General features: G+C 33.7%; 2 protein-coding genes and 1 pseudogene across 2 annotated transcripts; 2 read left to right on the top strand and 1 right to left on the bottom strand.

The window, feature by feature from the left end:
* The first annotated feature begins 16002 nt into the window (after nucleotides 1-16002).
* On the top strand, nucleotides 16003-32869 carry LOC103849317 (annotated as a pseudogene).
* LOC108870540 lies at nucleotides 19128-19779 on the top strand. The gene is made up of 2 exons (XM_018656031.2): nucleotides 19128-19590; nucleotides 19745-19779. Exons 1-2 carry the CDS (start codon nucleotides 19128-19130, stop codon nucleotides 19777-19779), a joined length of 498 nt encoding a protein of 165 aa, XP_018511547.2.
* A 13879-nt stretch (nucleotides 32870-46748) lies between the features above and the next one.
* LOC103847859 lies at nucleotides 46749-63538 on the bottom strand. Its single transcript, XM_033288428.1, has one exon. The coding sequence runs from the start codon at nucleotides 51993-51995 to the stop codon at nucleotides 50847-50849; it is 1149 nt and encodes a 382-aa protein (XP_033144319.1). The 5' UTR covers nucleotides 51996-63538; the 3' UTR covers nucleotides 46749-50846.
* Between the last annotated feature and the right edge of the window lie 8551 nt (nucleotides 63539-72089).

The following is a 72089-nucleotide window of genomic DNA, read 5'->3' as shown; positions in this document are numbered from 1 at the left end:
TTTCTTCGCGTACTTGATAAATCTAGGTTTAGATCTTCGGCGGCTTTTGATTCTTGTCGATTACAAATAGAGCAGATCCAAATGGATCAAAAGTAGAAAACCAATTGAGAAATCTCTTCTCGTTTTCACTCCAACAATTTTCTCGATAAATTTCTTGAAACTTGAGAAAGAACAATTTTTCTAAGTGAGATGAGAGGGAGAGTAAAAATTTCACTAAGTGTTAAGCGGGTCAATTTTTTTATTCGCGCTTCCAGCTTTGACAGCGTTTTAAAATACGTAATGCTATGTATTCTACGCGTCACCATTTGTTTTTTAAGACGACCTATACGTAGCGTTTCCCAAAAATGAAACACTATTAAAAACTTAAACATAGCACAACATAAATAAACGCTATAATGCACTGCTATAAATACCTCAATTTCCTGTAGTGCTTCCTTATCACCATACTGTTTCTCAAACGCCACACAGTAAAAGGAGAGACGACCTTTCGTTCCTTGTCTGCGGCGTGTTAGGGTTAGGGCGACATATACTCTATCGGGCCGGACACATATTCAAAATTCACTGTCCATACCCACAAAACTTGAACGAAGCCCATGACGCATAGAATAAATGAAACTGTGTGTTTTGGTTACCTGGACACGTGTCGTGCTCCTAGCCTCCAACTTTCTGACGTGGATGATGACGTAGCGCGCCCAGAAGAGAGGAAACCCTTCTTTATAATAATAGATAACAAAATTGAAATATGCATAATAAAAACTTGTGGATGAAGACATTTTATCATTTAGGTTTAGACTTAAATGCTTTATTTAAAATAAATTTAGAGAAAAAAATTTATTAACGGGTTTGTATTTCTCCTACATTTTCAAACCTTTCATCAATATCTAGTTTAGTGATGTTAACATGTTTATCTAATTTTAACATCGATTCCCACTTAAAAAATCAGTATTCATTTAGAAAAAAAACATCAGTATTTTAAAATTTAAAATTTATATTCTAAAATTATTGTTGAGTTTTATTTATTTTTTACTATAATAAATTAACGATAAAGAAATGTCCTTACAATATATATATATATATATATTATAAATATCATTCTAACTTCTGATGAGGGTGTCTGGGAGAATTTGGTAGAAAACAACAAGAACATGGTTGAAATAAAGCAATAGCATAAGATTTGTGAGTAAATTGCATAAATATAAAGACCATCTATTAAAAGAATGATTTTGCATTGGTTTTAATTTTTTTTTTTTTTTTTTTGACAGCAAAGTATTTACAGACTCATGTTGACTCTGTAAACCAGATCGGTAACTCCGCATCCATGTGTACGACAAAAGACGGTTGTTTCCTAACATTACGTGCTAAGCTATCCGCCCAAAGGTTCGCCGTCCGAGGTACATGGACGATGTCTGAGTTGAGGAAGCTTCCTTTGAGAAGCTTGATGTCTTCCAGATAGCTTTCAAATGCTGGCCATTCTTCTGGTTCCGAAACCATCTTCACCAATTGAGAAAAATCCGTTGCAAACGTTACCTGAAACTGTCTTAAATTCTTCATACATTCCATTGCCCAAATCAATGCCTCTACCTCCGAATGAAGGGGTGAAAGACATGCCCTTACATTCCTTGCCCCTAATAGACCATCAAATCCTGGTAAAGTACTATACCATCCTTGCCCTGAAAATAAATCCTTATCTTTCCATGAGCCATCTAGGAAGCACCATCGACCTGGTGTCACTAGGGGAGGACTGGTCTGTACCGAAAGCCCTCTCATTGGGTCATTTCCCACCTCTGCTTCTGCCCAAAGTGATGATTCCAATTCAGCTAATTTAAGAGTGTCCCTCGGATCAATATCCAGATTACTAAAAACTTTGTTATTTCGGGCTTTCCAAATATACCATAAAATCCATGCAAATTGATGGTCATCCATCTTTGGCTGAACTCTCCAAAAAAGATGATCCATATTAGCAAATAATGAGCCGATAGGAAAGATATTAGGAGGTGACGGAATCTTGGATAATGCCCACACTTGACGTGCGGGAGGACATTCAAAAAGAACATGGTTTATTGATTCTTCCGGATCTCCGCATCGAGCACAACATATATCTCCTTGTATCCCTCTTGCCTTTAATTTTTTCATTACCGATATACATCCTGAGAGAAGTTGCCATAAGAAATGCTTTATTTTCGGGGGGCACCGCACTTTCCAACAAAAAGCTTTAAGTATATCCACTGTAGGGCCATAAAAATCTGGTGGTTTTTCCCTATCAGGATAGACTCGTTCCACCTGATAACCTGATTGGACCGAATATTTCCCATTGTTCGTAAAATACCATCCATTCCTATCCTCAATCTGATTCCTACTTAATGGAATACTTTCAATAATTTTTGCATCCTTAGGATCCACTAGAGCCATGATTGCCTGTAAATTCCATGAGCGAGATTCCGAATTAATGAGGGAATCCACTGTGAGGTCCGGATAAATGTTGTGAAAATTTTTGTTTGCTGGTCTCGGGCGAGTGGCTGGGATCCAAGGATCATTCCATACAGAGATAGACGAACCTGTTCCCACCCTTTTAATTAGTCCTTTACAAACCAGAGATCTAGCAGAAGTAATACTCCTCCAACCATATGAGGGGGAATAAGAGCGATTCGGTTCCAGGGGTGAAGCATTTCTGTAATACCGTCCTTTGAAGACTCTTGAAAAAAGAGTATTTGGCTTCTCAATCAGCCTCCATAGTTGCTTTCCAAGCATTGCCGTGTTAAAATCAATAAGATTCTTGAAACCTAAACCACCATTATCTTTGGTTTCGCATAATATATCCCATGATTTCCAATGCATACCTTTTGAACTTCATCCTGGGCTCCACCAAAACTGAGCTACTGCACTTGTTAATTTTTTAACGGTAGCCTTCGGTAAACGATAAACAGACATAACATGGTTTGGCAGAGCCGTAACCACCGATTTAATAATTACCTCTTTTCCTCCTTTAGTAAAAAATCGAAAAGTCCATCCATTAACTCTATTATTCAAGCGTTCCTGTACAAACCCAAATACTTGTACCTTAGATCCTCCAAGGCTTTCTGGTAAACCTAAGTAGGATCCCATGCCTCCTATATTTTGAATTCCTAGAACATCCCTTAATTCTTGACGGCTAGCTTCTTCAATCTTATGCCCAAATTGAATTGAAGATTTCTGGAAATTAATTTGTTGCCCTGAGACAGCCTCATATTCCTTTAAAATCCTGAGAATGGTTTGACACTCTTCCTTATTTGCCTTACAAAAGAAAAGACTATCATCTGCAAATAGCAAATGAGAGATTGCTGGACACGCTCTTGCCACTTTTAAACCAGTAAGTTGTTTCACTCTCTCCGCCTTCTTAATATTCGCGATTAATGCCTCAGTGCACATAATAAATAAATACGGAGACAGAGGATCCCCTTGCCGTAAGCCCCGTTGAGGGATAATAAGGCCATGTGGCTGACCATTGATAAGTACCCTATATTGAACCGAAGAGATACATTCCAGCATCAAGTTAATCCAGCGAGGATCAAATCCCATTTTGTGAAGGAGAGCCACAATAAAGTTCCACTCGATTCTATCATATGCCTTACTCATATCTGTTTTGATTGCCATAAATTTATTCTGACATGACTTATTAGTCCTCAGTCCATGAAACATTTCCTGCGCTATAAGAATATTATCTGATATTAACCTGCCCGCCACAAATGCCGATTGTGTCTCCGAAATTAGCCTTGGTAAACAAATTTTCAATCTTTGACACAAAACCTTCGAGATAATCTTGTAACCAACGTTACAAAGACTTATCGGCCGTAATTCCGTCATCCTTGTGGGTCTCTCGACTTTCGGAATCATACATATATTAGTAATGTTTAAACGTGGATCCATATTTCCTGTAAGAAGGAAATTATTCACCATCTCAACCACCTCTCTCTTAATTATATGCCAGGAATGCATTGGTTTTAATTAATTAAATGGAAAGAGAAAAGATACACGCCTTCTACCAATAGGGAAAAGTTCATTTCCTTTTCTCTTTTGTTTACATAATATCTTTTGTTTTACGCAATGAAACTTATGAAATCAACAATATTCGTTGGATGTCGAAAAAATGAAAGAAACAAAAATCTATTATATAATAGGAGAGTTTCTCTCCTCCTGATGCGACACGTCAGCGGTTTGTAGGTCTCACTTTTTAAAAGTGTGAAAAAATATCAAATATCTGGTTCGAACCCGGGTTATTGGGATATAAGCACCCACAACTATACCATTGCACTAAAGAATACTTTGTACATTGATGGTCGAAACTAATATATATTATAAAGGTTAGAAACTAATATAACATTGTGGATCTCACTTTTTTTTTTTAATTGATGGGTAACGAATGGACTTCGACAAAAAAAGGGCTTTGGGCTTATTGATTATTTGTTTATTAGGCCTTGTATCTGCCCAAAGTGGTGATACGGACAAAGCTAATAAGATTAGGGAAGCCACCATCTTCACCATCTCCTTCGTCGCTTGCGATTCCCCTTCCGGCAATCAGCTATTATGGTCGATCTTTAAGGCTCTACGCACGTTTTGCACCTACCAAACGCTTAGTTTCTCCTCTAACGCCTTCAGAGTTCTCATATATATAGAATCCCTCGAGGTAAAAGCTCCATCTTGTCTCAAACTTTTCTTTCTCAGTTTTCCGATCGCTTTACTTTCTCACATCCGTCACGAAAATAACTTATCCAGCTGCTCCAGCCGCTTCAGCCGCCGTTCCCTACTCCACCTTCGACTCTCTCTCCCTTAGAAGGTCCACTCAGTCCATTGTTGGTCGGCTCATCCGATTCTAGGATTCCAGGAACATTAACAAGAATGGAGAGTTTATGGGCATCACCATTCTCCTCCTTGATGAACTGGTGATGATTGTTTCTAACTTATTTTTTATCACTTTAACTTTGTTTTGCTTATTCTTTGTTCATATATGAAACGTGTCTTCATCTTTTTGTTTTGGTTTTGTCTATGGGTTTTTTATGAACAACTAATGATTTTTTTCTGCTTTTCTTACATGATTCTGTGATCTACGGTTTTATCCCTGCAATCTCCAAACAAAACAGGAAAACTGAATGAATTATGTTTTTAGCAACCGAATCTAAAAGAAATAAAAGACATCTTACTTAACAAATTAAAACCTTTTCTTTTGCAGATTCCAACGACGACGAAGCACCCGAGGACCAACGACAATGGAATGATGCGGACGAAACTCCTCTTCAATAACGCATCACACTATTATCGCTCCCCAATCTCACAAACTTAAGCTCTAATCATGCCAGGGATCCCACAGGTGATGCTGTTCCGACGACGGAGAAAAAAAAAAGATAACCAAATATTTTTTTTTATTTTCAGTTTTTAAGTTCAAATCATGTTTTAGACATAGAGCCCAACATAATTTGAGCCCAAACATTTTAAACCCACAATTACTTTTTCATAATGTAAAAACGTCAACCTTCGTTTATGTTTTGTTAAACTTTTTTAATCTTTATGTTTTGTTAAACTATTTCACACAGGGGGCAGATCTCCTTAGAAGGGGAGCCACTCGCCACGATGCTTCCAGTTTCACCATTCTTGAAACTCTTATGAACCACAAAGCCAATATAAGAGCTCTGTTTCAATCCAACGGCTGGATTTTGTCACAGACCACCGCTAAGCCTGAAGAGAGAAGAAAAGTGGAGTGTTGCATTTTGGAAGATGGTTACTTGGAGTTTACAAGATGAAGATGGAACCCGTGACGAGGAGGACAAGGAGAAGTGTTACTTGGAATATCCTAACGTTGAGGACGTAGACAATGTGTGATCTTAGCGATGAAGATTAGTGTAGCTTTAATATATGCTACTACGGTCATTGGCTCCCTAACAAGTACTAGCAAACAATGTGTATTTTGAAAAAATAAAATAATTTTGTAATGCAAGTAGTTTAAAACTTTGAGTATTTATTCAAACAACGGATATATACAGAGTTGATAACTTGATATGGACCCCCAAATAAGTTGGTGTTGTGCTGTCACAATATCCGTCGTTTTAATTTCATATACCTGACGTAAGCTTCTTCATCTTCTTCTCTTTCCCTTTCCGTTGTTCGACGCTCTCTGTTTCATGTTTAGGCCTTTTTTACATTCTCTATATTTTACCTTAATTATGCTTTTTGAAATTTTTTTTCCGTTTAGGGAGATGTCTCTAACTTGAGTTAATCGTCAAAAGCTAGGATCAATTTGGTTGGGGACATTTGCTAAAACCAACCCAAATATTCAAGTCAAATATAAAAGTGTACCCTACTTTCAGTCAAATGCAAAACCAACCTAAAGGAGTAGTGAAAGTACTATTTAACCCTTATGACCAAACAAAAAACAGAAATGTATTTTACGTTTCTATCCTTTGGAAGTCTACACGTAATAAAAGAAGTCTACATATATATAGACTTCATACGATAATATGAAGTAAATAAATTAAAATTTCATATAATCGAACAATTTTGAAGAATATATACTAATTTGGTTATCATGTGTTAGACTATGTTCATAGTTTAGAAACAAAAGGTTCTAACATATTATGTCTTTTAGTAGTTGATTTCATAGGGTTAGATTTTAGATTTTGTTTTTTTTTTTGTTTTATTAACTTAAATCTGCAGATTAATGTTTAGTAGTTTATATTTTGTATAAATGAGACTTTTTGATTATCAAGCAAAACATTTAGGGTTTGAGATTTGTGGTTTAGGGTTTCGTAGACCTACAATAAAGTCTATTTATCTGAAGACGTCTTTTTCAGTCTATATTTTTCAATTTGTTTTACAAAAAATCATTATATTTAAACTTAGTTAAGTTCCTTACGAATAAAAAAGTGAAATCATATACTATAACTATTAAAAAATAAAGAAATAAATTTAATAAATCATATATTAAAATTATTATAATAATAAAGAATAAACAACAATTATTAAATTATTATAGTAGACTTCCAAAAAGGTCTACTATGTTATAGTAAGATCTACTCCAAAATTTTAATTTTAGTAGATTTCAAACGAAGTCTACAGTATCGTAAATTTTAACCTAGTTACATTTTTGTCTCCCTATATAAACAAAATTTATACAATCTCTCTCTAAAGTGGCTGCACAAGTTTTTAAAACTCTCTCCCTTCTCTCTAAAACTTTCTCTCTTCTCTCTAAAATTCTCTCAATTATTTCTAAATCTCTCTCATTATCTTCTTTCTCTCTAAAATTTTCTCAAGTCTTTCTCACAATATTATCTTGTCATTTTAGATATTATGATTCATGGATTTCATCTTCTCCTTTAAAAAATGTAAGTTTTAGATCTATAGATTTTAAATGTGTATTTTTATGTTTATTTCTCACAATATTATCTTTTTTTGGTAGGTATTATCACTCATGGATTTCATCATCTCCTCTAAAAATGTAAGTTTTAGATTAATAGATTTTAAATATGTATTTACATGTTTATATTCAAATAAATTTATAGATCAAGCTCTCTACATTAATTTGCTACTAGTTTACCTTATAAATTCTATTATGTAAAGTATTTTCAGATTTAAAATTATTTTCACATTTCAAAATATATAGATTTTTTCAGATCTGAAAATTATCAGACAGTGTAGACTACTAAAGAAGTTTACTAAAGTTTGCAGACTTCATATGAAGTTTACTAAACCACAAAGTTTAAGCAGACTTCATTGGAAGTCTACAAAAATATGACTTTAATTTTTTTCTATGTTTTTTAATAATTTTATCTTATTTTTCAGGTATTTTCTTCCATAGTTGTTCTCTTCTCCTCCTAGAAATGTAAGGTTTACATCTATAGATTTAAAATATGTGTTCTAGTATTTATATTCAAATAAAGTTACATATTAAAATTCATATTAATATGTCTTTAATTTATAACTATTTCGTCTATTAAATCATATTTTTAAAAGTTTTTTTAGATTTAAACTTATTTCATATTTTTAATATATTTATTTTTCAGATCTATTTTTTTTTGATAGAGTAGACTTCATTTGAAATCTACTTAAAACTTACGGCTGGTAGACTTCAAATGAAGTCCACTAGCCTTGACTTTTAAGCATATTTCATTAGAAGTTTTCTCAAATATGATTTTAATTTTTATCTTATTTTTTATAATTTTATTTTATTTTGCAGGTATTCTCTTCCAATGTTTTCAAATCATCTTCACAAAAATGTAATCTTTCCATATATTCATTATAAGATATTTTGTGTTTATAATGAACTAAATTTATAGATTCATACATTATCTTTTTGCTTTTTTACAAGGATGACAAAAAACCATTTTTGAAATATTTTTCAGAACAAAGTATTTTCAAATTTTCTAAATGCACACTTTTAGATATGAAAATTTTCCATTAGTGTAGACTTCAACTAAAGTCTACTAAAGAGTAACTTTACGTAGACTTAATAAAAAGTCTACTAAAATATGATTTCATTTTTTATCTTATGTTTTTCTCATAACTCTATCTTATTTTGCAGGTACTTTTTCCAAGACATTATTTGAAGCATCAAGATTATGAAAAATCAAACATACTCAAGAATACTTTTTAATATATTGCTCTGTAATAACTTTCGTAATAAAATATTAATTTTTAAATAATTTTTTAATGCATAATCTATAATCATTGTATTCATTTTTAGTTGTTTTCACTTGTATGATATTATTAATTTTTTGTTAGATATCAATTTTTTCACAAGATCTAACCAACCAAACAAGTAAAACCACCATAAGCTAAAATAATAACTAACACACATGTGAGAAGAAGAAAATCTATACAAAATTTTCTCAAAAATTTTCAAGAATAACACTAATCAAAACAATTTGCAATAAGTATCAAGTGTATAATTATAACACATTAAATTGTGAAATTCATCCAAGACCATTAAAATTTTACTAACATACACTGTAAAATAATTAAATCATGTAAAAATATGATGAATAATACACAAATACACTTTTAATAGAATTTACGACGTAGACTTCAACTGCAGTCTACATTTGTAGATTTACAAAAACGTCTACACTTATTATCTAACATATAGTCAATCCAAAAATTTTTAGTGTATTTGGCGCAGGCTTGATACACAAAGGCGTACAAAGTGTGTCTTAGATAACTCGATCAAGTTCTGTACTTGTCGATTATTCGTGACAGGCATAAGAGGAGTATTTTCCTATTCGGAGTCATTTTGTTTTAAATGATGTTTGGTAAGGAATAGGTTAGCACCATCTTCTCAATTTTGTTGTCCAGATCATAATCTTCTTGTGTCATTTCAAGAAGTTTACCATGTGTACAGCCATCATGCATAAGGAACATTCTTCAACGTTTCCGATTCTTCATCCTTTTCGAATATTTTATCACCCAAAATGTCTTTGGCCCATGCTTCACACTCGCTCTAAGTTTCTAACCACATCCTTGAACACGACACTTAGCCACATACATAGTTTTCGTTGTCTTATATGCTGAGAATGTAAATTTATATTCCATAGTCACCGACTTCAGCTTTGAAACAAGCTCAGCCTTGCTAGCTAAACTATAAACGAAGACTTACAAATACGTCTACAATTATTAGCTAACAACATTGTCAAATCAAATGAATTATACCTTCATAATTATAAAAAAAAATCTTTTCAAAATCACTCAAACCCATTAGGATTAACTAACACACACTGTCAAACAAAAAAACTAGAAAAAATTTAATGAATAATACACAAACTCACATTTTTATAGATTTTCCTATGAGACTTAATATTCAGTCTCTGAAGATGTAGACCTTCTTTTCAGTTTACAGACATAGACTGTCAAATAGCTCTACTCTTTGGGTTGGTTTTTGCAATTGACCATTTTACGGGTTGCTTTCTATAGTTGAATAAAAGTTGTGATTTTGTACATGTAGACTTTCATTTCAGTCTACAATTTAAAAAGGTTACTTTTTGCAATTGACCAGAATTCATCCAAGATTTGACTTTCAGAACTAGACTTCATATGCAGTCTACATGTTTACATTTTTTTGAAAGAGGTTAGTTTTGCAATTGACCAAGTTTGACTTCAAATTAGTAGATTGAAATGAACGTCTACGGGTGTGTAGACTTCTTGTGAAGTCTACTCTCAAATCCGACGGGTTGGTTTTGCATTTGACCATGATAAAAAGTAGACTTTATATGCAGTCTACATTGTTTTTTTAAGATAAGAATACTGCATATGAAGTCTACAATTTAATAAATTTTTGATTGCTTTTTAAACTTTTTGGTCAAACACAAAACTAACATATTCCACGACGTCAAAGTTTTGGTCAAATGCAAAACTAACCTTTTATAGACTTCGTTGGCAGTCTACATTTTGTAGACTTCCGTTGAAGTCTATTTTGAAAAGTCAAAAGTTCGGTCAAATGAAAAACTAACCTCTTTTAGGTAGACGTCTTAGTAAGTCTACCAAAATTTTTTTTTTGTTGTCAAAGGTAAAGACGGAGACTACTGGGGAAGTCTGCGTTAGAAAAAAAATTTGTCTGGTCAATTTCAAAACTAATCCGTGCGTTGACAAATAGACTGCATTGTAAGTCTCCACGGAGGCGTAGACATACAAAACAGTCTACCGTCACGATACAGATCTGAAAAAGAACGAAAACCATGTAAATTTGTTACCTTTCTCATGTGTAAAGCTCGTTTCCAACCTTTTCAACCGTCCAAACTCCAAATATGAGCAAAAAGAAGCATCTTTAACGATTCACTAATGAAAAAACTCGAAAATATGAAGTTTGTGATTATGAAAATGATAGTTATGAGAGTTTTTTAGATGGAAATGTAGAGGAGATGAGAGGAAATGAAGTTTTTTGGGTTAGAATGAGAAAAAAGTAGTTGAAAATTGAATTCTAGAGCTTTAGAGCTCAAAAATGGTGGTTCATGGTGGTTGGAAAAATTGATGATGATGGCATTTTTGTAAATAAGAAGAAATGGTTAGGGTGTATTTTGTTTTTTGTTAATTTCGAAATTAATAAAAAAAATAAATAAAAATGGCAATTTTGTGAATAATTCAAAAACATAAGGATAGTATGAAAATTTTATTGATGAATAGTATGGACAAAAAAAAAGGGGTTGGTTTTGGGTTTGACTTGAAAATATGGGTTGGTTTTGAAAAACACCCATTTTGTTGTCTTACTTCCGATAAATTTTATTCTTTAATTTGCACAAATCTTAAACAACACCAACATCCCGTAAATCATACCGCCCCACCGATATCCAAAGTAACCAGCTCCGCGTTTGCACGGGGTCTCAGCACCTAGTAAAAAAAATGGGGCAGTGTTGTCGTTGTCTCAAGTATAAGATTTAAGACATTTCAAATCTTTTTTTGACAAAAAAATAAATAAAAGACATCTCACATCTAAAACAGTGTGTGGTCTTATTCCTAGTGAACATTACTTCTCAGCTTATATAATGCAACCATTACCAAATAAAAAAAGGGTAATATTACTGTAATACAATACTCATCAGTAACTTATAGATGGCCAAATAATATTTTCGGTTTGGACCTATTGGGCCAGTAAAAGTAATGTGTTACACCCCTTATAGTTAGAAACTATATAAAATTTTATTATATAAAGTTTGGTTCTTCAAAGTTACAAATTCATACGATCGCGACATGTATCAATAATTTTTTAAAGATTATGATATGTGTCAAAAAAACGATCTATTTTCTTAAGATTTAAAAGAGATTTAGAAAATAAAATTTATTACTACAAAAATATATTTTTACGATTCTTTTTAAGATTTTGAAAAATAACATTACTATAACATAGTCTTTTACAATTATATATTGTTAAAATTATTGGATAGTATTTTTTTTTTAATCCTAAACAAGTAACCAATTGTAAAAAGTAATTTTTTTTAAAAAATATAATTTTTCGTTTTTAAAGATAATAAAGAAAGAAAATTGTAAAATAAAAATATTAACGAAAGAAAATTAAAAAAACAAATTATAAAATCCTACAAATATACGATATTATTTAATAGAAATCAAAAAGTAAAACTAACTATAAAATAAGTAATATTTCCTTTTTAAAAGCCTATACAAAAGAAAATGGAAAAATTATTACTATTATATTGCTATTACATAGTCTTTTACAATTATATATTGTTAAATTTATTGGATAATAATTTTTATTTTTTTAAATCCTAAACAAGTAAATAATTGTAAAAAGATTTTTGAAAGTAATTTTTTTGTTTAAAAAATATATTTAAAATTTGTTTTTAAAGATAATAAAGAAATAAAATTGTAAAAGAAAAATATTAACTAAAACAAATCTAGAAAAAAACGAATTATAAAATACTACAAGTACAAGAAATTATTAAATAAAAATCATAAAGTAAAAGTAACTATCAAATAAGTAATATTTATTTTTGTAAGGGGCTTAAAAAAGAAAATTCTAAACGTATTACTATTATTTTACTATAAATAACAAACTTTCCTTAAAGATAATTGTATGTTAATAATTTATAAACAAACAAATAGCTACAAATATTTCACAACTATATTTAGCTTTTAGCTTCCACATATTATTTTCAAAAAACAAAATATTATTTACTAGAGAAAATATTACCTTAGTATTTTCTTTTAATTTTTTGATACAACTCAATTTTTCTTATAATCTTATTACATTTTATGATGTGTTGTCGTATATGAGTATGTGTAAATATGAAAAATATGATAAATATGGTTTTGTACGTATAAGACAAAATATCGTTAAACAGAAAATTTTATTAAAAATAAATTAATTTTACAAAAAATTAAACAAAAAAGAATTATAGTATCCTACCAATACAAGATAACTTTTACTGAAAAATATTAAAGAAAATAATTTCAAAATAAGTAAGTTTCCTTTTTTAAAAGTCTAAATAAAATAAAATTGTAAAAGTAATATTATTTTTCTTATAAATAACTAACTTTCCTTTTTCGTAGGTAATTTTGTGTTTAGAAAATTATAAACCAAAATAACTTCAAATATTTCACTTGATATGATAGTTACATGTGCCAATAAAAATATTTATATTATTAATGTGTCATTTAAAACCTGCCATTATGTGAAACTAACTTTTGTTTCCTAAAATCCTTAATAAAATTTATTTGTAAAATAATTTTACCTTTTTAATCTTCACAGAAGATAATTGTAAAATTCTATTTAATAGTAATTTTCACTTTTAAAATTTAATGATAAACATGATACTAAAAATAAATGTTTTAAAAATATTTGTGATATTGAAAAAACGAATTTTAAAAATAGGAACTTCTAAAAATAGTTAATATTAACTGGAAATAATTATTTGATAGTAATTTTATTTTTGCAAAATCCTAAAAAAATTAAATTTTAAAATATTATTTAATATTAATTTCCTTTTCTAAAACACTAAAAAACTTTATGAGAATATTTAATATATTTTCAAAAAATCATAAACAAAAGAGATTTTATTATATTTTTAAGTTATAACCAAAATAAAATTGTAAAAACTTATTTGGTAATGTTTTTAAGAGATAATTTGATGAGGAACATGATACTAAAAATTACTCCCTCTGTTTAAAATTAGTTTAGATACGAATTGTATAAATAGTATTTTTTAAACTTATTTAATAGTAACTAGAAATAATTATTTGATAACAATTTATTTTTTCTAAAATTTTGAAGAGAAGATAATTGTAAAAGGTTATATAATGATTGTAAATTAAAATGAGCCCTTTTAAAAAAATCCTAAAAAATATAAATTTAAAATTATTTAATAATAACTAAAAACGAATCCGATAACAAGTATAATGTTAAAACTATTTAATTAACAAAAAACAAAGGATGCTGTCATGATTGCTATTTATATATGTTTGGTCATACGAAAATTATACACATGTTTGATATATATTTTCATGTTTGGTCATAAGAAATAGATTATTATTATTATTGTCACCGAAGTGATTTTATATGCATTTTGTCAAAAAAATCAAGTTTCATGGCCATCTTATTACATTTTTTGTTTTTAGATTTTTGTTTTTACTATGTAACTTTTATTTAATATTCCGGAAATATAATAAAATGATTTATTACTTTTATTTCTTTACTAAATTAAAAAATCAAACAAAACCCGCTGCAACGAACGGGCTCATATCTAGTTAGCATATAAATTTTTGTCCTTATCTCCTTTTAGTCAAAATTAGATATCTGAAAGAATCTCTTCTTTTATTAAGATGATTTTGGGGAAAAAGTTACTACTACTGTTTTTGGGCCTTATATAACGCAGGGGTGGCAAAATATCCATAAATTTTGATTTGATCTGTTATTCGTTTCGATTTGATCCAAAAAATCCGGATATCTGTAACTTAACGAATCAAAGCAAATAACAAAATTTAGTATCCGCCAAAGACGAAGCAAATCACAAATACTAATATTTTTAAAAACGGATATCCGATCTGATCTGTTATATACATATATATGTATACATGTTTCTAAAGTTATATAATATATATACTTTTATATCTCCACATAAGTTTTATAATGTTTTTATTCAATAAATTAATTTTTTAGTTATTACATTTTTTAAAAGTATGTAATTTTTTTAAAAAAATATTGTAATGAAAATATTATTATTTTATAGCAGATTTTCTTCTTTTTCTTTTATTTTTTAATTTTTATTTTTTTTACGGATCGAATCGGATATCCGGCAAAAATCTAGATATTTGCGGATATCCGGAACACCGGATATTCAAAAAGTTACGGATCAAATCGGATCGAAAATCAATTATTCGCAGGGAACGGAGTGGATCACGGGTATCCTTAAAATTTCGGATATCCGCTCAGTGTCCCCCCCCCCTAATTTAACGTATTTCCAGTCTATCTCGTGTGATACGATCTATATTGTTAAGTTCTTAGCTTTGTTCATGGTTTTCTAGGACTTTTAATTTGTCCGGTTGCTTTAGTTTCTAGGAAATGTTCTTCTTCTTCTTTTTTTGTCTCGTTCTTTTCTCGTCGGCGTTGGTTATATCACTTTTGTGTAATTTTTAGTTTATCATTAATTGAAATTTAAATCGAGGAAAATAGATTACACTAATTAGTAATGTTATTGTTACGTATGATTATCCAAATATTGTCACGTAGTGGACACTGGTCCCCTCCCTATCAAATGTCTTGTTGCATCATCATCTAGATGTCAGTGTTGATTTTTTATATTTTTCTTTTGAGTCGGTAAATTAAACCGACTTTGATGGGTTATAAATAGCTCATTCTCTTTCTTATTTGTATGACTGAAGTAAGAAGAAAATAATACAGAAAATAATAAAGCTCTCATCTCTCTCTTACGTGTTATCACACACCTCTCCACTCACTTCTCATCCAATCACACTCTTTCTCTCTCTTTGTTTCCAACATATAATATCTTATATAATAAAGGAGACTTGGGTCTCTCCTTATTAAGCCACATCATCAATATGCATGGGGCATTTTTTGCCACGTGGCATACATTCTTCGATCAATGTTCTATTGTGTTTCAGTGGGCTTCGGTTTCTGAGTGTCATTCAGCGGCCCACTACTTTGTTTCTCATACTAAACCAGGATTTATTAAGGGCTTCTTTCAATACATGTTCGAAGAGGCGTCGCCGTGCCCCTTCGGGACTCACCATATCCCAACGTTTCTTTGATGTTTCCAGTTTCCGTTTTCATTTACATTAATCCAATCATTTAAGTGATTTCATTGGTTTTCTATATAAGACGGCATCTCTTAATCTGTTCATATCCAAGCTTTGTCATCGTAAACCCAGTTTCTAGATCCTCTATACCAACAAGAAAGTCCAATAGAGTTTTCTTTCAGGCCTTGAAGCTAAAGCTTGAAGCTAATATATAGATTACGATTAAGAGTGTAGAGTGAGGCCCTGGGATGACCTTTCGTACTCACAGGGAGTTGGTACCAGATGGGTTCAAGAGAGTCGAGTACGATGTGTTCGTCTCAAGTTATCAGAAACAGCTCTATCTATGTTTTTGCATGTGTTCTGATCGCTGCTCTTGGTTATATTCAATTCGGTTTCACTGTAAGAAGAAAATCCAACCCTTTCAACTTATTTATTTTCCATTTGTAGAAAGTTGTGACTGATTGTATCGCTTGGGTCCAGTGTGATTATTCTTCTCCAACAAAAGCTGCAATCACGAAAGATCTCAGTTTAACTGTATGTGTGGCAATTAACCGATCTTTCTGTCTAGAACTGTCTGGTTTATTATATTGGACGAAAAGGGGTATTGTTTAGTTTTCGAGTTTTAAATTACTCTGTTTTATCTTGATCAGTGACATCTTCCTTGCTTTACTCAACCCTTTAACTGTGTGTTTTCTTGGACAGTCTCTGATGATTGCTGGTTGGCTTTGCATATCATTTGCAAAAGTGAGTGTCTGTTGTTTTCCAGTATCTTTATTTGACTTCATTCTGAAAATGTTAGATTGGCCTTAAATCATACTGGTTTTGTAGGATACTTCTTTCCTTTACAGGGAAGACTTTTAGAAGGCTTTGGTGTTGGGATCATTTAGTGGATATTATTCCTTAGATCTGGCTTACTTAGATCTTAATGGAACATCTATCACTGGCTATATCATTTGTACTGCTCTATGTTATGTTCGGTTATTAGTTATTACACAGGAGAGAGGTTTAAATAAGCATATGAAGAGGCTCAGTGCTCCTAAACATTGGATGCTTGACAAACTTGGTGGTGCATTTGTATATCTTCTGCTACGAGAACTTCCGTCTTCTCTATAATACCAAGGGACGTTTCCGTGTTCACTCCATCAGGGACGAGGAAGCTAAGGTTTTGATCTCTCTTGCTCTTGTCATAATTTAGACTAATGCTTGACATGTATGTGTACCAACAAGATTTGTTTCTTTTCTTACAGTTTAAGCTCTGTTAAGGTTCGAACTATACAGTTCGAACAAAAGGGCATCCCTTTCCTGAACACATACGATGGTCGCACATTAGTAATGACACCATTAAGATCGACATGGAGGAGAACAAGATTGTTGAGTTCATCAAGTTTGCTGTCGGCAATGTTGTCATGGTGGCTGGAGGTACAAACAGAGGGCGTGTTAGTGTGATTAAAAACAGTGTGAAGCATAATTGAAGCTTTGAAACTATCCACATCCGAGACTCAACAGGACATGAGTTTGCAACAAGGTTGAGGAATTCACGCTAGGCAAAGGGTCAAAGCCGTGGGTGTTTTCGCAAGGTTAAGGGTGTTAAGCTTACCATCATTGAAGAAGCCACGAAGAGGCTCGCTGGCCAACATGCTGCTTAAGTTTGCTTATCAGTTCTGAAACTTATGTTTTTTTTTTAAATCTATTTCAAGAGTTAAAAATGGATCCATGGAAAATCTCTACATAGAGCGACTCTGCATATGTTTGCTGCTCAATTTTGATTTTTACTTTATTTTTATCAAGAGTTTAAGGGTGTCAATCATTTATGCAATTTAATTGATTCGCAAATCTTATATATATTTACAAGTCTAATTAAATTTAACTCATTTTCAAATCGAATATATAGATTCTAATTAATATTTATAAATTTTTACTTTTCTTTGGGATTGTTGGTACATTGCTATTGTTTCAGTTTTCCCTAGAAATTTTTCTGTTTTTTTTTACTTGAGCTTTTGCTTCTGTTTTCACTTTAACTACTATCGCAACTTTTTTCATTGTGTTTTTTTTTGGACAACTCTTTTTTCATTGTGTCTGTCAAAAAAAAACCAACCTAAGCTAAGCCATAACTAAGACCCCCAAATGACATACGAAGCCACATATAGTAGCTATAATACATAAGTAGCCGGTACAAACTGTCTGAGTGCAACATTCTTAGTATCACATGCACATAACATAGGAAAATCCAGCTAAATACAAATGCATAAAACAGTAGCTTAATTTTTAAATAAAACCTACAAATAACCAAACAAAACAAATAAAATTGTTAAATTAATAAACAGCACAAACGTATTGATAAATTAGTTTGGCAAACGGAACCCCAAGTTGATCCCCCAAACTTAATTACTAAACATCAAGAAGATATGCAAAAACTGTTATTTCTATAAGCAAATGATTGAATTCATTAAAGAAATACCACTAGTACATATATATTTCACTCCCACTTTTATATTATACAACACGTTATCAGCATGAGCTCTCATATACCGGTGAAGTCTATCAATCCAGAAACTCTAACCAACCGAAGCTTATCAATCCGAAAGTTCTTAAACCAGTCGAGGTAATGTTTAAATTTATGTATTTCAATATACGTATTTGATTTAAATTTTATTATTGTTCCAGAGTGAGAGGCTAGGCCTTCTCCGTTTATTTTTCGGGATGATAGGCGCTGCCTTTCCCGACTGATCGTTATGGTAGGCTATGCCTTCACGATCAGAGAAGCACGTGGTAGGCTTTGCCTCTGTGAATAAAAGAAGAAGTCAAAATGGTAGACTAAGTCTCCTCTGACCTTGAAATAAGTAAAAGTCAAAATGGTAGAACATGTCTCCTCGAACTTTGAAAAATAATGATCAATATGGCAGTCTATGACTCTAAGCCTCCCAATTTTATTCATGCTCTTTAAATTTCTGCAATTTAAGTTTATGCTTTTATTTTATGCCTTCAATTTCTGCATTTAAATTATGCATTTAAATTCCCGTCTTTTCTATATTTATATTATTATTCTATGAATACAGTTATCATGTCGAATTTGACAAAGTTCGAAATTAATGCCCTGGATATTACGGGAAGTAATTATATGACATGGGCAGTGGGTGCAAAGATGCACCTGAGAGGAAAGAGGCTTTTGGAAACTATCGATAGTTCAAAAACGGTGTCAGATGAGAAAAAAGGCAAAAGCCATGATATTCTTACGACACCACATACATCATGGTTTAAAAGATGAATATATTACAAAAGAGGATCCTTGTGACCTCTGGAAATCTTTAAAAGAGAGGTTCGATCACCAGAAATATGTGATCTTACCGAAAGCTAAAAACGAGGTCCGGTTCCAGGACTATAAAAGTGTTAGTGAGTTTAATTCCGCGATGTTCGGAATTACATCTAGGATGATGTTATGTGGAGAGAAAATACGTGATTATGATATGATCGAGAAAACTCTCTCCACGTTCCATCTTGAAAATGTAGTCATGCAGCAACAGTACCGGACAAATGGATATTGCTGTTACTCGGAGTTGACGCAAGTCCTCCTTGTAGCGGAGCATAATAATCAACTCGTGACTTTAAACCATCAAGCTCGTCCCACTGGATCTGCTACATTCCTAGAAGCGAATGTTGCATCATCCAGTTATGATAATAGGAGAGGACGAGGTCGTGGACGTGGTGGAAACCGTTATCATGGTCGTGGAAGAGGACGAGGAAGAAGATTTCGTCCCTATGATGAAAGAAATAATAAAGACTTCCATGAAAATGAAAGGAATGAAAAGGGCCAGTATGATAAAAAGGCAAACGGGAAAGGTTTGCTACAGATGCGGCATGAAAGGTCATTGGGTACGTAACTGTCGTACGCCAAAACATTTAGCTGATCTGTATAGAGAATCCCAAAAGGGAAAATGGAAAAGAAGAGATGAAACAAACTTCATCTCTGATGAACCTGGGCCATCCTTTCATGGTTTAAACGATGATATTCATCTTGATGTATCAGACTTTTTGGTTGAGCCAGAAAGTATCGATGAGTGATATAAAATTGATGTGATATAAGTAGACAGTATTATAATATCTTTATCTTCTGTTGTAAGATATATTTTATGTTTGTTATGTTTTGTGTTTAATAATATATGTTTTATATTCAAAAAATACCAAACTTTGAGACTTTGGATAGAGATATGTGTTTGGAAGATAGTGCGTCAACGCACACGATAATTAAATAAGAAATATTTTTCCAGTCTTAAAATAAGAGATTACGCTGGAAGCTTAAGTACAATATCTGGTAATGCAAAGATTATTATGAGCTCTGGAAGAGCGAAATTTTCAATGCCAGGGGGAACGATATTTGAAATAAGTGATGCATTGTATTCCCCCGAGTCTCATAGAAACTTGTTATGTTTTAAGGATATCCGAAGAAATGGATATCATATTGAGACTATGAGTAAAGATGGCTTTGAATTTCTTTGCATTAAGTCCGAGAGGAAACATATATTGGAAGAGTTAAGAATGTTATCCTCTAGACTATATTGTACGAAAATAACCATGACTGAGTATGCCGTGGTAAACATGATACATTTAAAATATGGCATGAAATGCTAGGACATCCTGGTTCAGTCATGATGAGAAAGATAGTGCAAAATTCGAATAGCCTTCCGTTGAAAAACGGATTTTTTTTGTAAACGGGCGAGTTTACATGTAATGCATGTTCTCAAGGAAAACTAATAAATCGGCCATCACCAGCAAAAGTAGGCAATGAATCACCAATGTTTTTGGAAAGAATACATGGTGATATATGTGGACCGATCCACCCACCGTGCGGCCTGTTTAAGTATTTCATGGTATTGATTGATGCATCTAGTAGATGGTCAAGTATGTCTCTTTTGACTTAACGAAATACGGTTTTTGCAAACTTCATTGCCCAAATAATAAAGTTGAGAACGCAGTTCTCAGAGTATGCCATTAAGAAAGTAAGGCTTGATAATGCTGGTGAATTTACATCGCAAGCTTTTGATGGTTATTGGATGTCAATGGGGATTGATGTGGAGCATCCAGTTCCCCATGTGCATACACAAAATGGCATGGCCTAATCATTAATAAAACGGTTCAGTTGATTGCAAGACCGTTAGTCTTGAGAACAAAGCTCCCAATTTATGTATGGGGTCATGCTATATTGCATGCGGCTGCACTGGTTCGGTTAAAACTTAGTGCATATCATAAGTACTCCCCATTACAATTGGCATATGGACAAGAGCCAGATGTATCATATCTCTGTGTCTTTGGGTGTGCGGTTTATGTTCTGATAGCTCCACCACAAAGAACAAAAATGGGCCCACAAAAGAGAATGGGAATATATGTGGGTTATACGTCACCAAGTATAATAAAATATCAGGAACAAGTAACTGGTGATGTGTTTACGGCAAGGTTTGCCGATTGCCATTTTAATGAGGATGAATTTTCTGCGTTAGGGAGAGGAATTAATAGAATTCCTAAAGAGATTACATGATGTACACCGTCGTTGTTACACCTTGATCCCCCTACGAATCAAAGAGAGCTGGAAGTTCAGAAAATTGTGCATTTGCATAATATTGCAAACCAGATTCCATATGCGTTCACAGATACAAGAAGGGTGACGAAATCATGTATACTCGCTGAAAATGTTTCATCCAGAGTTGATGTTCATAAAGAACAAACTGATGGAAATAAAATGAATGAACCTAGGGTTCAGTTAAAGAGGGGGGGGGGGGCAGCGGGTTCTAGAGATAAAAATCCTCGAAAGAAAAAGAAATTGGATGAGCAAAATAGTAAAGTTCCAGAAGAACCTTATATTGAAAGATGTCTGAAAGAAGACATAAATGGAAAAGTTCCAGAAGAACCTGTTACTGAAAAATGTATGAAAGAAGGCATAAATAAAGATGATCCAGATAACGAGAAGTGAACGGAAAAGTATGAGATTTTCATCAACTACGCCCGAGATGAAAAGATATGGATCATGAATAAGATAAAAGATGTTGATGGAAAGTTCTCTTTTTCTGGGTCCAAAGAGATCGATCATGAAAATAATGATCCCGATCGAAGGTCCATTTTAGAATGTCAGAAAAGACAAGATTGGGAGGAGTGGAAGAAGGCCATTCAAATTGAATTACTCTCCCTGAATAAAAGAAATATTTTTGGACTTATAGTCATAACGTCTGAGAATATAAATATTGTTGGGTATAAGTGGGTATTCGTGAGAAAAGTAAATGAGAAGAATGAAGTAACACGATATAAAGCCCGATTAGTTGCCCAAGGTTTTTCTCAGAGACCGGGAATTGATTTTGAGGAAACGTATTCCCCGGTAATAGATGCAATTACTTTTAAATTTTTGATGAGCCTAACGGCATCTAAAAATCTTGAAATGCATTTCATGGACATTGTGAGTGCATATTTGTATGGATCGTTGGATAATGATCTATATATATATATATATATACACATATGAAACTCCCTGAGGAATTAAAAATGCCAGGGGCATTGAAAGAAAAATCCCGGGAGATTTGTTTGGTCAAGTTACAGCGATTACTTAATGGATTAAAGCAATTCGGACGCATGTGGTACAATCGCTTTTGAGTGAATATCTTTTGAGTAAATGATATGTGAATAATGCGATATGTCCATGCGTTTTTATAAAGAACTCATCATCTGGCTTTGTGATCATTGATGTATATATAGATGATCTGAACATAATTGGAACTCAAAAAGAGGTTGATGATGCTCGGACTCATATGAAAGAGGAGTTCGAAATGAAAGAGGAGTTCGAAATGAAAGATTCCAGAAAGACAAAGTTTTGTCTTGGGCTCCAGATTGAACATCTCCGAGAAAGAATATTTGTGCATCAATCAAATTATACGAAAATATTATTGAAACGTTTTTATATGGATAAAGAGACTCCTTTGAGTACTCCAATGGTTAGTAGAACCCTCGATGTTGAGAGGGATCCTTTTAGAGCCTGCGAAGATAGCGAGAAGATATTAGGTCCTGAAGTACCTTATATGAGTGCTATCGGTGGGCTTTTATATCTTGCAAATTATATCAGGCCTGATATTGCTTTTGCTACTAATCTATTAGCAAGATATAGTTTTTCTCCTACTCGCAAGCACTGGGACGGAATAAAGTTTGTATTCTGTACCTCCAAGGTACAGTGTATTTAGGGTTAATGTATTTTAAAAAATCCGAGTTTGGTATGGTTGGTTTTGCAGATGCAAAATACTTATCAGATCCTCATAAGGCTCGATTGCAAACCGGCTATGTTTTTACAATTGGTGGAACCGCGATCTCTTGGCGGTCCCAGAAACAAACTCTGGTTGCGACATTTTCAAATCATGCAGAAACTATTGCGCTTCACGAAGCTGTCGAGAATGTGTGTGTCTTTGATTAATGAGTCAACACATACAAGAAACAAGCGGAATAGTCAATGAGAAAGAGACGACAGAAATCTTTGAAGACAATTCTGCTTGTATCGCTCAACTCAAAGAAGGCTACATCAAAAGCGACAAAACAAAGCATATCCCTCCTAAACTTTTCTCATACATAAGGGAACTCGAGAAAAATAAAGAGGTGGACATCGAGTATGTACGGTCATGCGACAATCCGGCTGACTTGTTCACAAAAGCTCTTCCAATGGAGTTTTCCATGATTAGATTTTTAACGAGATATTACCTAATACATGATGGATAATCAAGGGGGAGTGTTACGTATGATTATCCAAATATTGCCACTTAGTGGACACTGGTCCCCTCCCTATCAAATGTTTGGCTCCATCATCATCCAGATGTCAATGTTAATGTTTTGTCTTTTTCTTTTGAGTCTGTAAATTAAACCGACTTTGATGGGCTATAAATAGCTCCTTCTCTTTCTTATTTGTATGACTGAAGTAAGAAGAAAATAATACAGAAAATAATAAAGCTCCCATCTCTCTCTCACGTGTTATCACACACTTCTCCACTCACTTCTCATCCAAGCACACTCTTTCTCTCTCTTTGTTTCCAACGTATAATATACATATATATTTCACTCCCACTTTTATATTATACAACAGTTACCTTATAATTTCATCATTGTGACTTGTAAGTTGTAATATACTGATATTAAAAAAAGACCAACTAAATATGTATGTCCCATAACTTCCTACAACATATACACTATCCCCCTACATATTAATTGATTTCTGCTGACGTGTCGCTCATAGGTGAAATTTCAAGAAATTGTTATAATTTGATTTGTTGATGATTTTTATTAAATATTTATTTTAATCAAATCTAAAAATAAAAGAAAACTTTAGAACCAATTGATACAAGTTACCAAAAAAACAAAAGTAATATTACAAATAATATTATATGTTAAGTAATTGCTTAATTATAGAAAGAATATATAATGTTTCATCAATTTTTTTTATTTTTATAAATTATTTACTTATAATTATTAAAATAATTTTATATATATTTTATAGAAATAAATATAATGGTTGTATATCCTACCAAATATTAATTCAGAAGTCACTTAGGTGACTTTTGATTAGGTGTCATTTATTGGTAAAGTTTAGAATTAATTATCTTAATTTGATTGGTTGTTGGTATTTGAATTTCATTTATTAAATTGAAATTTTAAAAAGGAAACTAATTCTAGAACTACCTAATCTAATATATATTACTATATAAACAAATAAACATTTTAAAGATATAAGAATTAACATAATTTGTGTATAGAAACAATTAAATATCATATATTACATTATAAAAATTTGGATTATACATATAAATACATATGATATCATAGAAATAATTATATAAATGATTTTAAACATGTTTCTATTAATAGTGGATACAATAATTCATAGATTACAAACAACTAATTAACCTAAACCTAACAATATTTTTTATACTCACTGTATATATTCTGAAAACATTAAGCCATTTTTTAGTGACAAATGTTGACAGTATAGTTGAGTTATCATTGTCATAAATGATTCAAGTATTTGTATAATTAAAAAAAATAAAATATATGGTAAGTTTTTTTAAAAATAATATTAAACTATACATTAATTGAGAAGTCACTTAAGTGACTTTTCGTAGGTGTCATTCATAGGTGAAGTTTAGAATTAATTATCTTAACTAGACCATGACCCGCGCTTTGCAAGCGCAGATTATTTTATGATGAAAATTTTCACTAATAATTAATAAATATTTTGTTAATTTGTCAGAATTTTGTTTATTTGAATTTTATTTGCATTTAAATCAATGCTTTTAAATTTGACCCGAATCCGCAGTCAAATCAGTTAATCCGGTGATTCGATAATTCAATTTACGTTTTAAAAATATCCATATTTGTAAAAATCACTATATCCGAGACTAACCAATTGAACCGATGGATGCCCGATATGTTAACATATCCAATTTGATTTAAATTGCTATAGTTTCATAATTTGTCACCTTTTAATCTAAATTTTAAAGTTAATTGTTTTACAATTTTATTAAATTATGACATTTCTACTAAATTTTGATAGAGAAAATAATAGATATAATTTACAACTATAAATGTCTTGATCATATTACTCCATTTTATATAACTTAATTAATTTTATTATAATTGTTTTGTGTAATTTGTCTTATTAATCATTTATATTATAATCGCTTTAAATTTTTTGTTAACAATTAGTATTAAGCATTTTTCTTTAGATAACATATATTTTAAACATTTTTTCATAATTATTTTTTGTTATTATAGTTATTGTACTCTGTATAATGTTTATATATTTATTTTTTATGTAATCTCTATTATTGAATTGTTATCTTACTTAAATAAATGATAGAACCATTATGTAGTAAATATAAATAAAATAATATGTTAATTTAATTGATTTATCATTAATTGAAACACTACAAGAAAAAGGTTAAATTACATCAGATAAATAGTATCACAAAAAGAACTGATACTTTTTTAAATTACTTATTTAAAAAATGATACAAAATATATTATTAAAGTCCACTAATAGTTTTATTCACTTGTTTAACATCATTTTAATAAAACTGATAAAAATCTATATTAATTCACATCATTTTAAGTAATTGACACAGTAATGTAGATTCACATGGTGTATACCGTCGTTGTTACACCTTGATCCTCCTACGAATCAAAGAGAACTGAAAGTTCAGAAAATTGTGCATTTGCATAATTTGGCAAACCAATTACCATATGCGTTCACAAATACAAGAAGGGTGACGAAATCATGTATACTCGCTGAAAATATTTCATCCAGAGTTGATGTTCATAAAGAACAAACTGATGGAATTAAAATGAATAAACCTAGGGTTCAGTTAAAGAGGGGATGTGGGGGCAGCGGGTTCTAGAGATAAAAATTCTTGAAAGAAAAAGAAATTGGATGAGCAAAATAGTAGAGTTCCAGAAGAACCTGATATTGAAAGATGTCTGAAAAAGACATAAATGGAAAGGTTCCAGAAGAACCTGTTACAGAAAAATGTCTGAAAGAAGGCATAAATAAAGATGATCCAGATAACGAGAAATGAACGGAAAAGTATGAGATTTTCATCAACTACGCCCGAGATGAAAAGATATGGATCATGAATAAGATAAAAGATGTTGATGGAATGTTCTCCTTTTCTGGGTCCAAAGAGATCGATCATGAAAATAATGATCCCGATCGAAAGTCCATTTTAGAATGTCAGAAAATACAAGATTGGGAGGAGTGGAAGAAGGCCATTCAAATTGAATTACTCTCCCTGAATAAAATAAATGTTTTTGGACCTATAGTCATAACGCCTGAGAATATAAATATTGTTGGGTATAAGTGGGTATTCGTGAGAAAAGTAAATGAGAAGAATGAAGTAACACGATATAAAGCCCGATTAGTTGCCCAAGGTTTTTCTCAGAGACCGGGAATTGAATTTGAGGAAACGTATTCCCCGGTAATGGATGCAATTACTTTTAGATTTTTGATGAGCCTAACGGCATCTAAAAATCTTGAAATGCATTTCATGGACGTTGTGACTGCATATTTGTATGGATTGTTGAATAATGATATATATATATATATATATATATATGAAACTCCCTGAGGGATTAAAAATGCCAGGGGCATTGAAAGAAAAATCTCGGGAGATATGTTCGGTCAAGTTACAGCGATCACTTTACGGATCAAAGCAATTCGGACGCATGTGGTACAATCACTTTTGAGTGAATATCTTTTGAGTAAAGGATATGTGAATAATGCGATATGTCTATGCGTTTTATAAAGAAATCATCATCTGGCTTTGTGATCATTGCTGTATATATAGATGGTCTGAACATAATTGGAACTCAAAAAGAGGTTGATGATGCTCGGACTCATATGAAAGAGGAGTTCGAAATAAAAGATTCCAGCAAGACAAAGTTTTGTCTTGGGCTCCAGATTGAACATCTCCGAGAAAGAATATTTGTGCATCAATCAAATTATATGAAAATATTATTGAAACGCTTTTATATGTATAAAGAGACTCCTTTGAGTACTCCAGTGGTTAGTAGAACCCTCGATGTTGAGAGAGATCCTTTTAGAGCCTGGGAAGATAGCGAGAAGATATTAGGTCCTGAAGTACCTTATATGAGTGCTTTCGGTGGGCTTTTATATCTTGCAAACTATATCAGGCCTGATATTGCTTTTTCTACTAATCTATTAGCAAGATATAGTTCTTCTCCTACTGGCAAGCACTGGGACAGAATAAAGCATGTATTCCGTTACCTCCAAGGTACAGTTGATTTAGGGTTAATGTATTTTAGAAAAACCGAGTTTGGTATGGTTGGTTTTGCAGATGCAGAATACTTATCAGATCCTCATAAGGCTCGATTGCAAACCGGCTATGTTTTTACAATTGGTGGAACCGCGATCTCTTGGCGGTCCCAGAAACAAACTCTGGTTGCGACATTTTCAAATCATGCAGAAACTATTGCGCTTCACGAAGCTGTCGAGAATGTGTGTGGCTTCGATCAATGAGTCAACACATACAAGAAGCAAGCGGAATAGTCAACAAGAAAGAGCCGACAGAAATCTTTGAAGACAATTCTGCTTGTGTTGCTCAACTCAAAGAAGGCTACATCAAAAGCAATAAAAATAAAGCATATCGCTCCTAAATGTTTCTCATACATAAGGGAACTCGAGAAAAATAAAGAGGTGGACATCGAGTATGTACAATCATGCGACAATCCGGCTGACTTGTTCACAAAAGCTTTTCCAATGGGGTTTTCCATGAGTAGGTTTTTAACGAGGCACTGCCTAATACATGATGGATAATCAAGGAGGAGTGTTACGTATGATTATCCAAATATTGCCACGTAGTGGACACTGGCTCCCTCCCTATCAAATGTCTTGCTGCATCATCATCCAGATGTCAATGTTTATGTTTTGTCTTTTTCTTTTGAGTCGGTAAATTAAACCGACTTTGATGGACTATAAATAGCTCTTTCTCTTTCTTATTTGTATGACTGAAGTAAGAAGAAAATAATACAGAAAATAATAAAGCTCTCATCTCTCTCTCACGTGTTATCACACACCTCTCCACTCACTTCTCATCCAAGCACACTCTTTCTCTCTCTCTTTGTTTCCAACGTATAATATACATATATATTTCACTCCCACTTTTATATTATACAACACGTTATCAGCATGAGCTCTCATATACCGGTGAAGTCTATCAATCCAGAAACTCTAACCAACCGAAGATTATCAATCCGAAAGTTCTTAAACTAGCCGAGGTAATGTTTAAATTTATGTATTTCAATATACGTATTTTATTTAAATTTTATTATTGTTCCAGAGTGAGAGGCTAGGCCTTCTCCGTTTATTTTTCGGGATGATAGGCGCTGCCTTTCCCGACTGATCGTTATGGTATGCTATGCCTTCACGATCAGAGAAGCACGTGGTAGGCTTTGCCTCTGTGAATAAATGAAAAATTCAAAATGGTAGACTAAGTCTCCTCTGACCTTGAAATAAGTAAAAGTCAAAATGGTAGAACATGTCTCTTCGAACTTTGAAAAATAATGATCAATATGACATTCTATGACTCTAAGCCTCCCGATTTTATTCATGCTCTTTAAATTTCTGCAATTTAAGTTTATGCTTTTATTTTATGCCTTTAATTTCTGCATTTAAATTCCCGTCTTTACTATATTTATATTATTATTCTATGAATACAGTTATCATGTCTAATTTGACAAAGCTCGAAATTAATGCCCTGGATATTACGGGAAATAATTATATGACCTGGGCAGTGGGTGCAAAGATGCACCTGAGAGGAAAGAGGCTTTTGGAAACCATCGATAATTCAAAAACGGTGTCAGATGAGAAAAAAGGCAAAAGCCATGACATTCTTACAACACCACATACATCATGGTTTAAAAGATGAATATATTACGAAAGAGGATCCTTGTGACCTCTGGAAATCTTTAAAAGAGAGGTTCGATCACCAGAAATATGTGATCTTACTGAAAGCTAAACACGAGGTTCGGTTCCAGGACTATAAAAGTGCTAGTGAGTTTAATTCCGCGATGTTCGGAATTACATCTAGGATGATGTTTTGTGGAGAGAAAATACGTGATTATGATATGATCGAGAAAAATCTCTCCACGTTCCATCTTAAAAATGTAGTCATGCAGCAGCAGTACCGGACGAATGGATATTGCTGTTACTCGGAGTTGACGCAAGTCCTCCTTGTAGCGGAGCATAATAATCAACTCGTGACTTTAAACCATCAACCTCGTCCCACTGGATCTGCTACATTCCTAGAAGCAAATGTTGCATCATCCAGTTATGATAATAGGAGAGGACGAGGTCGTGGACGGGGTGGAAACCGTTATCATGGTCGTGGAAGAGGACGAGGAAGAAGATTTTTTTCCTATGATGAAAGAAATGAAAAGGGCCAGGATGATAAAAAGGCAAACGGGAAAGGTTTGCTACAGATGCGGCATGAAAGGTCATTGGGTACGTAACTGTCGTACGCCAAAACATTTAGCCGATCTGTATACAGAATCCCAAAAGGGAAAATAGAAAAGAAGAGGTGAAACTAACTTCATCTCTGATGAACCTGGGCCATCCTTTCATGGTTTAAACGATGATACTCATCTTGATGTATCAGACTTTTTGGTTGAGCCAGAGAGTATCGATGAGTGATATAAAATTGATGTGATATAAGTAGACTGTATTATAATATCTTTATCTTTTTTTGTAAGATATATGTTATGTTTGTTATATTTTGTGTTTAATAATATATGTTTTATATTCAGAAAATGCCAAACTTTGAGACTATGGATGGAAATATGTGTTTGGCAGATAATGCGTCAACGCACACGGTAATTAAATAAGAAATATTTTTCCAGTCTTAAAATAAGAGATTACGCTGGAAGCGTAAGTACAATATCTGGTAATGCAAAGATTATTATGAGCTCTGAAAGAGCGAAATTTTCAATGCCAGGGGGAACGATATTTGAAATAAATGATGCATTGTATTCTCCCGAGTCTCATAGAAACTTGTTATGTTTTAAGTATATCCGAAGAAATGGATATCATATTGAGACTGTGAGTAAAGATGGCATTGAATTTCTTTGCATTAAGTCCGAGAGGAAACATATATTGGAAGAGTTAAGAATGTTATCCTCTAGACTATATTGTACAAAAATAACCATGACTGAGTATGCCGTGGTAAACATGATACATTTAAAATATGGCATGAGAGGCTAGGACATCCTGGTTCAGTCATGATGAGAAAGATAGTGCAAAATTCGAATAGCCATCCGTTGAAAAACGGATTTTTTTTGTAAACGGGCGAGTTTACATGTAATGCATGTTCTCAAGGAAAACTAATAAATCGGCCATCGCCAGCAAAAGTAGGCAATGAATCACCAATGTTTTTGGAAAGAATACATGGTGATATATGTGGACCGATCCACCCACCGTGCGGCCCGTTTAAGTATTTCATGGTATTGATTGATGCATCTAGTAGATGGTCAAGTATGTCTCTTTTGACGATACGAAATACGGTTTTTGCAAACTTCATTGCCCAAATAATAAAGTTGAGAACGCAGTTCTCAGAGTATGCCATTAAGAAAGTAAGGCTTGATAATGCTGGTGAATTTACATCGCAAGCTTTTGATGATTATTGTATGTCAATGGGGATTGATGTGGAGCATCCAGTTCCCCATGTGCATACACAAAATGGCATGGCCTAATCATTAATAAAACGGTTCAGTTGATTGCAAGACCGTTAGTCTTGAGAAAAAAGCTCCCAATTTATGTATGGGGTCATGCTATATTGCATGCGGCTGCACTGGTTCGGTTAAAACCTAGTGGATATCATAAGTACTCCCCATTACAATTGGCATATGGACAAGAGCCAGATGTATGATATCTCTGTGTCTTTGGGTGTGCGGTTTATGTTCTGATAGCTCCACCACAAAGAACAAAAATGGGCCCACAAAAGAGAATGGGAATATATGTGGGTTATACGTCACCAAGTATAATAAAATATCAGGAACAAGTAACTGGTGATGTGTTTACGGCAAGGTTTGCCGATTGCCATTTTAATGAGGATGAATTTTCTGCGTTAGGGAGAGGAATTAATAGAATTCCTAAAGAGATTACATGATGTACACCGTCGTTGTTACACCTTGATCCCCCTACGAATCAAAGAGAGCTGGAAGTTCAGAAAATTGTGCGTTTGCATAATTTGGCAAACCAGATACCATATGCGTTCACAGATACAAGAAGGGTGACGAAATCATGTATACTCGCTGAAAATGTTTCATCCAGAGTTGATGTTCATAAAAAACAAACTGATGGAAATAAAATGAATGAACCTAGGGTTCATTTAAAGAAGGGGGGGGGGGACAAAAAATTTTGTTGCTATCTGAAAACAATATTTTTATTATAAAAGTTAAAAAGATACAAAAAATTATAATTAAATATTATTCATGAAAAAAACATTTATATAAAGATATTTTCTAAACTATTTCTAAGATATGAGTGTTTAAAAAATTTTAACACGGGATGTTTAGAACACATGATTATGCTTATGAGAGAGTGGCTCGGAAATGGGCTTCGAGATGGGTCGAATGGACTCTGAAAATAGCTTCTTTTTTTTTTAATTCAAGCCAAGTCCGGATGACATGGAATCTTGGTTGGTTCACAATATTTTGCCTATGTGGCATGGCTTAGAAAGGAGGGATTTAGTCCCTTTTATATAGCAAACCTTCAGCTTCCGCTTGCAGTGGTCATTTGGTGCGTGTATATCGGTCCTTGCTCCAAACAGCATTGGAAAGTCACCGTCCATTAACACAAAGCCAAGTCAAGATATGTCTCTTTCATTTATCCAGGATGTCTAGCAGTAGCGTTTCTTTGCGGAGGAACAGTTGTGTCTGTTACCTCAACTCTCATATCAATCTCCATAATCTCGTCTATACGTTGAGCTATCCTCCAGCACTCTGCCTCAATTTTATTCGCTATTGAGAAAGACATAATTCCTACGACACTATTAATGATTGTTTTTTTTGTAACACCGATACGGCAAACTTATGTTTTATTTAACAAACCCCTTATTTTAATTTTGTATTAAAGAATCAATCATATTTTACATTATCCATAATTTTAGTAAATTTGCTTATTTGTCATGTTTTTATTAGGTTTTAGCTAAATCATTGATTTATTATTTATTAATAGCTAAATCACTAATTTATTAATTTAAAAAATACCCTGAATCAAAATTATATATCTATACTATTAAAAGGGAATCAGTCTTTAAAAATCTACTTATGAAAAGTTGTTGGACCCTTTCATTAGAATGCTATTTTTTATATCACCTTAATTAATCAACTCCACATAATATGTTTAATATTTGTGCCAAACTAAAAGATTATGTGACCACATTTTGTGCTTATTAACATAAAATAATTATAGTAGCATTTATTTTCAAATACCAGAAAGATAGTGTTTAGATTTAGTTTTTATTGTCAGTTATGATGATCATTTATCCGATCCACATAAAGACTGATTTACAACATTTATTAACATATTATATGAACCAAACTTTTGTATACACAGAATGTAAAACTTTTATGTAAAACATAACGTATAGAAAAATGACAATAGATTAAAGTTTTTTAACTATATTCAAAATTTTATGCGTATACACGAAATTGTTTCTAAAAATCTAACATTTTATTTGAAATCTGAAACTTAACCGAAAACCGAACCTGAAACACAAAAGAATAATTGTGATACCGAAGACATATTCAAAACAGAAAAATATATTTAATATACACAAAACATTTTAGATACTCAGGGTACCGGTTCAGATCTCTGTAGAATCCAAACCTAAACCGACATTGCGGGTCTGAAATGTACCCAATAGATACTTTGCCGTAGACTTGGATCTGAACCGAACATGTATATTCAGATCGGTTTTTATTCGAACTAGAAAAAATGTTTGGACCTAGGAAATAGTTACATAACAATATACATACAAAATTTTAAATAAATTAATTCATAAATCATATAATTTTATAAGATTCTATGCTTTGATATAATTCAATGTTGTAACATAAAAACATACAACAATCATTAACATTATTAAACTTTTGATTGTAAAAAACCCGCGCTTTTGAAGCGCGGGTCAAGATCTAGTATATATATTAAAAATGAATTTTATTTTAATTAGTAATATTAAATTTCTGTTTTATATTAAAATTTAGTTAGTTTTTCTTATTTTTCATATTTTATTTGGTTTTAGACTTTTAGATAGGTTATTGATTTATTATTAATTGCTAACTGATTCGCTAATGTGTTAATTAAAATAATAACTTTAATGAATTTTTTATATAATGAAAAACGAATTTTATTTTAATCATATAAAATTTATATGTTATATTAATATTAATTAATTGATAATAAAAAGTAATATAATAAAATTATCAAATTTTTTATTTATATATATATTTTTTTGCTATCTGAAAACAATATTTTTATTATAAAAGTTAAAAAGATACAAAAAATTATAATTAAATATTATTCAAGAAAAAAACATTTATATAAAGATATTTTCTAAACTATTTCTAAGATATGAGTGTTTAAAAAAATTTAACACGGGATATTTAGAACACGGGATTATGCTTATGAGAGAGTGGCTCGGAAATGGGCTTCGAGATGGGTCGAATGGACTCTGAAAATAGCTTCTTTTTTTTTAATTCAAGCCAAGTCCGGATGACATGGCATCTTGGTTGGTTCACAATATTTTGCCTATGTGGCATGGCTTAGAAAGGAGGGATTTAATCCCTTTTATATAGCAAACCTTCAGCTTCCGCTTGCAGTGGTAATTTGGTGAGTGTATATCGGTCCTTGCTCCAAACAGCATTGGAAAGTCACCGTCCATTAACACAAAGCCAAGTCCAGATATGTCTCTTTCATTTATCCAGGATGTCTAGCAGGAGCGTTTCTTTGCGGAGGAACAGTTGTGTCCGTTACCTCAACTCCCGTATCAATCTCCATAATCTCGTCTATACGTTGAGCTATCCTCCAACACTCTCCTTCAATTTTGTTCCCTATTGGGAAAGACATAATTCCTACGACACTATTAATGATTGTTTTTTTTTTGTAACACCGATACGGCAAACTTATGTTTTATTTAACAAACCCCTTATTTTAATTTTGTATTAAAGAATCAATCATATTTTATATTATCCATAATTTTAGTAAATTTGCTTATTTGTCATGTTTTTATTAGGTTTTAGCTAAATCATTGATTTATTATTTATTAATAGCTAAATCACTAATTTATAAATTTAAAAAAACCCTGAATCAAAATTATATATATATATATATTAAAAATGAATTTTATATTAGTAATATTAAATTTCTGTTTTATATTAAAATTTAGTTAGTTTTTCTTATTTGTCATATTTTATTAGGTTTTAGACTTTTAGAAAGGTTATTGATTTATTATTAATTTCTAACTGATTCGCTAATGTGTTAATTAAAATAATAACCTTAATGAATTTTTTATATAATTAAAAACGAATTTTATTTTAATCATATAAAATTTATATGCTATATTAATATTAATTAATTGATTCTAAAATAATATAATAAAATTATCAAATCTTTTAAAAATAAGATAATTCTTATATATATTTTTTTGCTATCTGAAAAGTGAAAACAATATTTTTATTATAAAAGTTAAAAAGATACAAAAAATTATAATTAAATATTATTCAAGAAAAAAACATTTATATAAATATATTTTCTAAACTATTTCTAAGATATGAGTGTTTAAAAAAATTTAACACGGGATATTTAGAACACGGGATTATGCTTATGAGAGAGTTGCTCGGAAATGGGCTTCGAGATGGGTCGAATGGACTCTGAAAATAGCTTTTTTTTTTAATTCAAGCCAAGTCCGGATGACATGGCGTCTTGGTTGGTTCACAATATTTTGCCTATGTGGCATGGCTTAGAAAGGAGGGATTTAGTCCCTTTTATATAGAAAACCTTCAGCTTCCGCTTGCAGTGGTGATTTGGTGCGTGTATATCGGTCCTTGCTCCAAACAGCATTGGAAAGTCACCGTCCATTAACACAAAGCTAAGTCAAGATATGTCTCTTTCATTTATCCAGTATGTCTAGCATGAGCGTTTCTTTGCGGAGGAACAGTTGTGTCTGTTACCTCAACTCTCATATCAATCTCCATAATCTCGTCTATACGTTGAGCTATCCTCCAGCACTCTGCTTCAATTTTATTCGCTATTGGGAAAGACATAATTCTTACGATACTATTAATGATTGTTTTTTTTTGTAACACCGATACGGCAAACTTATGTTTTATTTAACAAACCCCTTATTTTAATTTTGTATTAAAGAATCAATCATATTTTATATTATCCATAATTTTAGTAAATTTGCTTATTTGTCATGTTTTTATTAGGTTTTAGCTAAATCATTGATTTATTATTTATTAATAGCTAAATCACTAATTTATTAATTTAAAAAATACCCTGAATCAAAATTATACATATATATTAAAAATGAATTTTATATTAGTAATATTAAATATCTGTTTTATATTAAAATTTAGTTAGTTTTTCTTATTTGACATATTTTATTAGGTTTTATACTTTTAGATAGGTTATTGATTTATTATTAATTTCTAACTGATTCGCTAATGTGTTAGTTAAAATAATAACCTTAATTAATTTTTTATATAATTAAAAACGAATTTTATTTTAATCATATAAAATTTATATGTTATATTAATATTGATTCATTGATTCTAAAATAATATAATAAAATTATCAAATTTTTAAAAATAAGATAATTCTTATATATATTTTGTTGCTATCTGAAAACAATATTTTTATTATAAAAGTTAAAAAGATACAAAAAATTATAATTAAATATTATTCAAGAAAAAAACATTTATATAAATATATTTTCTAAACTATTTCTAAGATATGAGTGTTTTAAAAAATTTAACACGGGATGTTTAGAACACGGGATTATGCTTATGAGAGGGTGTCTCGAAAATGGGCTTCGAGATGGGTCGAATGGACTCTGAAAATAGCTTTTTTTTTTAATTCAAGTTAAGTCCGGATGACATGGCATCTTGGTTGGTTCACAATATTTTGCCTATGTGGCATGGCTTAGAAAGGAGGGATTTAGTCCCTTTTATATAGCAAACCTTCAGCTTCCGCTTGCAGTGGTGATTTGGTGCGTGTATATCGGTCCTTGCTCCAAACAGCATTGGAAAGTCACCGTCCATTAACACAAAGCTAAGTCAAGATATGTCTCTTTCATTTATCCAGTATGTCTATCAGGAGCGTTTCTTTGCGGAGGAACAGTTGTGTCTGTTACCTCAACTCTCATATCAATCTCCATAATCTCGTCTATACGTTGAGCTATCCTCCAGCACTCTGCTTCAATTTTATTCGCTATTGGGAAAGACATAATTCTTACGATACTATTAATGATTGTTTTTTTTTGTAACACCGATACGGCAAACTTATGTTTTATTTAACAAACCCCTTATTTTAATTTTGTATTAAAGAATCAATCATATTTTATATTATCCATAATTTTAGTAAATTTGCTTATTTGTCATGTTTTTATTAGGTTTTAGCTAAATCATTGATTAATTATTTATTAATAGCTAAATCACTAATTTATTAATTTAAAAAATACCCTGAATCAAAATTATATAAATATATATTAAAAATGAATTTTATGTTAGTAATATTAAATTTCTGTTTTATATTAAAATTTAGTTAGTTTTTCTTATTTGTCATATTTTATTAGGTTTTAGACTTTTAGATAGGTTATTGATTTATTAGTAATTTCTAACTGATTCGCTAATGTGTTAGTTAAAATAATAACCTTAATGAATTTTTTATATAATTAAAAACGAATTTTATTTTAATCATATAAAATTTATATGTTATATTAATATTAATTAATTGATTCTAAAGTAATATAATAAAATTATCAAATTTTTTAAAAATAAGATAATTCTTATATATATTTTGTTGCTATCTGAAAACAATATTTTTATTATAAAAGTTAAAAAGATACAAAACATTATAATTAAATATTATTCAAGAAAAAAACATTTATATAAATATATTTTCTAAACTATTTCTAAGATATGAGTGTTTTAAAAAATTTAACACGGGATGTTTAGAACACGGGATTATGCTTATGAGAGGGTGTCTCGGAAATAGGCTTCGAGATGGGTCGAATGGACTCTGAAAATAGCTTTTTTTTTTAATTCAAGTTAAGTCCGGATGACATGGCATCTTGGTTAGTTCACAATATTTTGCCTATGTGGCATGGCTTAGAAAGGAGGGATTTAGTCCCTTTTATATAGCAAACCTTCAGCTTCCGCTTGCAGTGGTGATTTGGTGCGTGTATATCGGTCCTTGCTCCAAACAGCATTGGAAAGTCACCGTCCATTAATACAAAGCCAAGTCCAGATATGTCTCTTTCTTTTATCCAGGATGTCTAGCAGGAGCGTTTCTTTGCGGAGGAACAGTTGTGTCTGTTACCTCAACTCTTATATCAATCTCCATAATCTCATCTATATGTTGAGCTATCCTCCAGCACTCTGCTTCAATTTTATTCGCTATTAGAACACGGGATTATGCTTCTGAGAGAGTGGCTCGGAAATGGGCTTCGAGATGGGTCGAATGGACTTTGAAAATAGCATTTTTTTTTTAATTCAAGCCAAGTCCGGATGACATGGTGTAATAACCCTCACGAGCCAGTTAATTTTTGGTCGAGAAAAACTCCGCTCAACCAGTTTGGAGTTGGTCAATCAGATTTAAAAATAAAGTTGACCCGGTGAATTAATACCTTGACGGGACTGTCTTGTGGTCGAAAGGCCTCTCATTGATAGTTCTTGTAGAGTGTTAATAATGTTGGTCGAATTTTATTTAAGCTAGGCAAGCTTAGTTGAAAGCAAGACGAGATTCGAAGGATGAGAAATTTTAGTCAAAAACTGTCTGAAATTGTCCTTAAGTTTCTTAACTAAATTCCGACCAGTCTAATACCTTCACCAGCTATTCTGCTTGCTTTCTCAGTAAATCAGTCACATGAGCTGCACCTACCTGCTTGCTTGCTTCACTAAAGTCACATGAAAGTCACAAGCTTTAATAAAAACAAAATAATCTTTCTTCAAAGGAGGGAAAGGACAGCAACTTGCTTTGTTTTAAGTAAACCCTCAGCTGAAGCAACCCCTCATGCTATAAAATACCTTCTTCTCTCCTCTGGACGTTCATAACCTGCAAGAAAAACCAGAGAAAAATTCAGAGAGAAAGAGAGAAAGAAGAGAGAAAAATTTGTGAGAAAAACTAGTTAAAAAATTCAGAAAACAATTCAGAGAAGAGAATTGAGCATGTACAAACCTTTCTCACCACCCTGTGACTTTATCCAGTGTGTTCTGGTGTGGTTAAGAGCTGAAGGTTTGGTGTCCAAGAGTTTAGAATCACCCATGTTCTTCAGCCTTTGATTTTGATCGGTTAATTCGTGGTTAGCTTGAAGAGAGACAACCAGTCAAGTTTAATTAGTTGAGTAAAACCGATGGCCAAGGAGAGTATTCGGATCAGCCGGATCCTTGTGATGGTTCTGAACCGAGAGTGATCCAGAAGTGAAGTGTGATTAGCTTGAGCTCGAGTCTAGTCTTCCTTAGCCAATCTCATGGATTTAAAGGTGAGTCTAGATAGATGATGAATGAATTATGAATGAGTATGCATGATTGCATATGAATATGGTTGATTAATTAAGAATTAATCATGAATTAATTAAAGGATAATCATTGATTAATTAAGGATTAATTATGGATTAATTAAGGAGTAATTATGGTTGATTGATTAAGTATTATCCCTTGATCTATATTTATATATTAAGTATTTATCTAGTTTAAATACTTAAGAATTAATAAGAATAATTCTTTGAGGTTATCCCGAGCCTTAGTACTTGTTCTCAAGTACTAATCTATATTATTCTATGAATAAGTATGAATCATGTGAAGTCTTATTGTATACTCACTCTCCCGAAAGTCCCGCATTGCCGTGAATTGGTCCTGCGATATGGATCAAGGTCATGAAGACACGATGATGGGGTCGCACCCTGGAGACCGTGTAACTGCATGCAGCGTTGGATGTTCTATCTTGGAATATCTGATGGAGATGATGGTTATATTTATTCCCCGTTAAGCTCGGTTAGCCTTGGTGGTTTTCCGGGTTTAGCATATATATATATATATATTAAGAGTGAGTGATTGGCGGGTATCGTGGAGGTGATGTTTAAGATAGATTCACATGGATGGATTGAGAGGCCTTATAATTATATTAATTATGGAATATAATTCCACAGCATTCAAATGGTGTCGCTTGATCGGGATACTATTGATATGTGTTTGGGTGTGGGATTAGACTCACTGAGTAAACTAGTTACTCATGACTCATTTGATATGCAGGTAACCAGTAGGTGGGAGACCTTTACTCTAGGACGGGAAGGAACGGCATTAGCCAGCGGTAGTTTTATTATCCTTGCAGTCGTTTTGATATACTTTATGTATAAGGTTTGTTGACCGAAAACCTCGAGGTTAATCTATAAGATTTTGTAAGATTCTTTTAAATGAATAAGTATATAGTGTATAAAGAATGTTTTTAAAGTACGGGTTCCAAATGATATTAGTCCTTGTCCGGACGAACTAACTATCGGGTATTGCTTTTTCGGGTTGAAAAGCCTAGAGTGATATCTGATAGGAACATTGGTGTTCTTTGGTTGTTGGTCTAAGGCGATCAGAAGTATTCTGAGAACCTCGGATCAACCATCGAGGAACATCAACCGTGTCATTTCCGGTCAACTACGATCGGGGGTGTCACAAAGGTGGTATCAGAGCATGGTTATACGATTCTTGAATGGGACTTGTTTCAAACGTTTTTCTAGTCAAAATGAGTCGCAAGGATAATTAAGATGTGCTGGCTGGTTCCTTCCTCTTAGGATAGATAGTCATGGGTGGTTACCTTACTGTTATCTTTCATACAAGATGCATCAAGACAAGCTCGACGGAGTGGAGTGTACTTAACAATTTTGATCCTGTCAAGATTGAGATTCCTACAGTCATGATTGAGCTTTCTACCGTCATGATTCGGTTTGTTATCATCATGTTTTGGTTCAATCCGGTCATGCTTCAATCCATTATCATCATGCTCGGCTGAGCTAACGACGTGCTTGGGTTTGCTACCATCATGCTCGTAGTTGGTATCATCATGCTTTCCTGCGGTTCCTACAATTTCTAGTGTGGATATCGATATTCAAAGATATATGAGACAGAGTTGACACATCAATTACATCTTTGGCCCGTGTTTTATTGAAGTTAAAGTTGACGTTGTTGGTGATGATCCGGTTCAGAATATCCGACTTCATATGACTTATTCTTTTGGCTGCTCATTTCAATCCAGCTTATGCCCAAACGTACCAGAACCAGAGACGTAGAAGCCTGATTGATTCAGCACTTGTTTCAAGCTTAACGTTGGTGGCGGAGATAGTTCAGCAGTAGTACAAGATGATGGACGCACCAGCACCATTCCGTTGCAACAAGACATCTCCAAGTTTATGAAAAAGATAAAGAAGTTGGGACGACACCGTCAAGTACTAAACCATTCGATGTAGATTTTGTATAGAGGAAGATTTCGATTGAAACACTAGGAGCAGAACAACTAACGTGGCCCATTGTTCAGAAGATTGCAAGAAGGATATGGAACCATACATCATCAAGAATGATACAATAAGTTGGTGATTAAGCGTCAAGCATCATTTGGGAAATGTTAGTCCAAGTTAGGCGGATTTCTTTCAAGAGTTCAAGATGGAGTGTTTTCTACCCAAAACATGGGACCGATATGGAGTTCGCACAGTGAGATGTTTCCGCCAAGGTTTCGAAGTCAAGTTAATCTGATTCATCCATTATGGTTTGGAGGATGAGCTATAGATTATGAAGATGTACTATTGTGACTTAGCCATTAATCTCAGAGTAACCCAAACTATAAAGCTTAAGAGCTATGAGGAATTGGTGGAGGATCACATGAATTATATAGAAGCCGTTTTTACTGAAGAAGTTTACCAAGTCATGCAGATTATTTAACTATCAACCTATTCAGATAGAAGGTCAGTTTCAAGTAATGAATCAAGAAAGTCGATGGAGATAATTTTTGTTGGACGTTTCATCAGATCAAGACCGAGGACCCTGAGTTGTTTTGGTTTTGGCTAGCAAGGAGAGTAAGGTGATGATTGTTCAAGTATATGAAATCCTTGATCGCTTACGTCATTCGCGCTTCGGTGGTCCCAGTAATGAGTACAGAGGTTATCCTACCATGGCCCATGAAGTTACCCGATATTTTTACCTATACCTAGGGTACCGCTTGTTAAAATTGTTCGCTTTCCTTACCATTAGTCACTGACTAAGTGTTTGGCTACTTGGGTAGAGCCTACACTTTATAGTTGCATGGACCGTCAAAACCTCTGAATAGGTCCAATCACAGGTTTGCTTCTTATCCTATTGCTTGTTGTGTGCATTTTAAAAATTTATGAAAGATTAAATACATAAGTGAAGGAGTGATCAAGGTGTCGTATGAGACCTTGCCTATGGATGGAATTTTCCGCCCATATTGTGTTTGATGCGGGAACAACACATAGATGTAGTTCTCGGGTAGTGTCATTGTTTTAGGAAGGATTCACTTTAGTGAATTCAAGTACACTGTTCTTATTCGTGGAAGTAATGGCTGCCATTTAGAGTTATGGTATGCCTTCGTATCCCATCCCCATTCCTTAGTACTTCCATTAGAGCGGTTTGTTTCTATCTAGAGTGAGATTGGCTATCTATTTATCGAGCTCAATTAGGATGTTGTTGAGGAAGGAAGTCTTTGAGAGAAGACCAGTTACCGTTGGTCTGCAATGGTATTCTACTACGTGTTGGAGCCTCGCTCATATCAGTCTGGAGAGTTGGGAACCTTTTGGTAAATGGTGAAGTGGCGTATTCCATTATCATCATAATTGGGCGGAGAGAAAATAACAAGAAGCAGAGTATCAAGGACAGTTAGATAACTAGGGAACATGAAGCTATGTTTAAGAAAGTGGAAAATTTGTTGACATCCAAAAGTAACCCGTCAAGTATTCTGGTTGAACCTTGATTCGCTGCAATTGCCTAGGCATCTATCCAAGTGGTTCTAGCCGAATTCAAGTAGCAGTCAGAAGATTTGTTTGGAGAAAGGTTTCGTTTGACTTAGTTATTTTCTGTGGAGTGTACCCATGTCAGTGGTAAAGAAGAAGAACCAGAGTTTGCGGTTATGTTCGAGTATAAAATCAAGGACGTGACCATCAGGGTCAAGTATCAAGTTCTAGAATTGAAGAATGGTTAAGATCGGTCGCAAGGCGCAGTTTTATTCCAAGGACGTTTGATGGACGCTTCACGTTGTAGTAAATATTTCTGCACGGAAATTGGAAGTTAGATCCCTTAGTCAGTAAATGAACAAGGAGTTGTTGCATATTTACAAAAGATCGCTACTACTACATAATGGTCGTACTCAATTTCAGTTATCGAGATTCGAAGTTCTGTGGATTGGCCGGTTACCATCAGAAGTTTGTTCAAGAGTTAGAAACCATATCCACCAATGAGTTGATCGACTGAGAATGGTGTTACCTTGGAATGGAGTAAAAGTATTGATGAAGTATGAAATTAGTTAGAGGACGTATCTACGTCTATGCATATCTTAGACTTGCATGAGCCTAACCAGCCATATACTACTACATGGTTATCTGTTGACCGGAACTTCTTTTAGTTATGCTATTGGTGATCCGATTTTGCGTAATCTTATATCAGACCCAGTATGATAGAACTGCTGAGACCAGAAAACTTGTAACCCTATTTAGCCTATCCTAAAGGTCCTTTGCGGATAGGTGAGCACCATATCGGAAGATTGGAGAAAAGGAAAAATTTGTAAAAATTCAAGTATTTGGGGAACCATCAATTGTTTTGACACGGGCAGGTGAGGATAAGTTCAGAGTTGTATATCTTAAGCTTCTTGCAGAGACTCCAGTGTTCAGTAAAAGTCTGTACAGCTATGTTTTGAGAATTCGGGGACAAATTATTTTAAGGGGGGGGGGGGGGGGGGGGGGGGGGGGGAGAATGTAATAACCCTCACGAGCCAGTTAATTTTTGGTTGGTCGAGAAAAACTCCGGTCGACCAGTTTGGAGTTGGTCAATCAGATTTAAAAATAAAGTCGACCCGGTGAATTAATACCTCGACGGGACTGTCTTGTGGTCGAAAGGCCTCTCATTGATAGTTATTGTAGAGTGTTAATAATGTTGGTCGAATTTTATTTAAGCTAGGCAAGCTTAGTTGAAAGCAAGACGAGATTCGAAGGATGATAAATTTTAGTCGAAAACTGTCCGAAATTGTCGTTAAGTTTCTTAACTAAATTCTGACCAGTCTAATACCTTCACCAGCTATTCTGCTTGCTTTCTCAGTAAATCAGTCACATGAGCTGCACCTACCTGCTTGCTTGCTTCACTAAAGTCACATGAAAGTCACAAGCTTTAATAAAAACAAAATAATCTTTCTTCAAAGGAGGGAAAGGACAGCAACTTGCTTTGTTTTAAGTAAACCCTCAGCTGAAGCAACCCCTCATGCTATAAAATACCTTCTTCTCTCCTCTGGACGTTCATAACCTGCAAGAAAAACCAGAGAAAAATTCAGAGAGAAAGAGAGAAAGAAGAGAGAAAAAATAGTGAGAAAAACTAGTTGAAAAATTCAGAAAAAAATTCAGAGAAGAGAATTGAGCATGGACAAACCTTTCTCACCACCCTGTGACTTTATCCAGTGTGTTGTGGTGTGGTTAAGAGCTGAAGGTTTGGTATCCAAGAGTTTAGAATCACCCATGTTCTTCAGCCTTTGATTTTGATCGGTTAATTCGTGGTTAGCTTGAAGAGAGACAACCAGTCAAGTTTAATTAGTTGAGTAAAACCGATGGCCAAGGAGAGTATTCGGATCAGCCGGATCCTTGTGATGGTTATGAACCGAGAGTGATCCAGAAGTGAAGTGTGATTAGCTTGAGCTCGAGTCTAGTCTTTCTTAGCCAATCTCATGGATTTAAAGGTGAGTCTAGATAGATGATGAATGAATTATGAATGAGTATGCATGATTGCATATGAATATGGTTGATTAATTAAGAATTAATCATGAATTAATTAAGGGATAATCATTGATTAATTAAGGATTAATCATGGATTAATTAAGGAGTAATTATGGTTGATTGATTAAGTATTATCCCTTGATCTATATTTATACATGAAGTATTTATCTAGTTTAAATACTTAAGAATTAATAAGAATAATTCTTTGAGGTTATCCCGAGCCTTAGTACTTGTTTTCAAGTACTAATCTATATTATTCTATGAATAAGTATGAATCATGTGAAGTCTTATTGTATACTCACTCTCCCAAAAGTCCCGCATTGCCGTGAATTGGTCCTGCGATATGGATCAAGGTCATGAAGACACAATGATGGGGTCGCACCCTGGAGGCCGTGTAACTGCATGCAGCGTTGGATGTTCTATCTTGGAATATCTGATGGAGATGATGGTTATATTTATTCCCTGTTAAGCTCGGTTAGCCTTGGTGGTTTTCCGGGTTTAGCATATATATATATATATATTAAGAGTGAGTGATTGGCGGGTATCGTGGAGGTGATGTTTAAGATAGATTCACATGGATGGATTGAGAGGCCTTATAATTATATTAATTATGGAATATAATTCCACTGCATTCAAATGGTGTCGCTTGCTCGGGATACTATTGATATGTGTTTGGGTGTGGGATTAGACTCACTGAGTAAACTAGTTACTCATGACTCATTTGATATGCAGGTAACCAGTAGGTGGGAGACCTTTACTCTAGGACGGGAAGGAACGGCATTAGCCAACGGTAGTTTTATTATCCTTGCAGTCGTTTTGATATACTTTATGTATAAGGTTTGTTGACCAAAAACCTCGAGGTTAATCTATAAGATTTTGTAAGATTCTTTTAAATGAATAAGTATATAGTGTATAAAGAATGTTTTTAAAATACGGGTTCCAAATGATATTAGTCCTTGTCCGGACGAACTAACTATCGGGTATTGCTTTTTCGGGTTGAAAAGCCTAGAGTGATATCTGATAGGAACGTTGGTGTTCTTTGGTTGTTGGTCTAGGGCGATCAGAAGTATTCTGAGAACCTCGGATCAACCATCGAGGAACGTCAACCGTGTCATTTCTGGTCAACTACGATCGGGGGTGTCACACATGGCATCTTGGTTGGTTCACAATATTTTGTCTATGTGGCATGGCTTAGAAAGGAGGGATTTAGTCCATTTTATATAGTAGGAAAGATATTTTCTAAACTATTTCTAAGATATGAGTGTTTAAAAAAATTTAACACGGGATGTTTAGAACACGGAATTATGCTTATGAGAGAGTGGCTCGGAAATGGGCTTCGAGATGGGTCGAATGGACTCTGAAAATAGCTTTTTTTTTTAAATTCAAGCCAAGTCCGGATGACATGGCATCTTGGTTGGTTCACAATATTTTTCCTATGTGGCATGGCTTAGAAAGGAGGGATTTAGTCCCTTTTATAAAGTAGGACTAGATCCTTTCTCCGCGCTACGCGCGGATAATATAGTTAAATTTGTTACATTTTTCGTTTTTATTTATATGTGAATTTTTCTATATTAAATTATATATAACTAATTTTTAAATTTAATTTTTTTTTATTTTTAGTTTGAAGTAAATATTTCTAATATATGTAACACAATTAACTAATAAAATATGAAGAATGAAGTCTGAAATTTTATAGTTATGTAAAAAATAAATAATTATGTATAGAACACAAATTATCTTAGTTTAAAAGATCGAAATCTCATCTCGAATAAATTTACGAAAAGAAAAAGTACTCCAATAACCTACTTAAAATATAAAACTTCTTTTTCAAAAAAAAAGCGTACTTAATAATATTTTTTTATGTGTAGTAGTTGAAAACTGACAATTGAATATCGATCTAGAATATTATTTTAATATATCTAATGTAAAATATTAATTGTAATAAACAAATTTTGAATTTTGTAATATTACATGAATTAGAAGTCTTTAAAATCTAATATCTATTTTATTAACATACTATATTTTTTATTCATTTATTATTTTGATGTTACAAAATATTGCTTTAGTTTATTTGTATATTATTTTTTTAATAATTTAGTTTCTTTTTAAGTAATTTTAAAATTATCAAGAATATAATATATTTAAAATTATTTATTTAAATATATCCAAATATGATGTCTCATTTTTATGTGTGTTTGCGTTGAGCATATTTAATTTGTAATTTGTATATTTAATAACACCTTATTGCGTGTGGTTCTATGGTTTTAATAAATGTGTTGTCATTTCATTTTTATTACTACTAACATGATTTTTTAGTGATCAGTGATAATGTATTTTTAACGTTATGTATTATATTTTATAGTATATTTTTTAACTCTTCGTGCTGGCACTTTTTTTTAGAATCATTTTAATTTGATAATAGGTTTAAAATGTACATAAAAATGTGTATGTTGTAAATTTAGACTTTTTAGTGTAGCTGAGCACTATCAATTATGGAAATTATATTATGATTTTATTTTACTAAATATTTTTTGTATTTTTACAATTTTATCGCATTATTCTTTAATTACAGAGAATTGATATTTTCAATTTTTGTTTCATATACCATAAGTCATCGGTTGATTTTTGTTTGTTTTCTTTCTCTAATTATAATGTACAGTTCGACCGTTTCTTCTTTTTTTTGGATCAAATTACTAATATCATCAGATAGAAAAGCTTAAACTCTAAGAATGGAGTGAGTATTTGTGCTAGAGAAAACTGATTTAACCACTCATATAGTGAAATACTATAATATTAGAAGGTATGAAAACTCTTATATATTGTCCTACGCTGGACATAATTAAGTTGTTGTCAATTGATTCTATATTTGTGATAACTGGAAATACATCTTTATGTCTTCCTTACATCATCCTTAATTGGTTTACGGTTCGACCATTTCTAATATACTGAGAGTAACATAAAATTAGATGTTGATTATCTCCTTCCAATTAGGAATGCATAATATGAGAGAAATTTAAGATGAGACCTCTTTACAATTTTGTCCTCATATCTATATAGAGTTAGTTTATAGATTACTCTATCTGTTTCAAAATGTAATCAATTTTAATTAAAATCTGTAATATTTAAAAGTTATTACTTTAGAAAACTGTCATTTAATATATAAATTTAATCAATTACACAGTAATTTACATAATTTAATTGGCCACACAATATTCAATAAATATAAAGTTACATTGAACTATAAAAACAATTTCCCTACCAAAAAAATATAAAAAAAATTTATATAGTGAAACAAAAAATACTTTTAAACCATTATATTATAAAACAAAGAGAATATTTAAATTATATTGAAACATTAGAATAGTAAGAATCAGAAAAGCTGAAATCTCAGCGTCGATCATTTACGTTGGCCATGCTATTGACTTTGAAGATAACGTGAATGATCAAGAACAAAAAGATTAATTTTAGCTTCAGTCTTTTTTTTTAATCATTTTACCAAAAAGAAAAAGAAAAAAGGAACATGAACATGACTAAGACTAATAAAAAAAGATACAAACAGAGTACTGTAAAAAGGTGTTAATCACAATAGCAAACATTATAGTCGCAAAAATAATCAACTTTATATTAAATATTAATCAAAATAATAAAATATATAATATTAATAAATTTCATTTTAAATATAATTAAACTTTTTAAAAAATTTATGTTGCACATGGTGCAGGAAAACACCTAGTATTATTTGAATTTCAAAAACTATCTGATGCACTGACTTTTTGTGACAAATCAAATTTAAGGAACTGGGCAAAAGATTGAAAGGAGGAATGTGGAGAGGTACAAAGAGTATTCAGTTGATGAGTTATAATGGAGCATTGAAGTGCCATTGTTGTAGTCGTAGGAGTTACACCGGTGAAGTTTGGTAGACGAACAGTTTTGGAGTCGCTGGAGACGTTTGAGGTGAGTAGACTAAAGAAAAGGAAGCGATAAGTTATACAATGGGCTGACTATTTTGAAGGGTTTGGATGGTTCGAGACCCATCATCTAAACATTCGCGATGACGTGGCAGTTTGATTGGTGGGGAATTTTTGTCCTATGTGGCACTCCTAAGAAGCCTCAAAATTAGTAGCTTTTATATAGTAGGATTGTACACTGTATAATGTTTATATATTTATTTTTTATGTAATGGCTAATATTAAATTGTTATCTTACTTAAATAAATGATAGAACCATTATGTAGTAAATATAAATAAAATAATATGTTAATTTAATTGATTTATCATTGATTGAAATGTTTTTGTAGTATTTAAACCTGTAAAAGTAAGTTTTATTTATTTTCATTTATTATAAATTTTTGAATATTTTTTAATTATTTAATTTATTTAAATATTTGGTTATTAAAAAGATAAGTTCCAATATTTTATATTGTTTGGACATAAGATTAATTATAGTGTTGTTTGGGAAAATAGATAGTAGTATAAAGAAATGACTATATTGTTTGGAAACATTGATAGTAGTATAAGGAAAAGAATATTAGTGATTTAATGTAGGTTTAACTATAAAGTAGGATGATGTATTTAATTTAAAAACTTATAAAATAAATGTTAGATCTAACACAATGTTTCTGTTTTAATAATATAGATTTGTTTGGTTGTTGGTATTTGGATTTTTATTTATTAAATTAAAATTTTAAAAAGGAAACTAATTCTAGAACAACCAAATCTATAGTTCTAGGTGGTTGTCTGCAAATTCTAGGTGGTTTCTCGCCTAAAAGGAAACTAACTCGTTTATTTGAATTTTCATTTATTAAATTTTTATTTTTTATATTTTTATTATGATATATAATAAAAATCAGCTATGACTAGTTCATTTATTATAATATAAATTGAAGAAACAGAAACAATATATTAATACAAGACTAGAGTTAAGATAAAATTGACATGCTTATTTTTGTAATAGGAAAAAAATGAAATGACACATATATAAAACAAATGTGTGAAGAATAATAAAACTTTTTTTTGTATTCTTGGTTATTTTATACTTTTACATACTTAACTTTTTATTTGTTTGACGAAATACATGGGTTTTACGTATTTTTTTTTCAGCAAAAAATTTACAGACTCATGTTGACTCTGTATACCATATTGGTAACTCCGCATCCATGTGAACGACAAAGGACAGTTGCTTGCGTGCACTACGTGCTAAGCTATCCGCCCGAAGGTTCGCCGTCCGAGGTACATGTACGATGTCTGAGTTGAGGAAGTTTCCTTTGAGAAGCTTGATATCTTCCAAATAACTTTCAAATGCTGGTCATTCTTCTGGTTCCGAAACCATGTTCACCAATTACTATAACTGTTAATTAATTTGTTTCATATGTTTTTATAACATGAAGACAAATTAAGTACGAAAAATCAATATATATGACATGTTCTAAAATTGATATGGTAGAAGATGGAAAATATAAAATAAATTAATTTATTTTTAAAAACTATTTACGAAATAATGATATGTATATTTTGTGGTAAAATAAACTTTTACAATGTATGATAACAAATTTATCAAAAATATTATAAAATAGAATCATGTTATTTTGATGTAATAAAATTATTCACATTAATAATAAGTATATATGTCTATAATAATGACATCATGTTATTTAAAATGTTAGATAATATTTTTCTTATATATAATTATTAATAGTATTAAATTAAAATATGTATGTATTAAAATATATTTTTAAAAATGAAAGTAATACTTTTAAAGAATAGCACTTTTAAATAAACAATTGTTTGATACGATAGTGTGATGATTGGATAGAATTTAAGGATGCATTTATTTGGTTACCCAATTGTGAGTGTTATGTTAAACACTAAATCAAAAACGCGTGAGAAAGTTTGATTTGACACAATAATAAAAATTTTGTAACTATTTTACTTCTAAATAAAATAAAGTGGTAGACAAAATAATGCGAAAGTAGAAAGTGTTATAAAATAACTTTTTGTTCATTAATCTTTGGGTTTTTTATTAATCACAAATTATGTCATAAAAATATTTTTGGAGACTTATATTAAAATTTATAGAATTATCGTTATATTTCAATAATCTTCTACGACTATACAATACCAAAATTTTTGATTTAAACTATTTAAAATAAAAATGTTATTTTTAATAGTTATAATTACTATTCAACATAATATATAATTTTCATTATAAAATGTTTATACATGTGAAATCGCGGACAACCACCTAGTATATATTTAAATCAGTTACAAAAAAAGCATATATATTTAAATAAAACATTTTTACAAGAAACGGGAAACAATAAAAAGGAAACCAAACGTAAGTAAATTAAACTAATTAATTAGGAACACACTCATGTTCCACGAAACCAGGCAAAGTCCTTGTAGGAGAAGCAACAAAAACCCTAGAATGCCCCACCATTGTCACTACTCTCAGAGCTTCTTCTTCATAAGCTTTTCTCACCTTCTCTTCCCTTTTTGCTCTTCTCCTCCGCTTCTTCGCCGTCACAACAGCCCCCGCCACCACAAGCCCTAAAAGCACCACCCCTACCGTCACCGATCCAACAAGCCCACCAACAACCGATCTCCACCGTCCAATCTTCTCCTTCTTCATCTCATTTTCTCCTCCACCGCCTGATTTGGACGAATCCTGATCATCCGTCACCACTAAACCAAAATGTCCGTTAGTTTTAACGGCGCAGACATACGGCTTCACTTCTCCCGCAAACATTACTTTCCCTTCTAGCCCGAAAGTCACACACATTGGCTTATTCAAGAACGTTCTCTCTACCATCGACGGTCCAGAAATATTTCCGAAATTAACTGTGGACGGATCTTTAGCATCGTCTAGGAGAAGACTTATCTGATAAGAGCTGCTCAAATTATTACCCAAAACGTCGTTTATGGCATTATAAGCTAAGAGTCCTAGAACAGGAGAGATAAGTCTATAACCAGATAGATCATAGTTCCTGTAATAGATATCAGACCATTTTGATCCCAAGATCTGTCTCACAACCACAAGACGTTCACCACACGGTTCAAGAACCGCTCCGACACCGATATGGATTTCTTGGAGCTGAGCTCCATATCGCCGGAGACTCCCACAACGGAACCTGATAGCGTCGAGATTTATGCCGGAGTAGTTAGAAGGGAGATGAATACGCCGAAGAACGCCGGTCTTGATTGTGTAATGTTGGTTCTTGAAAGAGTTTAGAGTGTAATCTCTTAGGAGGAGATCGAGAAGCTTTGAAGATCCCTTGAAACGTTCTTGAGTAGTACTACTAGTGGAGGGTGAACCTTTTAGATGAGAAGGAAGGAAGGAGACTAATAATATGATTATTATTATTATTAGTGAAAGAGAGGGAAAATAGAATGTTGTTGTTGTCGCCATTTTTGATCTTGAATGAGTTATTGATCTCCTATTTGTTGTTGTTGCGAGAAAATGAGAAGAAGATGTGAAGGGGAAGACATCAATTAAGTTGATCATGAGATATAAATTTTCTTTAGCTCGATGAAGGCTTTAGATTGAAGGGAAGGGTTTGCTTTATATGTATGCATATGTATATGTTTGTATGCTAATCAGTATGGTTTTTGGATATTAAAGGCCGCGTGAGATTGTTTTGAGTAAAGTGTACGTCTACATATTAAAAGGATAAATCGTTTTTGAAGAAAAAACACTCATGTGTACATGATATCAATTTTTGGGTGACTAAACATTGGTCAAGGTACGTTTTAGTCACATCAATACAAACACATTGAGGGGCAATCAGCGTGATTTAGTAGTTAAATAGAAGGTAGTGCTAGATACATTGTACTCAGTGCAATTATAGAGGAAACTTTATATTTCAAATAGAGATCGTTTTCGTAAAGAAATATTTAAGAGTAAATCCCAATTTTATTATAAAATTATTATATTTTATAAAACACTAACAAAATACATTGGAGATAGGAGTTTTTCGTTTCTCCATCTAGATGAGCCATCTGAATGAATATGAGAGTTTTGTTTATTTAGGCATTAAAAGTACAAGTTATCTAGATGACTCATCTGAATAAGTTTTAAAAATTTAGGTTTAATTTTGAAAATCAGCTGGCTGATCCCAATTGGATAATCTAGATAGAAATGGGTTTGTCAAAATGGTACAATGTATTTTACACCCCCATGTAATTAACAATTACAAACTCAAACCTAATATCATTTTATCACTCATGAAAAACGATAAAACCACAAAAAAAAAGAATTTTCCACTAAAACTACAAAACACATTTTTCCGCCAAAACCCACAAGACATAATTTTCCGCCAAAACCGCAAAAACGCGTTTTCCTGCCAGAACTCGTTTTCCCGCCAAAATAGTAAAAATGTGTTTTCTCGCAAAAACCGCAAAACACATTTTTCCGCCAAACTCACAAAACGCGTTTTCTCGCCAAATCCGCAAAAGCGTATTTTCTTGCCAAAACCGTAATGGCGTATTTTCTTGCCAAAACTGTAAAAACGTGTTTTTCGCTAAAATCGTAAAAGCAAGTTTTCCGGTAAAACTGTAAAAACGATTTCCTGCCAAAACCGAAAAACGTATTTTCCTGCCAAAACCAAAAAACGCATTTTCCCGCCAAAATAAATAAATTTATATGAAATAAAAATCTATTAATGTGAAATGTTAATTTTAAAAAATTTCAGTGTAAATATATTTTATACTAAATAATAAAAGTTAGTATAGTTAAAATTAATATCAAACATATGATTAAATCAAAGCAATGGTATATTTGTAATTTGTTTATTAAACTCATTTGGATGAAAATAGAAATAAAGAAACAAACATAAAAATCATCCAGATGACTCATCTAGATGAGAAAACGAACAGCTCCTAAAATCTGGATGGATCATTTGGATGGATCATATAGATTGAGCAGCTAGATGGAGATGATAGAGGGAGAAACGAACAACCCCATAGTCTAACATCACAAAAAAATATTTGATGGTGCCGTCTCTATCTATAACTTCAAATTAGGATAAAACCTGCGCCTTCCGCAAGGTGAAAATTATGAAAAATGTTCAATTTATATATGTAACATTTAGGAAATCAAAAGCTTGCAATATTTGATAATTAGAACATAAATTTGGATATTGATGGGCCGGACCAAACGAAACTGAATATAATGTTGGACCAGACTTTTAATTACCAGCAAACTGTCCGAGTGGGGACGATGCCGTTCCATTTCATTAGTATTTTTCACTCGCTCGATCATTGATAGAAAGAAAAGAGGATTAGGTTTTCTCTCTCAAATCGATCGATTATCAGAATAGCTTCTAACAGATTTTTCAATTCTGAATCTTCTCAATTCAATCTTGACCTCCGAGTTATGAATTTATCGAACTACTTTAGTCTCAAATGAATATTTGTTTGCGTAATAGAAGACCCAAAAGGAACACTTTTTATAAGGCCTTAAGAAATCTACATATATGACAACGATCTCATGTCGGTATCACAATCTTTTGATAATTCTATTTATCGATTGACTATTGGTCCAGTAAATTTAGTGTAGCAAATTTTGGTTGTATCACAATCCTTCAGGAAAAGATTACCAGGGAACTCTTCAATTAGCACATATTTAATTTAGTGCTACAAATAGTTTTTAAGATTTGTAACAATTTCATGTTACAAAGATAAAATAAAAAGTAAAAAATCCATTCCTTAAAAATTAAAATGAACCTTAGGATGAATATTAAAATGATAAACTGTTTTGCATATAATAGTAATAGACTTTCACTGAGAGGTTCTCGTTCGGAGTTCTAACTAATAAACTAAACAAAATATTAAAAAGTGAAGAAAGAGATTAGGATTAGGTTCTAAAAACAAATTTTTAAGAGCTCTTTCGACCGTCCTGTAATACCTCTGGTCAAGGACATCAAGTCAACGCAAAGTCAATGACTTAGGATTGACCAACATTTGGAGTATTATGCTATATAGAATTATGACTAGAGGTTCAGTCGAGGAGTTTTAAAGAACGGTCGAGCAAAAATCAGATTTGATCGCAGAGATAGAATCTGAGCTACGAAAGGATCATGGTCGAGCATGGAGAATTTCCAAAGTCAACAATTTAAGTAAGACTCAATCTCAATCATCAAGTTGGGTTAGTGGAAGACATTTGGTCGAATCAGAATCAAGTTTGTACGAGCCTATAAGGAGATGGTCGGTAGAAGTTTCAGAGATGGTCTACGCAGAGGTTTGGTAACGGTTAGAAGACGAAGGTGGCTACTATAAATTCATGAGTTAGGGAATCTATCTAGGAACCTTATTTAAGGTATTTTAGGACATATTTGAGAGTTTTGTCAAGACAAAACCAAGATGGTTTGGAGGAACACCAAGATAGTCCGGAGGAAGACGGTTTTGGCCGATATGGTCGAAACGAGCTAGTTGAGGGAAAAGGATGCCAGATTGAGTTGTGAAAACATATCAGCACAAAAACTTCCATGCAGTGGTTCTCCCCTACAAACTGAAGTCTACAGGAGCAAGTGATACAAGCCTAAGGAGTAGGTTCGTTTTGATTTTTGGTACAGTGAACCTACATGGGAAGGAGGTTTAACTTCTAGAAGATGGGACGTAAATGGTTTGATTCAGTGTACTTTAGTGCATGGGAGCTTTTGGAGTGCATTTTGGTGACAAGTGGAACTACACATGTCAAGTGTTCCCACCCTACTTTTTCGCTATAAATAGGACCCTTAGGATGAGTTTTAAAATTTTAGAAACCCCATGTGCCTTCTCTCTCACTCTATCTTATGGGTTGTTCTTGAGAGAGAAAATGGCTAAAAACGATAAAAATTTCTAAGTGAGTGAGGAGAGTATTTCCGTGTGTTGATCCTTGTCCTAGGATCTGTTGTGTTGTGCTAAGAGAGGTGGTCTTTGGCTTTTGGAGGTGTTGTGCGGCTTGTGAAGACCTAGGTGGACCTCTGTGTATGTGTCTTGTGTGTTGCTAACCATGTGTGTATGCAGCTTGAACCATGAGGGTTCATGAGCTAGGACCACATTTGCGGTTTATGTGTGTGCGTGTGGGAGTTGGTAGACCCCATGCTTGAGTGTTTAATTATAATGTATGTTATAGTTATGGTTATGCATATCTTGTCTTGTTGTTGTGAACATGGTTGTCTATGGGTGATACCATGATTGATATGTATTGTGTTGTTAAGTGGTTAGATTACATGCAGGCATCCTTAGTTTTGTGGTTGCATATGTTATGGTGTTGTGTAGAATGTAGATTTGAGTGAAACTCTCTCATGCCGGTTCATATGGATTGCATGTAGTGAAGTTGGGGTTGCATAGAGATTTGAGTGAGACTCTCTCTTATGTCGGGTAGTTGTTTAGTGTGTCACTCGCTTTAGAGTTGTCGAGTCTAGACCAAGTGTCGCATGGAGGTTAGAGATGGAGCTCCCTCATGCTAGTTGTGTTTTGTGTTGTGGTCTAGACTAGGGCGAGTGGGTGTGTGTGTCGTGCATTTAGTCTAGATGTGTGTTGAATGGAGGTTAGAGGTGGAGCTTCCTCATGCTGGTTTGAGTTGTGTTGCATCTATACTAATTCTTGTGAGTGTGTGGCCGTCTCGGAGTTAGATTGGGAGAAGCCCAATTCTCCGGTGATGTGCGTGGACCATGGGTTTAGATTGGGAGAAACCCAATTCTCCAGTGGTGGAGTGAACTACTCTCCACGGCTTGTCAACGTGAAGTGGGTTGCGCCCATAGACAAACGCTGCATGACGATGTAGTCCGGGTTAGATTGGAAGAAACCCAATCCCCAGAGTGATGTTTTCCGGTCATGTGAGTTTTGTGTTAGTGTACGGGAGTGTTCAGGGTGGAGAGGATAGCGCTCCGGGTTGTGAAGGGATCCCGGGATGTGTAGAGCGAGGCTCCGTCCTTCGAGTGTTTTGTTTTTTGTCTAGGATTGAGTCTAGATTGTCGTGTGGTTTGTAGTTAGGTCTCGGGATGAGATTGGGGAGTAGAGTTATTGCATTGCATTCATGTTTGAGCGATTGCATTCATGTTTAAGTTATTGCATTGCTTTAGTAGTTGCACGTTTACTCTTCCGCATTGCTTTCTTGTTGTTGTGTTTGTGTTTGCGCAAAGGGGAGGGGTCGTTGTTGTTCTGTGTTTGGGAACTCACTGAGTAATCTATGATTGCTCACCCCCCCCCCTTTTCTTTGCAGGTAACCGTATAGGGTTGTGCGGTTGCGGGGTTAGGAGGACGAGGCCAGCGTAGTTTTCTGGTGTTGTTTGCAAGGAGCAAGATGTTTATGTTTTCACTCGTTTTGATTTTTATTGGTACCGTTTGACTCGTTATTTTCTCTTTGTTGTTGTATTTGAGGACTTTAGTCGAGTTCCCGACTTTGTGAAATAAATAAAGTATGTTTGTTTAGTAAAATCCCCGTAGAACCCTGATATATAGTTTTGTCCAAACTTAACACAACTCTTGGCCGAGGTACGGGTTGGTAAGCCTTAGGCCAAGGTCGAGAGGGACAGTATTGTGGCCGGACTGGTCGAGATTTTGAATTTGTTTAAATTGTTGGTCGGACTGACTACGGTACTCGTCAAAACTGTGACACTTTCGGGTCGTTCTGGGTTAGTCCGACCTAGGACGGTCCGTGGGTGTTAGAAATGGTGGTATCAGAGCATGGTTGAGATACCGTGCTTTCGTTTGTGGGTTTTCAAATGTTTTATCGAGTCAAAAGGAATCGCAAACAACGTCAATAGGGAACTGGAACGTCCTCTTCTTAGGACTAGATATGTTAGATCAGTTTTTGGGAATTTAGGATCTCATTCTTATCTTGTGTTGCAGTTTCTGGTGTTGGTAATCGACAGGGCGAGAGTGGATCGAGGATGGGAAATGTGGTACGGTTACGAAAAGTTGGGCAAGTGACTGAAGCAGCCGGTTATGACGGGTCAAGTGAATCGAGCTCATCCAGCGAGTCAGAGTCTGATTCCAACTTTGAAAATGAGAATGTGGTCGAGAGAACCGAGAGTTTGCATGAGACCGGGTCATCCGAGTTTGAGGAAGCTGAGGTACTTGAATAGATTGAAGAAGAATCTGATCATTTGGAGGGTATGAACTTTTTCCAAAGCATGGAAGCCATTCCACAAGCATCATCCGACTCATTCAACTTCCAGTACGGCTATGGCAATGAGTTGTGGGAGGCAATGGAGATCAATTCATCCGATGTGGAGATAATTGAACAACCACCGCTGGAAATCATTGAGATCTCATCAGACAGCACGGTGGCCATCAACATTGCCGACTTCAGTTCCCGAGAGACCAGTCCATGGATCCTGATGCCAGCTTGGAGTCCAGCGTTCTCACTTGGAGGATCTATTGATTTCAGCTTGGAAAGTATTGGACAATTATTTGACCCATACTACGAGTACCATTACTCGCCAATGCCAATGGAGTCATCACCAACCAATCCGGAAGTTGGAACAGAAGCAAGGGAACTGGACAAGGAAGTTCAACGAGAGACCGAGAGGGAAGTTTAGATGATGGAGGGTACTCAGAATGGGATGACCAGAACAAGTGGAGCTCTAGGAGGACAAGTGGAAAAAGGAGGTACTAGTGGAGGACCAGCATCAAATGTTCAAGACTCTCGCGACATTCCAACCGGAAGAGAAAGCAATGTGTGTGGAGCAGGCGACCATCATACTCGGGCGTGCACCAGGATTAGGAGTCAGCCGGACTTGAATGCTTACCTGATCTGCACCTCGTGTGAAACTCGTGGACACTTTGTCGCAGATTGTCTAATGACCAGCGTGATCTAAGCCATACACATCTCCGTCGTTCCCCCTGCCAGCCCTGCTCGACCAGCCTCATCTGCAACGGGAAGATAGAACCATAGAAACCGTGGCCATTCTAGGAACCCTCGTCGTTGAGCTCGTGGGAGCTAAGGTAGGTGGTTGCTGATCCTTCTCTTTGGGTGTTGTGGTTGTTGTTTTGTTTTGTTGTTGTGTTGCGTGTGCAACCTTCTTTGTTGTGGCATTGAGGACTGTGTGTCCGGGTAGCAAGTGTTGTGTAGTGTGTAGACCTTGCTAAGTTGAGGTAGTTAAGCTTCGCTTTAGGAAACCTTGTTTTTTTTAGGAGAGAGTGAACCCTAGAGTTTTGGAAGCCGGCCCTTATTTATAGCCATGTGATGTGTTGTAAGTGGGTGTGGTGTCGGAAGGACACAAACCTTGACAAGGTGTACTCAGGAAGACTTGTGCGTGCATGAAGAAAATCTAGAACCAGAGGCGACCGTAGTAAACACCGGCAGCGAGTGTGCAAGATCAAAGTAATCAGTGGTCGAGCTAGTGAAGAAGCAACCGAGACCGTAATGGAAGCATGGAGGCTAGAGTGTATGGTGTATTTGGAATGGTGATGCCTCAAGAAGTAAAAGTTATTGAAGAGCAAAAAGCCGAAGAGTCAGGGAAGAGATGTCAAGTGGAAGACCAATCCGAAGAAGTCTAGTGGTGAAGCCCAAACGGTGTAAAGCCAAGAAAAAAAAATATGACGAGAATAAAAGATGAAGCCTAATCAGGTGTAAGACCAGAGGAGGATGAGAGGAGTTGAAGATGAAAGCCCAAACAAGGAGGCAATTTGGTGCCGGTGATCAAGAAGAAGTCCTTTCCATGGAGGGGAGACAAGAATGGAAATTTCGAGTAAAGAAATTGTGGAGTTGATCGCACGACAAGCCGGAGTTGTGATGTGAGTAGACGGTGGTCGAAGAGTTTATTATCAAATGGTGGCATTAGTAGTAAAAGAAAGAAGCAGATGGTAGAAGCAAATAGTGACATCGATAACATAGAACCAAGGAACAGATCGAGGAAGCCGAAGCAAAGTTCAGAAGGTGGTAGAAGAAGATAGAAGTACCTTGTGAATTCAGGGACGAATTCATTTAAGGAGGGGATAATGTAATACCTTGCTCAAGGGAATCAAGTCAACAAAAAGTCAACAAATTAGGATCGATCAACATTTGGAGTATTATGCTATATAGAGTTATGACTAGAGGTTTGGTCGAGGAGTTTTGAAGAACGGTAGAGGAAAAAATCAGATTTGATCGCATAGATAGAATTTGAGCTACGAAAGGGTCATGGCTGAGCATGGAGAATTTCCAAAGTCAACAATTCAAGTAATACTCAATCTCAATCATCAAGTTGGGTTAGTGGAAGATGTTTTGTCGAATCAGAATCAAATTTGTACGGGCCTATAAGGAGATGGTCAGTAGAGGTTTCAGAGATGGTCTACGTAGAGGTTTGGTGACGGCCAGAAGACGAAGGTGGCTACTATGAATACATGAGTTAGAGAGTCAATTTAGAAACCATATTTAAGGTATTTTAGAGTCTGGTCAAGACAAAACCAAGATGATTAGGAGGAAGACCAAGATAGTCCGGAGGAAGACGGTTTTGGCCGATATGGTAGAAACGAGCTAGTTGAGGGCAAATGTGGCCAAACTTTGTGTAAACATGGAAAAGGAGTTCATAGAAATATTTTACACATTTTCTTGACTTCTGGAAATGGTCAACTCAGATGTCAAAGTCAAGTAAAGTCAAAGGAGAGAGAAAGAACCCCATTGGTCCATATAACCCATCCGAGCAATCAATAGGAGCATGCCACGTGGAGGGGACCAAATTCCTTCAATCTTGGACATGGTGTGTAATAAATCAATGAATTTTATGGTGAAGAAATCAGGGGCAAAACACATCTAGAGAGCAAGAAGACATGGAGATACCATTTGTTCCCGAAATGGACTACAATGGGTAATGGAAACTATGGGCTGAAGGAAGGATTTTCTACATGAAACCCACGACATCTAAGCTTTATTTAGGACTCAGGGGAAGTATTGGATTGGGCTGGAGCACAAGAAAAACAGATTGGAAGATTAATGACCCGAAAGTGTCAAAATGGGCCATTTGTGTGGTTTGGTTAAGAAGGGAGAAGGCTAATGGCAACATATCAGGCACGAAAAATTCCATGCATTGGTTCTTCCCCTACACACTGAAGTCTACAGGAGCAAGGGAGACAATCCTACGAAGTAGGTTTCACATGTGTTAAGCTTAAAGGCCATTTTGGAGCTAAAAAGTGGTGAGGTGGAAACTTAACTTGGGAGTCAAGTTTCGTTCTGATTTTGGGTACAGTGAACCTACATGGGAAGGTGGTTTAATTTCTAGAAGATGGGACGTAAATGGTTTGATTCAGTGTACTTTCATGCATGGGAGCTTTTGGAATGCATTTTGGTGACAAGTGGAACTACACATGTCAAGTGTTCCCACAATACTTTTTGGCTATAAATAGGACCCTTAGGATGAGTTTTAGAAGTTTAGAAACCCCCTGTGCCTTCTCTCTCAGTCGATCTTATGGTTTGTTCTTGAGAGAGAAAATGGCAAAAACTGATAAAAATTTCTAAGTGAGTGAGGAGAGTGTAGGAGGCTTTTCCATGTGTTGATCCTTGTCCTAGGATCTGTTGTGTTGTGATAGGAGATGTGGTCTTTCGCTTTTGGAGGTGTTGTGCGGGTTGTGAAAACCTAGGTGGGTTCCATGTGTGTGTGTGTGTTGTGTGTTGCTAACCGTGTGTGTATGCAGGTTGGAGAACTTGAACCGTGAGGGTTCATGATCTAGGACCGCCTTTGCGGTTTATGTGTGTGCGTGTGGGAGTTGGTAGAACCCATGCTTGACTGTTTAGTTATAATGCATGTTATAGTTATGGTTATACAGATCTTGTCTTGTTGTTGTGAACATGGTTGTCTAAGGGTGATACCATGATTGATATGCATTGTGTTGTTAAGTGGTTAGATTACATGCATGCATCATTAGTTTTGTAGTTGCATATGTTATGGTGTTGTGTAGCATGTAGATTTGAGTGAAACTCTTCTCATGCCGGTTCATATGCATTGCATGTAGTGTAGTTCGGATTGCATAGAGATTTGAGTGAGACTCTTTCTTATGTCGGGTAGTTGTTTAGTGTGTCGCTCGATTTAGAATTTTTGTGTCTAGAACAAGTGTCGCATGGAGGTTAGAGATGGAGCTCCCTCATGCCAGTTGTGTTTTGTGTTGTTGTCTAGACTAGGGCAAGTGGGTGTGTGTGTCGTGCATTTAGTCTACATGTGTGTTGCATGGAGGTTAGAGGAGGATCTCCCTCATGCTGGTTTGAGTTGTGTTGCATCTAGACTAATGCTTTTGAGTATGTGTCCGTCTCGGGGTTAGATTGGGAGAAGCACAATTCTCCGGTGATGTGGATGGACCATGGGGTAAGATTGGGAGAAGCCCAATTCTCGAGTGGTGGAGTGACCTACTCTCCATGGAGTGGGCCGCGCCCATGGAGTGGACCGCTCCCATGGACAAGCGTTGCATGACGATGCAGCCCGGGTTAGATTGGGAGAAGGTCAATCCCCTGAGTGATGTTTTCCGCTCATGTGACTTTTGTGTTTGTGGACGGGAGTGTTCAGGGTGGAGAAATAAATCAAAAGAATATATTACAATCAGACTAAAATAAGATAATCTTGTTAGTTAGATTTTTATTAGACTGAATAATATAAGAATGTCTATAATTTGATAGGAGAAATTTCACGTTTACACTTTATGTAGTACCATTATTCAACTTTACCTTCAATAGAAGAACATTTTCATAAATACCTAAGATGTGTAGTTACAATGACTAAACTAACCCTAAAGGGCTTGTTTCTTTGTGCTCGATTGAGGATACGATCCTCCACGCGGCGCTTATAGATCCTTTCACGTTCTTGTACGCGATTGAGAGTAGATTTCGCTCTTCCACCGTATTCTCCTCTGGGACAAATTGCTCCATGAACTGTACCATCTCCTCGTAACGCTCCGCTTGCTCGGCGAGCTTTGCCACGTAAACGTACTGGTTTCTGCTTAATTTCACCGCTGCCATTGGAGAGAGAAAGTGAGAGAGAGAGAGTTACGAGAGCTTGGGAAACGAGGAAGAAAGATTGAAGAAGCTGCAAAGAAAACAGAGACCCTTGCCATAAACTGATGGCAGCACTGTGAGTTTTTTTTATCTATTTCATATCAATATTTTTATTGTAACTTGAAATTATAGTATCTTGGATGAATATTAACAAAAGAAAAATTTGTTGATGTGTAGTTAAATAATGATAAAGCTTTTGTCGTATGTGAAAACTTACATTCAAATCAAGCAAACATCACAGTAGAAAATGGGTTCGAGGTGAAATGGCTGATGACTAGCAAAAAAGTTTAACTTGTGAGTTATGTAGTTTGTATATGTGATGTCTTCTTTGTGTATCGTTTACTTGTAGGAGTTCTAAGAATGACTGAAGAAAGTGATGCATGTAGAAGAAGCTAAAGAGATGGCTGTTGAAGGAGCTAAGGGGTTGAATCAGGTCGTTGAAGATGCTAAAGTGATGGCTTGCTTTCCTTTTTGTTTTTTTTGTTCGGTTGTCAAGTGACTCCTTTCATAGTACCTCATTTCTGTACTAAATCAGATTGATCTTGTTTTGCAGATGTGTACACAGTTAAAACCCAAACACTTATACTTCTCAGGTTCATAAAGTTATTTATTTCCATTATTAATTTAAAGTTGAAGTTCACCGATCTTTTTGCTTGTAAAGAAGCTAAGTGGTAGCTATAATACGGCTATGGATGTTGCAGTGGACGTGATCAATGGTTACTGAAAAAAGAAGACACTGATAGACTCCGTTATGCATTGCCAAAATGTGAAGTCCTTGAGTTTGTGAATAATGGACAGTTCCGCTTCTTGTTAAGGTTCTCACATCTTCTGCATGTTTGAATCAAACATTGTATTTAGTTTACTAATCTACAGTACGATTGATCTACATATGTTAGGAGGATGGGGTAGATCTGGCGACTATTCTTAAGATTGCATATTATTATCGACGTGCGAAGAAACTTGATTACATTTATGATTACACTCTGCCTATTCCTTTTGAGCTCAAAGAGTTTGAACAATCACAAAGGTAAGTGAGTTCAAGGCTTTAACTACAACACAACATCCTGCTTCTGTTACTATAAGAAAAGACTGGAGTATTATTATTTTCACACTCAGATTGCTAATCGCTGTTGTTCTCGTCTTTCTCTCACTACAAGAAAATAGCTCTATTGCAATAGAAAAATTGCGACGTCCATTTTCGTTGATACTTTGTTATGATTATTGCAATATTTTTGCAATAATAAATATTTGTTACAATTTCATTACAAATTTATTGCAAAATAACAACTATAACAGACATTGCATATTTTTGTTACTAAATTGCAACCTTTTGCAACATAAATAAATATCTTGCAAATTTTGCAAGAAACATTCAACGTTTTGAATCATTGCTAATTTGCAAAATGAAAATATATAAAAAAACGTGACAAAATATGTGACAGTGATCATATCTTTTATTATATGTTTTTATAGAGAAGATTTTCGTATATTAAATATAAAACTATATAATATATATTTATATTGTATATTTAAACATGTAGACTATATTTTTTTAAGTTTCAGATGCTTGAGATTTTGCTAATATTTTATTTTACGAATTTAATTTTGTTTTCATCTAATATGGTATAATTTACTTATTCCTATTAAAAAAAAATTAGACAAAAAAAAATTATTTACATATTTTTTGGAAGATAGTTATAAATTAAATATACTATATACATAACATCTTTATCTCTTATTTTTTTTTTCTTTTAACTCAAGTTAAGTTACGTCCAAGATCGTCAGCAAAAAAAAAAAAGAATAAGAAAACAAATAAACTAGACACGTACCTTCTTCCAAATCTTTAAGCAAAAAAACTTCTTATCTCCGTCTCCACTTTTTGTCTCAAACCAGAAAACTTAACGAACCTTTTTTTATGAAACAGAGCATATCACAGCAGCACAACAGAGACGTTAGACTTCCTGTCTTAATCTCTCTCTAAATCTTCTGTTTAACTCCCTTAAGTAAGTTGACTCCTTCTATCTTCTTATCTATTATTTTTCTCTCTGGTTTTATTAGCTTTGTAGTTTAAGTCTTATAAGGATTATTTGCTTAACCTCTGTTTTAATCCTGTAAAAAAACAGATACAATTTTGTTGCTCTTCTTCTTCCTTGATTGAACGGCTCGGAACACTGACTTACGTCTACTTGTCATACGATTCTGCTCACACTCGGTATGATGAATCTGATATATGTGTTTCTTAATTTATGCTATTCAACTACAGTCTCAGAAGTCTAAATCTAGACAACTTTGAAAGGCTCGGAAAACTTACGTCTACTTGTTGACTACGTGATATAGGTGCCATTCGGGAGTCTGCTGATACCTAATAAATTTTTCAAAAGCAAAACTGAGGTAATTATTTGTTTGACATTCCTGGTACATGTACTTATGCATTTAGTTAATGATATATTCAAGTTCTAGATTGTTTGGTTGCAGATTTTTTGAATTTCTAAATGTCTTCGAGTAATGCTAATCATGCTATGAGGCAATGGATGTATGCAAGAATTGATCCCAATACCAATCAGGTCTCTAATGCATTTACAAAAGGATTGAAATATTTCATGGTTGTTGCCAAAAACCATGTTTTATTTACTCAAAAGCAGAAAATATTTTGCCCGTGTATTAAGTGTGAGAATAGAAAATTTCTTGATGAGCAAACAGTCACTGGCCATTTATATAACAGAGGATTTATGGCCAATTATCTTGTTTGGGTTGCACATGGAGAAGTGTATGAGGTTGACAATCACTCACGACATGCTCAGGAAAATACAAACACGCCCACAGATGTTTCCATGCAAGCTCCAAACTCTTATGTTGAGATGATAAGTGATGCCTTTATTGAGCATACGTCCTCTCATGAAAGCATTGAAGAAGATCCCAACGAAGAAGCCAAAAGATTTTTCAGTCTGTTAAATGCAAGCCAAAATCCAATATATGATGGATGTCGAGAAGGACACTCACAATTGTCATTGGCGGCTCGATGTATGACACTGAAAACAGACTATAACTTGTCTGAGAAGTGCATGGATATATTGCTGAAATGTTGAAAGACTACATGCCTGCAGATAACAATGCCACTGCTTCATACTATGACACAAAGAAACTGATGCGGTCTTTGGGGCTGCCTTACAAAAAGATAGATGTGTGTCAGAATAATTGTATGATCTTCTGGAAAACCGACGCAGACCTAGAAAGCTGTAAATTCTGTGGAGCTGCGAGATTCAAAAGTACAAAAAAACCTGGAAGAAAACAAGTTCCTTTTCGACAAATGTTTTATCTGCCAATAGCTGATAGACTGAAAAGATTATATCAGTCAAAGAAGACAGCTTCACATATGAGGTGGCACAAAGAACATTATTCAACTCAGGACAGTAATGTAATGAGTCATCCATCAGATGGTGAAGCATGGAAACACTTTAACCAGGTAGATCCTGATTTTTCCAATGAATCTAGAAATGTCTATCTTGGTTTGTGCACAGATGGATTTAATCCTTTTGGTATGTCTGGTCAAAATTATTCGTTGTGGCCGTGATTCTTACTCCATATAATCTACCACCTGACATGTGTATGAAACGTGAGTTTATGTTTCTCACAATATTAATCCCTGGTCCAAACCATCCAAAAAGGAGTTTAGATGTGTTTTTACAGCCTCTCATAGAGGAGCTTAATGGTTTATGGACTGATGGAGTTGAGTCATATGATGTATCGCTGAAGCAGAACTTTACATTACGAGCTATGCTTTTATGGACGATCAGTGATTTTCCCGCTTATGCTATGTTATCTGGATGGACAACTCATGGTCGTTTAGCATGTCCTTATTGTATGGGTGATACTGAAGCTTTTTGGCTGACGCATGGAAGGAAAACATGTTGGTTTGATTGTCACCGTCGTTTTCTTCCAAAAGACCATCCTCTACGCCGAAACAAGAAAAACTTCAAAAAAAAATAAAGTAGTTGATTCTGATCCACCAACAATATATTCAGGCGAAGATTTATGGAGTGATCATGTGATGGGTTTACCAAAGACTGTTAACTGTGGAAGAGAAGGACATCCAAAAATATCGGGATACGGTGAGAAACATAATTGGCATAAGCAGAGTATATTTTGGGAATTACCTTATTGGAAACATCTTCTTCTTCGTCATAATCTTGATGTGATGCATATAGAGAAGAATTTTTTTGATAATATCATCAATACATTGCTGAATGTTCAAGTAAAACAAAGACAATGTTAAATCCCGTCTTGATTTGGCTGATATTTGCAATCGGAAAGACCTGCATATGACTAGTGACGGAAAAGCTCCAGTTCCATTATTTAGATTATCTCCTCAATCCAAGACATGTCTATTTAATTGGTTGAAAAAGGAAGTTAAATTTTCTGATGGTTATTCATCAAATCTATCTTCTTCGGTTGATTTTAATGGAGGAAAGCTTTCTGGAATGAAGAGTCATGATTGTCATGTTTTTATGCAAAGATTACTTCCAATAGCTTTTGCGGAGTTATTACCTAGCAACATCCATCAAGCATTATCAGGTATTTATTCTATGTACATATAATTCTTCTTACATAAGTGATGAATACAAATATTGATAATTATTTTCTTACAGGTATAAGTTTTTTCTTTCGTGATCTATGTGCACGGACCTTGGACAAAGATTATGTGGAGATATTAACTAGCAATATCGCTATTATCTTGTGTAACTTGGAAAAAATATTTCCACCATCTTTTTTGATGTGATGGAGCATTTGAGCGTTCATCTCCCTTACGAGGCAAAACTAGGTGGTCCAGTCCAATTTCGATGGATGTATGCGTTTGAACGATATATGTATCATTTGAAGAAGAAGGCAAAAAATAAAGCTAAAATTGAAGGATCCATCATAGAACAATATGTTAACGAGGAAATTTCAGATTTTTGCTCATATTATTTGAAGCTTATATCAGGACTAAAATTCGCAATGATTCTCGCAATGATGATGGAGGTGGCGTCCATAACAACTTATTTCCAGATATTCTGAAATATTTTTACAAGGTGGAAGAGGCAGTGGAAAATCTTTGGACTTTTGGTTGGACTCAAAAGATTATCAACGTGCGCACTCATACGTCCTTTTAAATTGTAGTTATCTGCAACCCTTTGAAAAGTAAGTTAACTTTAAATTTAATATTGGTCTTAAGATTATTATATTTCATAATACACTGTGATTTTTGTATACAGATTATTTGAAGAAGACATAAAAAGGACGTATCCCACCACAAATGAGGCTCAGTTGTTTGATTTAAAAGAACATTAGTTTGCATCATGGTTAGAAAAACATGTAAGTATTAAACTGACATCTAGCAATATCTAAAATATAAAGTACCTTACTTACTATAATTATTGTATTTTTCAGATTGGAGGCGACACAAACCGCAGTATATATCTGTTATGGTTGCATGACTTGGTACACAGACCGAACTAAAGTAACCTCTTGGCCAATATATTTTTGTCGAGGATACAACTTCCATACGCTAGATCATGGAAAGATCGCAGTACGTTCAACTATGGTGTTTGTGTGAAAGGAACATCTGATTTAACTGAAGAATCTGAATGTTATGGAATCATAAAACAAATATTTGAGTTGTATTATCCAGGAGTTGTTGGTCTTCGAATTGTACTTTTCAGATGCGATTGGTATGACTCAACAATGGATAAAGGTGTACGCATAAACAGATCTGGGATCGTTGATGTTAATCGCTCTAGACGGTACGGAAAATATGATCCGTTTATTTTTGCTAGCCAAGTGGACCAAGTATGCTTTATCATATCCTCGTCTAAGCCAAAAGAATAGTGATTGGTATGCTACAATGAAGATGCAACCAAGGGGAAAAGTTATATGCAGTGAGGAATTGGATCCGAGTCCTTTACAATACGAGAGTGATAATACTGTTATGTGGCTGATCCATTTATCACAGTCAATGATTTAGCTGACCAACAAGAACAGTTTGTCAACCTGCATGATGTTCTTGATGAGGAACTAGACTCAGAACAAGATGACGAAGTATCTCAAGATTCTCAATCAACAGAAGACAGTTCAGACTTCTGAGACGTCTAGACGTGAAACTGCGACCAAGAAGATGACAAATCCTCTTTTTATTCTTTAGTTTTCTTACATTGACATCTTGATTATTAACAGCTCTCTTTTTTTTTTCTTTTGAAACACTTACCAGCTCATTCTTCCTTTAATTGTTTAAACTGTCTCTATTTCAGCATTTTTAATTTTATTTCTAAATTCATCGACCTATTTTTCTCGCATTTATATATTAATTTATCTCCTATTTAGCAAAGTATGAAAAACAGAGTGATTTGTTCAAAAAAAAAAAGAAAAACAGAGTGTTACACTCGTGGTTCCTTGGCTCTGCGAATTTGGTTAACAATTGGGCTTATCACGGGATCGGGCCTGATTTTTCATACAGAACAGTGAGGACCCTTGACCATATGCTTTCCTATGTTTCTTCACCTGAGAAAAAAAAGAGCGACAGAGCGGCGATGGCTATTCGGAAGCGATCTTCACAGCCACAACAGATGGAGCTCCGGCGATAGCAGTTCAAGCTTGGATGGTGCTCTCGGACTTCCCCTGGTCTTCAATCTGCTGCAGAGAAGCTGAACCGACAACACATCCGAGCATTGGCGATGGGTTCTTCTTCTCTTCTTCCTCCTCAGGCTTCTACTGTTTACATATGAGGACGACATGCATGTACAGAGTTAACTCTTTTCTATCGGTGAACTCCTCAACTTCTATAACTCTTTCTGTCGTTTCATGGTTGTGTATGGAAACAGACCTGTGGTCCTGACTCTTTTATGTCGTCTCATGGTTATATTTTCTTTCTACTACTGCCGAAAATATAGTTTCTTGTTGTTACTTGAGAGTGACTGTGTTTACTGGTTTTCTTATAGTTTTTTATTCTCTTTTCAAGCATGTATGTGCTCTGTTTTTGACTGATTTTCAGTAGATGACTTTGTTTAATTGTTTTAACGGTTTGAACTTTGCAATGGTAAATTCAGTTTTGGTAAGTTATTCTAGTTTTCATACTAAAAGTTCTATACTTTTGAGTTTTATTTGAAAATTTATTAAATAGTTCACAAGAAATGAGCTTGTAACTACGAATATATTTACTTTTTAGTCAAATGTTTTTCCCTCCTTATATTTCATTTGCCGCTTCACTTTAGTTTGTTTAGAGAATATTATGCTAAAAAGATATGGATATACCAATATCGGGAGGTTTAGATTTTGTTATTTTCATATGCATATATATTTATATACAGCCTATACGGTGTTTTTAACAATCCAGTAAACTTCTGCATCGCAGTTCTTTGAAAGCAACTCATCTCCAGATGGCAAATGAGGGTGAAAATCATGGAGCAGCCCAACCTATGAATGTCTTAGGTGTTCTTAATCCTTCCAGAGTGAATGGATCATTGTGGTAAAAAGAAAGATACTGTATATATATTTTATATATATGAACCTCACGTTATGTTTAAGTTACCTTATATTTTTGCTTTTGTTTATAGGTTCAAACGTGATTCCGTAATCACTAGTGAGATAAGAACAATCATCCGATCTGATTTTCCTGGCCCGTATAGAAACTGGTCAACTACCCCGAAACATGTAAAAGAGCGATGGTGGTTCACATTCAAGGTATATCACAAACATTACATATACAAAAAAATTAAAAAAAAATCTTGTTTTATGTTTCCATTGGAATAGAAATACTTATGCCATATGTATAGCGCTCTTACATTTTTAAAAAATATATTTCAGAGAAAATTCTTTTGGAATGACTTGATTGAATGAATCCGAGGTGCGTAAGATGTTTTGCAAATGTGCTGCGACTAAACTGATCGATATGATCAGCCGAGTAAAAGAAAGAGGTAAACAGCCATATTGGATCCTTGATGATTACTACAAAGACTTGGTTGCCTACTGGGGAACAGATAAAGCTAAGGAAAAAAGTAAAAAGCGTCTAAGAGTGGAATGTCAGATCGAAACGGGCTGGGACCTCTAAACACCGAGCTGGCTCACGTTCATATGCTAGGGTTGCCGATATATTGGTAAGACACTTGTTTTCATATGTACTACTTTAAATATTATTTTCTAACACTTCTCTTTTGTAGAAAGAAAACGGAGATGCATCTTACATTGATGTTCTTCGTGAGACACAAAAGAAATCAGATGGGTCATTTGTGGATGAAAGGGCAAGGCTAATTAGTGAAGGATTTGAAAAAATGTAGCTGATCATATGCTTGAAGATGATATCCTAGTCACAGAAGAGCTAACTTCTGAGAAGAAGAATCAAATGTATTTGAAGGTAATGCAATAGTTCTAAAAATCTTTTTATTTTCCTAGATTTCTTCATAGATTTTTTTGTCTTACATATATTATATTCTACAGTTGGTTGATTCAACACAAGGTCGTGTGTTTTGGTCTTGGAGCTCTTCTTAGTGAGGTTTCCCTCAATGCTAAAATGCCAGTCACCATTGAAACCCACTTAGAAAGTGATGAGTTCAAGAAAAAGGTGGAAGACATTTCTCAAGAAAATGAAGATATCAAAGAAAGGCTGAGCAAACTTGAAGGCTTGGAGAAAATGATTGCCATCCTTTGTCCAGCTATTCTATCCAGGGGTGTCAACAACAACCAAGTTTAAATTGGCTGCTTTTGTTATTTTTCGAAGGTTTTATTAGTTTTATTCTAGTTTTAAATTATTGCTGGATTTTCTCTATTAATGCATTGTTGATTTTTTGAATATTTTAGTTTAGTTAATAAAATTGGTCATTTGACTTTTGTTTATTATAAAATATATATATATATATATATATATATATATATATATCATAAAGCTAAATAACACATCGAATATTGCTTATAAAAAAACAATTAATCTATGCAACGTTGTTGATATCTACTAATTTTATTAAAAATATTAATTGTTAACCATATAGTAGCCACGTAAAAAATATTGGCAACAAATGTACTATTTAAAAATAATATAGGAAAATTTGCAACAAAATTAGCTACATCTTTTATATAGCAAATTTTGTAACAATTTTAATTGCAACGTTAAAATTGTACCAATATATTTTGTTGCATTAATATTACTAAATTTCAGAAAACAATAATTGCAAATTTGCAATGTTGTTTGCTATATATTTTACGTAGCAATGACTTGCCACCATTTATGGTTACAAAATATGTTGTAAATATACAACAAAATTGCTATAAAAAATTGTTGCAATAATATGACATATATAGCAACATTTCAATTTGTTGCTAATTTTGCTACGTATATGCAACAAACATGGATTTGCAACATTCAAACAGCAAGAAGTTAAAATTTTGTTGCAATTTTATTGCAATTTTATATTTGCAACAATATATGAGCATATTGCAACAATATATCATTATTGCAATAGAGCTCTTTTCTTGTAGTGTCTCAACTCTAGTCAACGGTACAATAGAAAGAACACTTGGAGGAATACCTTTAAAGGGACCGGTTCTGTATGTTGGCAATCACATATTCCTTGATCTTGAACTGCGTCCAGCAGCAATTCATTTCTTAAAAAAGAGGAACATTATCTT

This window comes from Brassica rapa, chromosome A03 (genome assembly GCF_000309985.2).
Source record: "Brassica rapa cultivar Chiifu-401-42 chromosome A03, CAAS_Brap_v3.01, whole genome shotgun sequence".
Classification (NCBI taxonomy): domain Eukaryota; kingdom Viridiplantae; phylum Streptophyta; class Magnoliopsida; order Brassicales; family Brassicaceae; genus Brassica; species Brassica rapa.
The sequence above is the reverse complement of the archived record's forward strand: the minus strand, read 5'-3'. Positions and strand labels throughout refer to the sequence as shown.

Excerpts from the sequence above, each read along its gene's own strand:
- LOC108870540 (XM_018656031.2), top strand. The coding sequence starts at position 19,128 with ATGTTCGGAATTACATCTAGGATGATGTTATGTGGAGAGAAAATACGT. Across the intron at positions 19,591-19,744 it reads GCGGCATGAAAGGTCATTGG|ACTTTTTGGTTGAGCCAGAA; the intron begins GTACGTAACTGT and ends TTGATGTATCAG.
- LOC103847859 (XM_033288428.1), bottom strand. The coding sequence starts at position 51,995 with ATGATCAACTTAATTGATGTCTTCCCCTTCACATCTTCTTCTCATTTT.